General features: G+C 43.0%; 3 protein-coding genes across 4 annotated transcripts; 1 reads left to right on the top strand and 2 right to left on the bottom strand.

Annotated features, from left to right (window-relative positions):
* Positions 1 to 5,989: 5,989 nt before the first annotated feature.
* dedd1 (death effector domain-containing 1) lies at positions 5,990 to 18,448 on the bottom strand. Its single transcript, XM_061080754.1, has 6 exons — positions 18,339 to 18,448; positions 17,917 to 18,107; positions 16,917 to 17,440; positions 16,625 to 16,753; positions 16,119 to 16,259; positions 5,990 to 7,801 (listed from the first exon to the last, which is right to left on the bottom strand). The coding sequence occupies exons 3-6, from the start codon at positions 17,389 to 17,391 to the stop codon at positions 7,395 to 7,397; spliced, it is 1,152 nt and encodes a 383-aa protein (XP_060936737.1). The 5' UTR covers positions 17,392 to 17,440; positions 17,917 to 18,107; positions 18,339 to 18,448; the 3' UTR covers positions 5,990 to 7,394.
* Positions 18,449 to 19,449: 1,001 nt separating this feature from the next.
* On the top strand, positions 19,450 to 23,991 carry rabac1 (Rab acceptor 1 (prenylated)). Of its 2 annotated transcripts, none has more exons than XM_061080783.1 (6): positions 19,450 to 19,529; positions 20,731 to 20,881; positions 22,009 to 22,221; positions 22,482 to 22,579; positions 22,758 to 22,859; positions 23,101 to 23,991. In XM_061080783.1, the coding sequence occupies exons 2-6, from the start codon at positions 20,742 to 20,744 to the stop codon at positions 23,187 to 23,189; spliced, it is 642 nt and encodes a 213-aa protein (XP_060936766.1). In that variant the 5' UTR covers positions 19,450 to 19,529; positions 20,731 to 20,741; the 3' UTR covers positions 23,190 to 23,991. The 2 variants fall into 2 exon arrangements, with proteins under 2 accessions (XP_060936766.1, XP_060936767.1); XM_061080784.1 differs by having other exon boundaries at positions 20,735 to 20,881.
* A 214-nt stretch (positions 23,992 to 24,205) lies between these two features.
* On the bottom strand, positions 24,206 to 45,767 carry atp1a3b (ATPase Na+/K+ transporting subunit alpha 3b). The gene is made up of 23 exons (XM_061081794.1): positions 45,704 to 45,767; positions 45,423 to 45,521; positions 34,820 to 34,936; positions 34,207 to 34,266; positions 33,784 to 33,987; positions 33,427 to 33,540; positions 32,898 to 33,032; positions 32,692 to 32,809; positions 32,243 to 32,511; positions 31,766 to 31,964; positions 31,411 to 31,655; positions 31,072 to 31,264; positions 30,514 to 30,689; positions 30,259 to 30,395; positions 30,020 to 30,170; positions 29,216 to 29,384; positions 28,905 to 29,059; positions 28,667 to 28,790; positions 28,298 to 28,443; positions 27,980 to 28,110; positions 27,761 to 27,862; positions 27,557 to 27,648; positions 24,206 to 24,477 (listed from the first exon to the last, which is right to left on the bottom strand). The coding sequence occupies exons 2-23, from the start codon at positions 45,426 to 45,428 to the stop codon at positions 24,206 to 24,208; spliced, it is 3,315 nt and encodes a 1,104-aa protein (XP_060937777.1). The 5' UTR covers positions 45,429 to 45,521; positions 45,704 to 45,767.
* Positions 45,768 to 58,685: the final 12,918 nt, after the last annotated feature.

A 58,685-nucleotide genomic window follows, 5' to 3' on the forward strand; every position in this document is an offset into this window, starting at 1 on the left:
GAGTGCACTACACAACCCCTGTTTTTTTCTGAATTGACACAGAAACACACAGAGAGATTGTGGAAAAAACAGAGGGGAGAGATGGGGAGTGTGTGTTACAGCTGAGCGGAGAGGAGAGGTGAAAAGACACATGGAGGAAAAGGAGTTCAGTCTGCAGGATGCATATCACACACACACACACACACACACACACACACACACACACACACACACACACACCCCAACCCGCTCCCCTAAGATCGTCTTCCTGTTGTCCTTTTTTTTGTGTCTTTTTGTCTGTTTTGTGCATGTGAGAATTTACCAGTGCTTCCATCGGTGAACGTCTCCATCCCCGCCATGCGAGCAGCCTGTCTGGACAAGAGAGGGATGGAGAGCGAAAAGATGGGGGGAGAGGGTACGGGGGGGAGGCAGAGGTGCATGTAAGGGGGGGTTGTTAGGGGGGGCAGTGCTTGTGTGTGTCTGTGTTTGGGGGGGGGGGGGGATGTGGGTCCGGAGCTCAGCATTAAACTGGAGAAAGGGGGTTTAGAGGTGGGATGGGGGGTGTTTGGGGGCATATGGTTACACCCTAACCTTTCATGTCCCCCATCTCTCTCTCTCTCTCTCTCTCTCTTTCTCCATCTCACTCTCTCTCTCTCTCTCCATCTCTCTCTCTCTCTCTCCATGTCCCTCCTTGTCCCTCTTCCTCGCTCCATCCCTCACCCTCGACGTGTGTCTCTCAGTGGTTTCCATGGTGACCCGGAGGCTGTGGTGCTGGTGCTGCTGCTGCTGAGGAGGAGAAAGAAGCGCGTGCATGAGAGAGGGAAGGAGGGAGGAACAGTCATTTGAAAAAGCGTGCGAGGAGAGGCTCGTTACACATGGGAGGGTAATTAGCAACACAAGCATTTCCAGGGTTAAAAATCACTGCACAAAAACCCGTTGTGTGTCCCTCACAGATACCAGAGATGTGTGTGGTGCTGTTTTACTTTGCAGGTGCAGGATGTTTAAAGGGCCCAGCGTGAGTCGTCTGCATAACAAAGCCATTAAGTACAGGAACAAACCCTCAAGTTCCTCAGGTTTACATTTCAGCCCAGTGTGTGTGTCTCTCTGTGTGTGTGTGCGGTAACTTGTGACATAACAGGTGATGCTGACATGACTCAGTGAATATTCAGCAGCAGCCCTGTGTGCTGTTTTGAATATGAGGCCTCCTTTAAATTCATCGACGTGCTGCCACCTGCAGGCCACAGGAAACACAGTGCTCTCTACTCGGCGTCAGCCAAGAAACCTGCAGTCCATTGTGATCACAGAGGAGCTGACACAGGGACTCTTTCAAGTACAATCATTAAGTCCTTTTAAGCCCATGATAAATGAAATTTAACACCTTTGTCAGGTACAACAGATATGAAGAAATATCTAAGTCCCAGAATTACTCAGACTTGCTCATAATTGAATATACGGTAAAGTAGCTTAGCACAAAGGCGACGTTATCTCACGAACCACAGACAGAGAGGGTCTCCTTCCCACAGCCAAGCCGAGAGAATGAAATCTGACATGGATTAGCTATCAGCTATCAGCATGCTGGTCTTGTAGTTTTTTACAGCCTACAAATATAGGTATTATTGAGAAAAAACTACGACATATAGATATTAAAAAAAATGCAGGCCGCAACAATATCTTGAAAGAAGTGCATTAAATTAATGTCTGCGTAATTGAGGCATAATTTAACGGAACACCTAGTACATGATACTTTTAACATAGTTAAGAAATTTTAAGGACTACAATTATGATTATTCAATTTTGGACTTGACCCCGAGTTGATCTGCATGTTGTGATTTAAGAGGGACTGCACTCAATCAAGCAAATTTTCTTGAACAGGAAACGTCAACATTTTTTGGGACGGTTCATTTTCCATTGTCCTAGAAAAATTGCTTAATTTTAAATAAAGCAACTGCATAGACAGAGTCCTTCTCCAATGTGTGGCATTTAAAGAAATGTGCTCATATGCTGTAATTTTGAAAATCGTGTCTGGGACTTGCCGTGGCTGGCGACTCGCTTTACGACCCCACACCGTGCACAGATAAACCAAGGATGGCCAAGGAGCCAAGACGGCTTTGGAGAAGATCATCTAATCTAATTTTCTCTCCTCAATAAAAGTCGTAGAATCCACCCCCCCCCCCCCTGCCCCCCATCAGAGGGCTGTACCATATGCTGCAGGGTATACATACAATAACGGCAGCCCCAGTGGACCGGCAGAGGGCTATACTGTCTATCAGCTTTAGATGACACGTTTTGATAGCAGACTGATTTAAGCCAGAGCTACCGCAAGATGACTCGAGTCTCCATCCAATCAAGGAGGTGTGAAGAACACCTGCGGACAGTGGAATAGTCTTCGGGAGGATGATGACCGGCGTCCTTCCACACAGCCCGGCATTGCATTAGCTTTTCCACCACAATACGATTTGCACCATGGAGCCCAGACCCGCCTCTGATGTCTCTATGAAGTGTTTGAGGCAATAAACCGTACGTTTACCGTGCCACATGTTCACAGTGTGCAATTGTGTTTAAAAATAAGGCTCGTGTGATATATTTCTACTCCAGGTTAATTCCCCCGTTGAAGGTAATAGAAAGTGAAAACACGTGTGGAAACCGATTGATTCATTAAAAGACAAATTCAATATCAACTTCACCATTTGTTTTCCTTTTTCTTTGGCTTCCCCTTGGTCCTGGCCTAGCTCCATCACCATGGCAACGTGATCTCTGACCCCGTCTGTGGATCCTTGACTTGGATGTAGATCAGTGCGGCACCGACGGAGCCTATTGGCTGAAAGCTGTCGCTGTGTTGAGGCTGCGGAGGAGAGGGGATTGTGGCTGTGGTGATGCGGTTCAGCTTTGGGAGACGGGAGCTTCCTGGGGTCTGCTACGACTTGGAGACTCAAATCCTGTCCTCGGACTCAAAGCACAACTTCTGCTCAAGAAACCACATCCTGGCTCAGAGAAAACAGACATATAGTACGTCTAAAGTTATATCCTGTGTCTGCAAATCGTGATGTTAACACAAGCAGCCAGTTAACTTACAGTACCTTAGCTTAGCGAAGACTAGAAATGTGTGTTATCAGCTAGCATGTCTTGTGTACCAGTAACTCTGAAGCTCGGTCATGTTTTTTTCTCAGTGGCCAAAGCTTTTTGGATGCTGGGTAAATATGACACAATCCTTCTTATTTTATTGACGTCCTTCCTTAAAGCTCTTTTTTTAAGTTCCTGAAAAATAACATATTCAAAAGTCTGTCATGAAAAAATTTCCCCTCGCCTTAAAATAGCTTAAAAGTAACTCCAAGCCTTCCTTCCTTATTGCGGTCTTTATTTTTGCTGAATGGTGCTCTCTGTCTCTCCACCCCCACAGCTCACTTACACTTGAGTAGCCTTTTCCTGCTACTGAGCCCCGCCCAAAGGTTGACAGGATTGGTTCCTTAGGTTTGTGACATCATAAACCCTGACTTTCTCGTAGATGGCTGCCTGACGGAAAAGAAGGGCCGGACTCACTATCTTCACTCTGCCTGAGTCTTGTCCTTCGATATTTATGAACAAAATTTCCCTTAGAGATCCAGATCTGCGCCGAGATCTTTTTGACAAACAAATCTCCCGTGGTGATGCCATCCTAGAGGGAGCAATTGCACAGAGGAGGAACAAGGCTGCATCTTTTTGAGTTGGACCTCTATAGTTTAGCAGACTTCTCTGAAAGAATGGCCAGTTCTCCCAATGGGCATCACATCACTGGTCTTGCTTCAAGGCTGGGTGTGGTGAGAACTGGGCTTTCAAAAATCTCAGTTTTCCCCAAGGCTGACCTGGGGCAGTTTAACCAGCCATCAAACAAGACATACTCTGAATAGGGTAGAATCGGCCCTATCACGTTTTCCACTAGTCCCCAGCTCCCAAGTCAATGATAAAACTTTGTACAGACACTTGCCAGCATTTTTAAAGGGCAGTTGTGGTCAGTACATTTCTAACTTGGCGAATAATGATGGTGTTTATAACCCAGCATGTGAAAAGAAACAACCCAGTGCTAAATATTAAAAATGTGACCGTTGTGGCAGCAGAACTCTACCAACAAGAATGGGCCATGAAATGCGAATCAATATTAAAATTAACTTAGTTGTGTTGCACAGCATTGGTGAATGTGTGTGTGAATTAAATAAAATAAATGCAAATAACAACAATACTTTAAAATGAACTTATGAATAAGAAATATCCAGTTCAGTTCCATGTGGTTTTGAGTGTCTATCATATCTTAGTGACATTCTAAAATGTAATTTAGAACTCAGTCATTGTTTCTGACCTCCTGAACACAGGAGGCAAACAAGGCAGTGTCAAGGAAGGAAGTGTATCGGCTAAATACAAATTAAAGGTGATCAAGGCATGTAAAGGATGAGAGTACTTATATAACATTTCCAAATTATGTATCACTACAACTGAATGACCTAACCTTGAAACATATTTGCCTAAAACCCATCACAGTGCCATTGCAGAGTAATTACTTGGTATCAAAAGTGAAAATGAGGCGGCTTTTCAACCTGCCCTTTAGCCGACATTTGCATTATTTATTCATGTGCTCCAGAACTGTGATGGTCTACATCAGAGGACTTAATTATGTCCAAGGAGGCAGAACTGATCAGTCAAAGACCTCACTTACTACCATAAGGACGTAGCACTAGTGCATAACACATCAACATTTCTTAATGCAACAGTGAAATCAATTAGACACAGGCTGATTAAATCATCTAAGTATTCATTCATAATCCTCTAAACAAGTTGGCACAAGTAAGGAAGTAAAAGCCTCTATGTAACACTCACCAAATTAAGGAGAATCCATGCAGAGGAAACACATTTTTTAAGAGAAGCTCACAATCTAAATGTATCATGTGTCATATATAGAAAAAAGGATATGAAAGCATTTGAAAGTGGAAGCATTTTAACATTAAATTTAGAGCTAGAGGGCTGCTGCAAAAATGTCTTTAATGAATTACAACAATAATACATTTTGGTGTGTAATGGATGTATCATCAGATCGAAGGACCAGAAATATGGGGGTTATTTAGTTGATTGGCAATTTGTGTCATAAATATAACTAATTGTCTGTTCATGCAAGATTTAAAAACAAATAATAGGATTAATATACTGTGCTAATGTTTTTAACATTTTCCAACTGAATAAATGGTGAATTTGCTGGTGTTGGTTTTACATCATGAAACCAGCAGTGCCGTGTCATTACATTCCTGCAATTAGACCTTCAAGCAAGTGAACGGCACAAGGAAGGAGAAAAAATAGCACAAGGGCAGGTAGTTTAATAAGATGTTTGAAGCACTCATTACACCGTCATCTTGCCGACAGCTTAGAGCAAAGAGAAATAATTAAGGATCTGATCCAGGGTGACCTGCATTCGATGGAACTCTTCAAATGGTTTGGGGGCAGAGAGAGGGCACGTTCCTGCTAATACACTTACAGAGGCTGCAGGGCCGGCAGAAATATCAATTTAGAAAACTGTTCAAAATAACAAAGACACAGACAGTGAGGCTCAGGGATTTCAGAATATGACAAGTGCATCTAGTTAGCAAAAAAGGGGGGAATACAGTTCTACACATTCTGTGCTGCAATATAATGAAGCTTTGGATCCATCTAGCCATTATCTCTACTGGTTATTCTTCAAAGGGCTGCTGGGGGGCTGAAGCCAATCCCGGCTGATATTGGGTGAGAGGCGGGGCACTCCCTGCTTATGGCCAGGCTGACAAATAAAGATGAACAACCAGTCACACTACCAGAAGTGTTTCTACCATGTTCAACCTATATGTTGTTGTAAAAAAAAAAGTCAATACCGACAGTAGCTGTAGGCCATCAAGTCTTTATTTTTATGACCAGAAATAATTTCTAACATACAAAGATTTCCACAAAAAAAAACATTAATACCAAAAGCATATAACAAATATTTTTTTTCCAGTATTTAAATACCCCCCCCCCCCATATTAATAATACAAACAAACATTACAAACTGATGTACCAAAAAGACCTTTGTACACAAAAGTAAACATGGAAATATTTCCATTGTCCTACTGTCCCTCCCTCTGGCTGTTCCAGGAGGACTTTCCACTTCAGACAGTAGCAAGTCTGTCTGCTTAAGTCGTGCCTGTATGAAGGGACTTAAGAGTGAGGGGCCTTATTGATCGTCTTCTATGAGTGAAGTCCAGGCATTAGTTCCAGCAGGCTGAATAGACAGCTGTCCGTGAGCCACTCTACTGGGCCAACATAGCAGGGCTGAGTGGAGCTGGGATGTGCACTTTTGATTTTGATCTCCCCAACATCACTTCTATTGACCGACGCACTGTCCTGTGCTTTACTTGCTGAGAGAAGCACTTGCTGGGGCCTCGCTGGAAGCCTGGACACAAGCCACCGTTGCATTATCCGAGTTGCTGTTGACAAGCTTGTGCTGATGAATCCCTCCATGGTCTGCTGAGACCTAGCCCTAATCACTGCTGTCATCTACTGGCAACTGCCGTATCCACTGACCACGGCAATCACAAGTTGGGTTATCGTGGTACACAGCGCTGAGAATCCTCGTGTTTGTTATCAAGGTGTTTATGTGCGACTAGGCTCACTGAAGTTAGACCAAAGGTCAATTTATACTGAGAGCAGCCCACTTTTCCATTTGGACTCAAAATCTCACACATTTTATCGAAGATCAGAAACTTTTCCTGGGAGGCTACTTCGTTTTTTTGAATTAGTTTTGATTGGATTAGTGTGGGTTACATTTTGTTTTTTTTAGTTAGGTACCAAATTATAATTTTTTTAGGTATACATTTTCAACATTTTCTCCAGCCATTTTGAAAATTGGACCCCCGACTGGCCAAGCATTCATTAGGACAAAATTAACAAAAGGAAACACAATGGTTTGTATTATTGTGGCCCATTAAGACGGCTTGTGTATGCGTGTGGTCTCAACCTTGACCATTAGCATAATTTAATATTTTCTATATTTCGTAGCAGCCCTGGAGTCTTGACATTTATTATGTGAGGTGGGGCTTACCACTTCTGAGACAAAGAGGAAAACTTTTGATAAATCCTGAGTCTTCCTGGTCCTACAAAGTAGCACCTGTGCGTGAATCCAAAGGAAAAGCACATTGATCCATTATGATTCACTCTCCTGTCACAAATAACAGAAAGGATTTCAGTCCAAACTGACCATTTTGGAAATGCAGGGCCTGAGATGAACACAAACTAATGGTACATGCTGCCATCTAGTGGTTACTAGATGGATCGCACGTACAAAAGGAGGCTCTGTAAATGCTTGCCTGTAAGTAAACTGTATACAGCATTACGTACAATTCAATTCTTTAAATCTAATGTGATGCACTTCAAGAAGTAGTATCATCCTACACAGACCACAGAGACTCTGAGGGCCCCCTGGTACATGGAGGCTGCTCTCTCTTCGGTCTCAGCAGCTTGCGACCTTCCTCATAGTCATCCTGGTCCACACTGATCAGCAGGCGCACACCCTCTGTGCCTGCTGCCATCCTCAGTGAGTCTGTGATGAAGACTCCCTTCAGGGCCTCCAGCAGAGCTCCACTCAGGTAGTCCCCCCAGAAGGCCTCCAGATTGTCCAGCTCTGTGAACTTGATGTCGCAGACGATGGAACCCAGGTCTCTGGCACGCAGCAGCGAACTGGCTTGGCTGAACAACTCGAACTGCCGCTCTAGCGGCTGCCGCTTGTCCGAGGAGACGTTGCCACGGAGTGCAGACTCGTGCTCCAGATACTCGGCCCGGACACGCAGGCGGACATCTGATAAAGGAGGAGGGAGGAGCAAATAGCGGTGGAAAAAGGGGTGAGGGGTGAAAAAACGGTAGGAAAGGTAGAGGGGAGATTGTGAATAATGAGGGAAAAGGAGACATAGAGTGGGCAAAGGGGGAAGAGAGGAAGATGAGGAAAAGGTCATTGAAAAAGTGAAAAGAAGTGGGTGGTGGAAGTCAAATTGGATAGGCCCACAGAAACCGAAGGGGAGGGGTCAGGAAGCCAAAACAAAGGGTGGAGAAAGAGGAACAAGACAAAATCATAAGAGGAGAGTTAGTTCACATTATCAACATTAGCATTACATTCAGCAGAGGTTGAACTAGAAGTTTGAGAGCATGGAGTTCCAAAAAGGAAACTGTAACCCAATAGGCTGATTAAGCCGGGACTGGAAATTGTGCAGCGGAACATTTGAGGGTTTCTTTTGATAAAGGCTCGTCAAAAGAGAGGATCCCGTATTACTCTGTGTCCACACTTTGCAACTGAACCAGTAGTTATTATTCTTCTGAGGCAATTTAAGTAGTAAAGTTAGCTGTAAACTAGAGAGCTGGCAGCGATCAGAGGAAACCGATGGGGCTACATTTTTACAGTCTGGGTTTTGCATAAATCATGGTGGTAGAGTTCATATGATGAATCAATTCAAATCAACTTGAAACCTTTGGCAAATGTCAGGTGGAACTTTAGGAAAAGCAAACTTCGCAGAGTCAAGCCCTGGCAAAGCTTCTTGTTAAAACACTGCAGATTCATTCTGATCAACGTGTTTAATGCTGACAACTGATAACTCCCGCAGTTCCGCATTAACAGGATTGGTGTTCATGCAACAGCACAGCGAGAAAGATCAGAGGATACATACTGTGCTGAGCAAGAGCACTGCTGAGAGCGTCCCCCATGTCATTATTCCAGAACTTCGAGTGGAAACCAGCTGCTGACGACTTTTGCTGCAACAAAAATCCATCTCTCTCGCTGGAACCCCTTCAGTGGAGGTCAACAGTCTTTACTACCAATGACATCCATTTCTCCAGGAACATTCTCATCAAGGTTTCATTGCAAAGCTGTGCAGGAACCTTATTCCGAGCAGTTTTAAAGGCATAGTTGCATCTCCCAGTTGTGAAAAAACCCAGAGTCAAAACTCTCTGCTGCTCTCCCTCAACCGTTTGAAAAGGGGCTTGGGTGAAATCTTAGTATGGAAACATTAAATGTGTGTCAGTAAATTAGTAAAAACGCCTATAAATGTTAAAATAAACAGAAACAGAACATTACAGAATATGTTTTCAATCAGACCCAGAGGCATGCGTGTAAAGCTCATACATGGATCTGATGGGCAGACAATGACCGGAGATTTACTCATGGTACTAAAAGAGCTTATTACCAAGGACGTAATATAAACACTTCTCAATCTGACACATTAGCTGTACATCAACTTGTGAGTCGAGTCTTCCTATTCTTCATTCAGATTTCGTCTGGGGCTTTGGGAAATGGCATGGGACACAAGAGGGTTTGAGTTTGGGAAATGCCAACATTAGAAATGCAAATGTTGAATTAAGGCATTGATTTTGCATCTCTTAACATTTGTCGGCGAGCGATAACCAAACACCATTATTTGCATTTGTGCTTCACAAGGTTGTGTTTAGATTACTATGAAAACAGAGGACTGGATCAAAAGGGACGCTTAATCAATAAGGTTTGACAAATGTAAAATAATATGCAGGATTGGAAACAACATTCATTTGAAAACCCACTTGCAGGAGATCGTTCAATTTACACATCAGGTTCTACTACAAGGCAAACTATTGTTCTTCACCGTGAAAGAATGACATTTTAGAGACCTGTATAAGACACTGTAGTGATTTAATAAAAATAAATTATATTCATATTTCTATTACAATGCTTAAAATATATGACCTTTGACTGAAATAATGTTTCTTAAGCTCAGGCCATTGACAATAACAGAGATTTTATACATTTGGTTGTCTCGTCATAACACAGATCCTGATTGTCTTTAGGAATTTAAGAACCTACACCAATTATTCATCCCCCTTTTTTCATGTTTCATTGTTTTACAACATTGATCTAGAGTGGACTGCCGACACACAGAGAATCATGCATAAAAAAAGTATATGTTATTGGTAATAAATGTTCTTTGAATTGAAGTAGAAAGAAGTTTTATGGCATAAAAAAATTGAAATTGAGAACTTTGTCCTCAGTGGCCCTGTTCATAACTGGCACTTACATCCTTCTTAGCTGATCCAATCACAAGCGGACAGCTCTAAGTACAGGTGTGAATGCACTAAGGACGCTTTGAGGCCATGACATCAGATTGGTCAGAAGTCGTCTGGGACGCATATGGTCACATTCTTTTAGACGAGACGTGAATGTGTCCTGGGGCCACACTGAGACACAAGCTTCTCAGCTGACGTCATCTGCATGAGCGGAAGTAAGCACTCAACTGGTTCACAAATCGTATGAGCTGGCCAGGACATCTGAAAATTTAAAATAGCCCAGAGATATTACGAAAGAATCAGATATCTTGGCCAATTTTTTTGCTGGGAACACACCAAGGAATTTCCTCTTCTTTTAATATCCAGCAGACTAGGCACAGGAAGTGCATTGCAGCCTGCTGCTGATAATAAATATCAATGAACTTGATCCTTGCAAATAGAAATGGATGTATTAATTTCCAGCAGGGAGGAGCAGGAAAGTGATTTCTGATCACAAGTGGTCCATTACAACGCATTTGGCAGCTAATGTCAGGTGTGGACTGATTTACTTCTAAAAGGCATATCAATGCCAGGTATGAACATGACCTATGGTTGGAATAATCAAATCAGAGCTCACCCCTGGAAACACACTATTCCCATTATGAAGTGCAGCGGTGGATACATCTCTACAGCGGGCACTTCCATTGCTTGAGAAGGTAGAGGCTAAATTGAATGCAGCAAAATACAGTGAAATCCTTGAGGAAAACCTGCTGCAGTCTGCAAAAGAACTGGGGCTCGCATGTTAGTGCTCAACACGACGACCTAAACTTTGAGCAGGTTTGTTGTCACCTGGAACAAGTAATTAAAGGTTTTTCTGCATCAATCAATCATCGCACAGGGATTCAATGTTGTAAAAGACTAAAATTAAAATGTATAAGGAGAGAGGATTCAAAACATTTCTTTACTATATATGGTCCCTGCAGGGATATTGTTAAATAAGTGACAGGATGTGTTTGTTCAGAATGTCAAATCCAGTATTTATCTAGATACAGAATATTGGCAATCACCATACTTTTACACCCTTTACACTAAATTCAGTATGGACGCGATGAAATATGAAGGTAAGGGCAGTTAACATTTCGACCTTTTGAATCATAACACTGTGTGAGGGCTGTGGCTATGATAAACACCTGGCCTTCATGCAATTAATGCTTTTATGGATGGTGCCCATGTCTGCCTTCCCATTTCATATTGAGCAGGATGGAGGTAGAGAAAGTGGTAGTGAGAAGAAGACCATTCAAAACCACAGGAACACAGTGATAGTCATTTTGTTAGGGTTACAGAGCACTTCACGCTTCATCAGACACAGAGCGATCCACTTAGACAGGACATTAGGAAGCACAGCTTTCATTTTCTCACTTTAAACACCAAGCCCGTTTGGCTTCCTCCATCTCACCCCACCAAAATAAAAAAAAAAGTTTAAGTACCCATTTACGAGGAGTCACTTGGAACGGAGAGCTTCAACTCTTTATCGATCCGCTTTTCTGCTGAACGACTGACCGAGAGAGTGGAGTGTTAGGGGAGTATCGAGAGACAGGCGGACAGAACTCTCTTTTCCCCATAGACAAAATTCCCCCTCTGTACCATTTTTGCGTAGCTTGAGCATTTAGTGTTCGTTCTCTCCCTCGCCTCGTGTGTAAGGATACTGTTTTCCTGACACACAGGTTGGTCTGTTTAGAACTGCGAACACAGAAAGGAGAGAAAGAGAGAAAGAGACAAGCACAAGTGGGTTGGATATCTGTCGACTGGGTTGTATTTCAACATCAAGCAGGCATGGAACAGCAGCACTCACTTCTCTTAGTTGTAATGAGGCTTGAGTCAGGGCAATAGTTGATACTGACAAGTTCATCAGCTCAGAAATCCCTTTGCTATAACTCTACAATATAACAGCAGCGTCTAAGTGGGATGCTTGGGACTACTCTTACCTTGATCAATCCCGTTACAATCACCAATCCATTATTTTAGCCCTGACAGTAGCATTAATCTTTGATGTGCATTAAACCATCCCATTGATATCGCACAAAACTACGACTGAGCTGAAGTTAAAAACACCTTATGGGCATTTGTAAAGTTGTCAGAATCTGATTGAGACACTTCACTGAAAATGATCCGAGAGATGAATCCTGACAAGTATTTGAAGTCTGTTAAAATGTTGGGGGCCAGCATCGGACTGAACCGCCCCATCTATCTCTGCTCCCTCTTGACAAACACACACTCAGGACTCACACAGGCACAGAGATAAGATACAGCAGGAGCTTCCTTCAGCAAAGCACTGTGGGGTTATTTTTCTCAGAACTGCCTGAGTAAAGGTTACACAGGTTTTTCTTTTAAGCAGCTGTCTATTGGCAGCCCTTTTTGATTCTCTAAGATGAAATACTGGGCTAGTTCTTCAGAAAGGACCCAACTATTATTTGAGGCTCCAGACATGGCTTAAATCTAAATTTAGTTTTAATTAGCAATTAGGATTTGAGTTGATTAAATCTGCACGCAGATATTTACACCCAGTTTTATGAAAAACCCATGAAGAGGAAGAAACGCCCCAAAAGGTTTCCTGCATGCAGTAATGACTGACACTTTCACAAACATGTCCAACATATTTTATATTTTGCCTTATGATAACATAGTTTGCTCATTTCAGGTTCATCATTTTGATTTGGGCTGCAGCTCCTCTTTTCCACCGTTGTTTTTAACACCCAGTTTTAGCTCCAGTCTATTTAAGGCCTCCTATTGTTAAATCCCAGTCTGCTCTGTTTTTGACCCACTCTGTTGTGTTTGGTTAACTGCTTTCACCATGTGAAAATGTTTGCCTCCACTCTCGCTTTACCTGGCTTTGTTAGATGCACCCGACTAGCCGGGAGAAGTGCAATATGCAAATATCGGTAAGGAGCCAGACTGCTGAAGAGGATGATGGTATTTTCTGTGTGGGAAAGGAGCTCCCTTTACCACAGACGTCTGTCTACAAACCATATAACACAATGGAGGAAAGAGAAAAACTGAAAATGTATAATACGTCTCAGATAACTTAAAACTAAACAAAATCAATCAACTGCAGTTAAACGTGACTTTTTCTGTTGCAACGTTGGGCTCAGTCAAAGCTTGAATTGACTTCATCTGGTGTCGACTTATTTACTCCTGCCTCTAATGTGAGCTGACCACATCACAGTGAGTACACTAATTTGTACTCAGCTATATTCTCTACAGCTTTTAAAATCATGCAATATTCAAAATGGAGAATAGTACACTGGAAATGTTTGTTTGTCATCAGACTCATGTCAGATAAAGTATTTTCTATTTAACCATCATATGTAAGACGAGGCTTACAGGCTAACAAATAAGCAACTGCTGGATTTTTGTCATGTAGTTGTCAGACAAAGTGAAAACAGCCATTGGCCATATTTGTGAACACGTGTCAGGTTTTTCAGGGTTTTACTCCACATAGAAAGTAAAGGAATTTGTAAAAGACTTTTGTAATTTATATCCCCATTAGTTTAGTTTTGGTGCGATAAAATGAACGATGAGAGATTTTAGCTTTCGTGAATTTTTGCTTTTTACATAAACTTTTTACATAGACTTCTTGGAAATATTTGTGGCTTACTGCTGAGGACTGTCAGTTCTGTGAAACACTTTTCTCCTCCACATCAGTGTGCAACACTATAACATAAGAGACAGGGGGCTGCTACATTATGATACACAAGCATCTAATACAGAGCAAAGTGGCAGCATCAACCCCAGTTGGAACAAGGGGAAAGCCTCTTTTACCTTAGGCATGGGCCCAGACTTGTGAGAGAGCGCATGACTGAGTTGATCGTGCACACAGCGGTATGTATGGACAGAGGGGGGGGGACAGATTGTTTTGTTCCTCTGTCTCCATGATCCATTGTGTCTTAGGTTACTGGATCTGAGTCACAAACCTGAGTCAACCTGGTGGAGTCAAGACAGTAACATGTAGAGTCACAAGTACATCACTCATCCTGAATAACTAAGAGGGGCTGTCTTCATTGTTAGATGATTTTTTTCCTTTTAAAAAAACAAATAAATTTAGAATCAAAAGGTCTTTGTTATAATAAGTATTTCTGACCAAAAGCCAACGATGGACATCAAAAAAAAATTGATAACGTTGATATGAATGACTAGAGCAAACTTCACACAAAGAGCAACTGGTGTTAGTGGTATTTTAATTGAAGCTTTATTTGCTGCGAGAAACTACCATTGGCCGATTAGGGCAGGCAATGGTTGACACGTGGAACAGGACATTGGTAATTGATCACAAAGTGCAGCTTTCCAGTTAGATCGTTTTGAACAAATGCTTAAAGTATTTTTCAGGAAGATGTGCGAGATTCGGTTGTTGGCTCTTGTGACAACTTTGTATCAAGTTTGACTTTAAAGCAGAGCAGCTTCTTAGAGACAACCTACCAGTCTACGCTCTGATCTGCGGCAGCAGAACATAGCTTGATGGGTTAGAGAGAAGGGGAATTGAGGGGGAAAAGAAAGCAAAGAGGGACCAGATGGAGAAACAGGCAAAATGTCCCTGCTGTTGATTTTACAGTTAAGGAGATATTGAAAATCAAACCATAAAGAGCATGACAGTGAAAAAGAAAATGCCTGTCAAATGAAACGGAAGTACATATATGGAAATTTATATTTCACATTTTATGTCTGAATCAAACTGTTGAATCAATGGTTATGAAGGTTTTCTTTGCTGAAGCAGTAAATCGAATAGAGTCCTTTAAATTTGTAAGTGTTTGAGATGTAAAGTCAGGATCTGTTGACTTCCTGGTGCCATGAGACAAGAAGAAGTGGAGTTGGCAGACCGGAAAGGCTGACATGACAAGTTGACAGTGAATTCAACAAATAACTACTGCAGTTCTGGCTTATGAAGTACCGACAGATTTTATACTCAAGCAAAACCACCACATCATAGACATGTCCTGTGTTTACATTTGGGTTTTAATGCTGTCAAGATTTTCAAGCTAAGTGCGTCACTGATATTGACACTGTTAATAACAAGAAATCTCTCCAGCTGACACACCCGGTTAACTCCCTCCACTGTCTATTTGTCAGGTAACAACAGTGTGGGTGTGGCTAGCCTTTTGCCAGCTGCTATTTAAGGTCAATGCTATTATATTAAGCAGTTTTACTTCTTCTGAAGTGTGTAAGACTTACGTCAAACTTTGTCCCTGTTCCTCACACGTTTCTTTCTTCACAACAGAATCTTTGCTCCATTACGCAAAGGAGTTAAAGACTCTGGACTAATTTGTACTCAGCTATGTTGTCTACAGTATTTGCCATCATGCAATATTCAAAATGGAGAATAGTACACTGGAAATGTTTGTGTATCATCAGACTCATGTCAGATAAAGTATTTTCTATTCAACCATCATATATAAGACGTGGCTTACAGGCTTACAAATAAGCAACTGCTGGGTTTTTGTCATGTAGTTGTCAGACAAAGCGAAAACAGCCATAGGCCGTATTTGTGAACACGTGTCAGGTTTCTCAGGGTTTTACTCCACAGAGAAAGTAAAGGAATTTGTAAAAGACTTTTGTAATTTATATCCCCGTTAGTTTAGTTTTGGTGAGATAAAATTAACGATGAAACACTTTTCAGCAGTTTTACTTCTTCTGAAGTGTGTAAGACTTACGTCAAACTTTGTCCCTGTTCCTCACACGTTTCTTTCTTCACAACAGAATCTTTGCTCCATTACGCAAAGGAGTTAAAGACTCTGGACTCAGTGTGCAAGGTTTCTGTGCGTCAAGATTCTTTGGGCAGATTGTTCAAAAAATATCGAAAACTCAGACTTATCCTGGCAACGCCTTCACTCAAGCTGAGAGTCCGAAGACAAACAACATCAGAATTGTAGGAGACATAACAGGAAATATGTTGATGCTGCAGGCGATGCATCAACATATGGATGAATATGATTTTGAATCTTATGAAGTTAATAAAAAAATGGGAAATTATTTGTAACAGAAAATGGGGGCGGGTGATGGAGCTGAAGGCAAGACAGGAAAAGCTTAACAAGACCAGTTAAGAATTCAGGAAGTGCTCTTACCACAGGACGCTTTAAATGGTGGTGGTGGTGGAGGCAGCGGTTGCCCCTGTCTGCTTGTTCTCCTTGGCTTACGGCTCCAGCTATGTCCCCTTTTCTTCCTCCTCCTGCGATTGGGTAACCCAGGCATAGGAGGGTAATTATCTGACAGAGCAGGAATGGAATTAGTGGAATTAGGACAATGAGCGTGGAAAGGCGATCTTTGTGTTTGTGCTGACATTTTACTTTGTTCATTTCCACCCACTTTTTGTTGATATCTGATCAAAACATCCTTTGCTGAAAAGTTCACAACAACTATAGGCACCAAAAACTACATTTGTTCTCTAACTGAGCCTATCATATTTTTTAACCGCCAACGGCACTAGCATTAAGTGTAGGGTAAACATTTTCCAATGTAAAGACTGATAATCAGTAGTTTTGAACAGTCTCCCTCCATGACAAAAATGTTTGCACTCACACTGCAGCCTAAACTTCTGGACAGAAAGATACAACACAATAAGTGCGCTTACCAGTTCTCAACTGCTGTGTGAAATAAGGAAGAGGTATTTCTGTCTGTCTACAGCTGTGACGCATTCCAGAGACGCACATAGACTCTCTGCTCTCTGTTCCATACCTCTGTCTAGTTCGCTCTGGAGACACTGTAAAACAAAAACTATAGATAAGTATCATGAGCATAGAAGTAGGAAAGAATTATGCAATGAATTACACACTCTAACATGTCATTGTAGTGGAAGGCAGCAGATGTTGCAGTCAACATAATCTCAAAATCTGATAAGAAGCACTTCTGAGATTCATCCTCACCTGTCCTCCTTTTCTTGTGGGACACTAAGGGCAGCAGATCATGACGGGTGAGGACTCTTAGTAGTTGCAGTAGTGGCTCCAAGTTGCCATCGCTAAGGTATCCTCGCCGCTCTAGCTCTAGCAACAGCTCGAGGCCACTCTTGGGTTTATGTGAGACCTCCAAGGGGTGAAGGGGGGCCTGAGGCTTCACACGCCCCCAGGCCTTCAGCAGCTCAGGACTCGGGGACACTCTGGGGTCGTCTGGCTCGTCCTCACGGGGCTCAACTGTCCAGCCTGCTGGATTGAGAGGGTGCGGTGTAGAATAGGCTTCATCCAGGAGGAATGACAGCACTTCTATGTCCGTCTCTGTCAGATGAGAACCGACTATTTCAATAACCTCATGTAGAGACAGCATCCCATAGTAGTTTAGACACTCTGTTTCATCCCAGTACATTGAGTCCCTGAACGGGTACTGGTGGTGGTGGACTGCAGCCATGATGGAGGTCTGTCTGTGGCCTCGCTCTACCCTCCCACCTGTGCCAAGACTGGTCAGGATAGAAAATAAAAAGATACAACACACAAATATTACATTAGTAAACGTGTAAAAGTCCAACTGTTTAACTTTTCCACAGTTTCTCCAACACTGGTGAACTTTTGTCATGTTGCTCTTAATAGAAATTATACTGAGAAAATGATTGTTGTATTTCTCTGCACTCCACAGCAGTGTGGGCTAGTTTGCTTTTTCCTATGAAACACTGCATTCATATACAAGTAAAATAGGTCGGACTTCCACTTCCTGCCATGTTGTCTGTTTGTTTCCCCTGTTTTCCATGCATGTACTAAATTGTGTGAAGCACACATACTTTTTGCAAAGACTTAAATAAGCAGATGTTTGGACGAGAGGCGAAAACAAAAGCTTCGTTCATAGTAAACTACCCTGAGCCAAACAAACTGTAGCATGGAGCTAACGTGTTCCTCCCAGTGTGTGGTGGCCTGTGTGTGCAAAGCTCAGCACTCCTACCTCGAGTCACCGTGAGTTCGATGCTGTGTCGCACCCGAGCGGATCTGAGGCAGCTGGGTGTGCTGGTCCTCTGTGGAACTGGAGCTACTGGGAGCGAACTGGGAGGGAGACACCGGGACTGGAGCTGGTTCCTCAGCAGCAGCTGGTGGAGCAAATTACCCCTTTGACACGTTACGTAATCAGTCACGTTCCTGTGAGGAAAAAAAAAAACCAACAACAACAACAACACGCCTCAGGAGCAAAAAACAACACACATTTCGAGCTAAATACACAAAGTGAAAATAACAACTAGTACCACGACAAGTTTGGAATACGATGTTAAAATATGTATAAATAACTAATGTTCAGAATTAGCAGAATTCTGTCTTTAAGGACATTAACAGGAAATGTCCTGCTGGCTACTAATAACGTTGTTTGCTTACGTAAGCTCATGACGAGGCCTGGTAAACAAACACGGCCTGAGTTGCGTCCACGCTGAAGCAAAGTGAGATGAAACTGAAACATCTGTAAAAGTGTCACAATGTAAAATGTAAACGCGTTTCATCTTCTGTGTTTGTTGACGTTGGGCTGGAAACTCCCACCGCTGGCAAACACCAGCACGAGGAGGAAACCGCCCAATCACAGCCCTCCGCCCGCACGATGACGTCAGGGCACGTTTGGACATCACTGACCCAGAGTCAGATTTTCCCATCGCGCCCCTGAGTGAGGCCGGAGCACTAGAGAAAAACAGCTGATCCCAGGTCAGATAATTCTGCTCTATTGTCCCAGCGTGTGGCTGAAAACATTTTGTTCTCATCATTAATCAATACAATAATATAACAGTATTAGGACGCACAACTTGTTGCTGAATTATTAAAGTACTGTTAGACAAGAGCTTGTGTGGAATAACCATCGAAAAAGTGATTGGGAATATGTGCTGTGAACTTCAATTTGCTTTGAATTGTTTGCTGTTATTTGCCTTCAATATCTTTTTTAACTTGCAAAGCCCCTTGTGACTGTTTATTTGAAAGTGCTTTACAAATAAAGCTCTTTATCATTATCATTATTACGATTAACAATATAAACAACAACAATGATAATATTGATATAATAGAAATGTGAGTTGCATGAAGCTTGTTTTGCCCTTCAGGTTCTGAACCTTAAAGAATTTGAAATGAGAAACAGTAACAATACAAATGTAAAACGTAAAATTAAAAGTGACCTGTAAAAGTGAAAACAGAAAAAATATGCAGTATATTTTTTTAATTCTTCATATGTTTTCTTATTGAATCTTCAGTTTGCAAAGTAACTAAAGAAGTTAAATAGATGTACTGCAGTAGAAAGTATATATCTGTAAATGGTCTTGGACTTATAGTAAAGTGAAGTAGATCCAAATTTTATCTGAATTTTAAATGTAGTAATGGTAATATCTATAACTGAGTATGTGACTGTTAACCTCAAAGATGCTTTGGGAGCAGACAGAGCAGCCCAGCGGAGCTCGGTAGTTCTCTGAGCAGTCGGTAGGTGGCGGTGTTTCGCGTCCAGACAGCAGGAAGTAAAACAACATCCACATCACATCCGTGAAGCAGCAGAAGAGAAATAGGAGCTTCTCTCGATCCCATCAAACTTCTCCTGTGAGTACTTTGTGTTTAAATAAACAGTTTTACCCTCGATGACACATTTCATCTGCTCCCTGTTCGTCTCGGTCACAGGTTTAAAACCATGTAAACCTGCCGCAGCCTGAAGGAGACACAGCGTTAGCAGTGAAGCTAACAACAATGTTTCTAACAAGCAGCAAAGTTGCTTTTGTAACAACTCAGCTACTCGGTTCTCTGATATATAACAGGACGTAGTGAAGTGATTCTGAAACGCTGCCAGAGTTGATCAACACCTGGATTTCAAATGATCGTTTGTTGGCAACAGTTTCCTGAATATCCGGCTTGTTCAGTGATGTGGCAGCGACCCAGCCCACGACTCAAATAGTGCCCTGCAGCTAAAAGCTAAGCTAACTGTGTCTCCTAGTGTTGTGTGGGTAACACTGATTATCTTTATATTAGCCTTTTCCCCCCTGACACTTTATACAGCAGCTAATTTTAACAAACATTCACAATGCAGTGTTCATACTGTTTCCAAGTAACTGATAGATGAGTGAGTCTATCGTGAAATATCCCAACTGTTAAACATCACATGATACAAGCAGCTACAGGGAGGTTCGCATATCGCTTTTTAAAATCTTACCAGACTATGATTAGAAAATCAATTTGAAAGGAAATGTAATTTACAAAGCTAGTCACTGTTTTAAAGCTTATCTGATGTTTAATAGAGGCTGTGATTGATGGATTTTATTATCTCAATCAAAGTGTGTGTGTGGTTGTGTGTGTGTGAGAGAGAGATACCTGAGTTTTGACAGAATTAAATGATGATTCATAATTTCTTACATATCTTCGTCTGAACATTGCCCTCCCCTTGCACATAATTTATATATTATTGGCACTATCACCAATCTCTGCACCTTAGCACCGCATGTGCCCATTACTCTCTTACTGTATATATTGTTGCTCTATATTGTTGTTTTATATTGTTGTTTTATGTACAGTGCACCAACCACGCCAAGGCAATTTCCTGTATATGCAAATATACTTGGCAAATAAAAAGGATTCTGATTCTGATTTGTACAAAACTTGTTTATTCCCAAAACTATCCAGAGTTATAATATTTTGGCACCAGCAGCATACTAACCTAGTCCTGTGGAGAAATGCCAACCTCCCAATGTGCTCATAAATAATTTTGTACATTTGTGTGATGTTTTATTCACTTATTATTGCTTTTTGGCAGTAAGACTTCAGATGCCATCTGGAGCGCCAAAGGGGGAGAACTGTCAGGTCGATATGGACAGCAAGGCCGGAGATCTGTTCAGCGCCGGAGATATGTTCGGTTCCGAAGACGCTCATCCAACTGGCAAAGGTGGAACTGGAATAATGTCAAAGTAAGGGCTCATATTTTTTATTTCCTTAGTTATTTTGTCATATAGTAGTGATAATAATGCTGTTATCAAGAGGGTTTTGATTCTACGTTGCTCAAATGTTCCCCCTTATTCCTGATGGAAATGTACTGAAGGAGCTGCCACTGGTATTTATTTATCTACAGCGTAGACAAGCTGTAATAGTCAGTCTTCGACAGATGCCCAGTTACTACATGCAAAGGCATTTACAGATACTTCTCAGGGTTTCCCCCAGTGCTGTATATTTAAAAATAGGGTACTTCTTATTTAATACATTTTCCACAAATATGGGGAGGACTCAAATAGCCCTACAAAGTTCTGTGTTTAATTTATTTCAAAGTAGGCCGACACTTGCCTGTGTATTTTGTTTGTTTGTTATTTTGTTGCTTGTCTGTTTGAGTAGCTGGCTGAAAGCAAAGAAGTAGTACGCTTACCTTTTATTGGTAACCAAACTGTTACGGTTCATTGTTTCTGAAATAAGAGGCCTGACTGCTATGTTCACAGCAAACTTGAATTTTTTTTAATATTAAGTAGGGCTGCCACTAACGACTATTTTTCTATCGATTAATCTGACGAATATTTTATCGATTAGTCGATTAATCTAAACGATTAATTTTCCTCCAAAAAAATCAAATTGACCATTTCAATTCAGTTAATTTTATTTTGATAACAACAAACTGTATGTCATCGTATAATGCAGCACAAAACAAAATGTAAACAAAGGCTCAAATATTAAAGTGCAAAAACTAGCAACTCCAACGTGATAAAAATAAATAAAAAAGAGGGCTTATAAGTTAAGTCAGCAGTGCAACATGCAAAAAGATATCAAAGTTTCTATTTAACCCCTTATCAAAATAAAAAAGTTAGGTCTGCATATTAAACAAAGTGCAACATGTTTAGAGTCACCTCAGCTACGGGCGCCGTAGCTGAGGTGACTGCGAGAAGGCTTCTCTAGCAGCCCTACCACCAGGCTTAGCAGGTTTTCTGGGGGAAACCCTGCTTCTAGTTTCCAGTTAATAACATATTTGATATTAAGCAACATGACCCTGTATGTTTCTGAAATTCCAAATGCTTCCCTATGACCTCCCTCTCATTTGTGGCTCACTTCACAGGCTCTGGCTCCCTAAAGGCCTCTCAGTCACTTCGGCTAAAGAGTGGATCGACAAGCGCCGGGTGTCCATTCGACCATGGGCCGGCTTCGTGGACCAACGCAAGTTTTCAAAACCCCGCAACTTCGGGGAGCTGTGTCAGAGAGTGGTGAAAAATGTGGAAACATTCAACAGCAACTACACCTTCATCTTCCTGGGTCTCATCCTCTACTGCATGTGAGGCCAAAACAAGTTTGTCTTGTTTTGCCAGTGGGAACATTTTCACCTGCTGCTGCCCTATTTCTTACTCACCCAGACTCTGCTTCACAAACACATAGGAGCTTTCTTGAACATTTTTGCAGGGTTTTTATAGGTCTACATTAGCAGTGGGTGTTAAGTAAAGGACTGAAATATCAGCAAAAAAATAATTTAAGATCTAAAACTACTGCTGAAATGAACACAAGACTGATCAGACTGTCTATGATTCCTCTCCTCAGTATCAGCTCCCCCATGCTACTGATTGCCTTGGCTGTGTTTGTTGGTGCCTTCTACATAATCCACCTCAAGTCCCAGGAGTCAAAACTGGTTGTCCTCGGTAAGTTAAACTGCCTCTTAATATCAGCCACTCTGTACGTGTGTGTGTCTGCTGATAAAATCAGTCCAGTCTTTAAAAAACAAGGTTTTCAGTCAATTGACCAAATCTGCATGAGACATTAGATAACCACATCTAATCTTTGACATGAGTTTAATCTGGAAATAATCTCATCCACCAGGCAAAGTGCTGACTGTACCTCACCAGATGGGTCTGGCTGGAGCTGTGTCCCTACCTGTGTTCTGGTTGGCTGGAGCAGGAGCCGCAGTCTTTTGGATTCTGGGTAAGTCAAACAGCATCGTTTGTCATTTGTTATTCATTCCCAACATGAAGGAATATATATGTTTGCGAAGCTTGTCTGGGAACAAATGTGTTTGTGTGATATAAATTATCAAATACATGGATTCTGCAGTTGCATCCTGTGAAAATCTCTGTAATACTCCCTGTATAAAAGGAAAATCCTCCCTTCTCGTTGTTCTTCGCCTTCACATTCCCCTTTCTCCATTTGTCACGTCTCCTCTCAGGAGCGACGCTGTTTGTGATTGGCTCTCACGCTGCGTTCCGTGAGCTGGAGCCATCTGACATGGAAGAGCTGTTGATGGAGCCGGTGTGAGGAGCAGGCTGAACTCTCAGGAGGAGCAGGTCAACGATCAGTCTGTACTTTGACCCTGAAATCGTTGAAGCTGAGAAGGAAAACTACTCGTAGATCTGTGTATCCTGTATTCCCTGTATTTTCTTGCCTCTAAAATAGTTGTTACAGACTGTAAAGCTTTTTTCAAACTCATTCATACACATCTGTCAATCTGCACTAAGAATTAAATTGTGGTCGGGTATTTAAGCACAATATCATGCAGACTCTATGCCTTTCTCTGCATATTTTTAAACCTGGGAGGCCTCTGGTTTTTGTCACACAGCCTTTAGCTCCTTGTTACGTTGCATATGCAGAGACATATCTTTATTTATCTCTTTGCTGTAGATGTCATGGGAAATAGTTTTGTTTTTTTTCTTCTGTAAAGATAATTCACATGCGATGGTCAAAGTTCTGCTAAAAATGTAATTTTCCAAAGACAAAGTGCCATTTAAAGCTTTAAAATCCGTCTCTTGTGATGATCATGTATCAAACGAGCTAAATGTTTATTCAAGTGATTTAAAAATGATATAATGTGGTGTCGGCTGCTTAACAAAAGTTAATGAGACAGAATCTTAAAGGTCAGTAATGGTGTTTAATTTGGTACTAACTCTGCTCACAACATTCAGATCTGAAGGTCACTCCTCAAATGTACATCAACAATTCCTCAAACCTGAAATATTTTTCTTTTTTTCAAATCAATCATTCACTTGTTTACATTTCAATGAAAGTGTTTTTGTATTTTAATTACATTTTGGAAGTGTAATAAACCCTTGATGTAAAGGTACCTCATTGTGTCCTGTTCCTCGTTATTTGTGTATCTTATTAATCCTGGTATAGCTTCTGTCCAAACCTCAGACGACTCGTGTTTAGCAGGAGTTGCATTGAACTCCGTGGCCCTCTGCACTTAGTTTGTACATTTCTTCATTATTCTTCTCGGGTCTGAATACACAGTGGAGTAGGACAGTTCAAATACTCCTGGCTCCTCTCCTCTGCCTGTATTACACAGCACTGCAGCGCTCACCAACCCCCTCTCGTCCCCCCCCTACGGTCCCCCTCTTGTCCCCCAGTTTCATGTGACCCCTGTGACCTGTGGTCTGTGACAGCCCAGCGAGAGCACCCCCATGCTCACGTTGCCATGGCAATGACCTTGGAGGGCCGTAGTCAGACACACACACTCGCTTACACACTGCGGCAAAGGCGTGCGATCGATATTCTATTATACGGAGGGTGTCGAGAGGGGAGAGAGGAGAGTCGCACTGCAGTGAGCTCACTGCAGAGACACAGGGGAAATTAGAGAGAGGGTGAGAGTGTGAGCGTGTTTGTCAGCGAGAGTGACAGAAAGTGGGTGTGCACGTGTGTGTGTGTGTGTATGTATGAGCAGGAGACGCTGCATTTGTCATTGGACAGTGGTTTAGTGGTGCCAGAAAGTTTTTGTATCACTTACTCAAAGGGACATGTCCTAAATTTTCTCTGGGTGCAGCAAAGTGACCTCCAACAATACTTATCTCTCACGTTACAGAGCAGTATATTGTGTATAATTTATTAGACTCGGGCGCTGGCCGGGCAATAAGAGGTTCATTTAAAATAGATTACGCCTGTGGCACAGGGAGGAAGCACGATTGCAGTCTGTTCCCTGAAGATAAACATATACTACCTTGCCTGTTTGAAGGAAAGTCACCTTTTGGAAAAAACACATTTTATTAATTACAAAATGTGTCGTTCTTTCCCAAATACATTACTTATGTATTATTATTTATGTTGGGAAATAAAATATTGTTCGTTTTTCTGCTGCTGACAGTGATTTTCATCCTCTTGATGTCACAGGTGAGGCAAACACATTTACGGAGTAGTTTGGTGCATTACCCTGGGCTGCTGCCAACTCGTGGTCCTATGGCAGATTAATGTTACGCAGATTGCAGATTGTTGAAGTGCATATTAACTCATAACACTAGGTGGAATCTCATCCTCAGATTTAAGACTAAAACTGTTTATTCTTTTAATTGTTGCTTCACTTATACAAATACATTCTCATCTCATAAACCTCATAATGTGATGGAATTAATTAAGATGGTTTATTTGCATATTTGAATTCATATATTGTGATGACCATGAGGCTAATAAGCAGGAGTAGCTATAAACATATTTACTGAGACTAAAATCTGACAGAAAACCTTTTCCCAGTGGAGAGTTGTCTTGCAGGGCTATAGATAAGCAGACTAGAGATGTGCACAGTCTTTTAAGAAACAGCATTTAAATTCACTAGATCCAGATTTTTTAATTGGATCAACAGCAAAATGCACATACTCATAAATATCAGTTCCCTATACATGCTTGATTTTTTAAATTAAGATCTAAAAAAAATTCTCTGAGAAATTAGCCCCTCATTGATCCACACCAACATTTAATTGGTTCTTCCCTGGGTTATAAAATTGGGTGAGTTGTATAATCTTAATCACGCTTTATCGAACTAAACCAGAGGAAAACATTACCTCCTTGGAGGAAGTAATAATATGAGGAAAGAGGAGAGTAAAACTTATTGTGCTTCAAAAGTCAAAGACAGAGACAGAAAGAAACACAGACACGTCTGAGTTGTAATAAATGTTCTAGATGTTTTATTGGTGTTGGTTTCATGTATTTGACACACATGTTCTACTAGTTGTGTTTTTATTTCATTTATTTTTTTTCTTGAATTTCAACCCTTTCAGCCATCTGAGATAGACCCAGCCTGAGGCCGCTGGCCCTTCACTGGTCTCCAACACAAACATGCACGCAGACCTGGGTCAGAACAGACGAGCGCCAGGACCTGGAGGGAACCAGGCCTGGATCCAGTCCGGTTAACAGACCCCGGGCACATGGACGCACTCCACAGCATAACACACTGCACCACATCATACCGACACACACCTGCAGTGATAGGAACCTGACAGCCTTAGAAACACGAATCTAAAACCCTGCTCTGCTGTTACATTTTTACAGTAGCCTCCTGGAAAACCAGCAAAAAAATAATTGAAACCAAACAAAGAAAATAAAGCGAGAGACGCATGTCTCTCACTTTTTCCTATCTCAACAGTTTTGTTCTTCCTCATGAGTGTCTCTCTTGAGCTGTTTTTTCAACATGTTTTTTTTTTATTGTTTCATTTAAATTCAGTATAGAATTATATAGATTTCCTAGAGCACACAGAAAGATTGAGTTGCATTTACCAACTTGGGGGTGGGTGTACTGTAATAGTTAATAACAAGGACGATGGTTCACACAGTGCACACAGAGACAAACGGGGGGCGGGGGGGAGGGAGGGAGGGAGGGGAGGGCAGGGGTGTGAGAGACAGAGGGGGAGAGAGGAGGGACAGGACGCCATGGGGTGTGCTTTGTTAGGCCTAAATGAGGAAAAGCAGCTCTCACATACCCACCCTCCCGTTTTTGGAAATTAAAAAAATAAAGACAGGTAAAACCATTGACACCCCCCCTCCCCCTAACCCCACATATATCAAAAAAACAACAACACAGTGGCCGTTGAGAAACAGAGGAAGAGGAAAATGGACGCCAGCGAGAACACCAGGGAGATGGCCACTCCACTGGTCCTCCACAGACAGGAGACGGAGGCAAGAGGCGGCAGTCGAAGTGGTGTCGGCGGTGGGATCTCACCGTGTGATCTTTATATGTGTGTGTGTGTGTGTGTGTGATTGGAGGACAAGCAAAGGGATGGCTAGCAGGGAGAGGAAAGAGGAGAGAGGAGAGAGGAGCGGCGGTACAGGGAGACGCGGGAGAGCGGGAGAGGGGGAGGAGCTGGATGGCCCTTTTTGCAGAGCATAGACACTCCCTTTGTATCCTTAGCTCATTCAAATCTACATACACAATATGCAGCTGCCGTTTGGTAGATATATTGGTTTATGTACACAGCAGTGAGAGAACACATGCAAAGAGTATCATAGGAGATGGGAGTAAGGGGGGGCGGGTCAGTGTAGAAAGTTGTAAAGGTGCTTTTGCTGTTTTTAATCTTTGGGGCAGATTTGATGAAAATTGCTTCAAAGCGGTTTCTGTCTTTAAGTGGGGCGGGGGGGCGGGGCGTCTGAAGGTGTGTCTTGCCGGGGATGGAGTGACGGGAGGGAGAAATAAGTGGAGGAGGAAGGGGGTTTGAGCAGAGACGCTCCGTTGATCAATAGTATGTCTCCCTCTCCACCCAACCTGGAGTGCAAATGAGACAAAGAAGAGAAAGGTTTGTTCGTTAGACAATATATTTGGAATGTTGAGAAGTTTAACGCTGACCCAAAGAAATGTCTAGAACATGGTCCTTCATCAAACTAATCATTCATAAGAACTTTGGTGTAAGGTGTAAAGAAAGGAGACTCACCTCCAGGATTCCTGCGGATGAGCAGTTTTCGGACTTCATCATAAACAAAGATGAGAAAACTATATGGGAATGCACAGAACCACCAGCTGGGTCTGTGGACAAGAGGAGAAGCAGAATGATTAGAGAGGAATAAGCTGACACCAAACATCTTAACAGCAGAGAAGTGACTCAAGGTTCATCCATGTGGGTGAATGTGCTGCTCACTTTAGAGGATACATCCTCAGTGCCACGTCCATGCCTGGGCAGTAGGACAGGAAGGCAGCCAGGGCTGTCTCTTCAAACAGGCCGAAGATCAAGATCTTGTTCCTGGGCAGAGAAACAACAAATATTAACGATGAGAAAAGATGATAGAGAGAACGAGACAACTGCAAGATTCGGTGCAGATCACATTGTGCTGCATCACAGTGGATTTGAGGGACTCACTTCATGCCCTGCTGGAACACAGAGTTACGTCTGGTCTTGCAGACAATGACATCAGCCCACTGCACAACTACAATGCTGACAAAGAAGGCTGTGTGGCACGTGAACTCCACAATCTTCCTCTGCTCGTACGTCTGAGGAAAGGAGAAGACAGAAAGAGCATTAAAAATGAATTGATATATTTGAATTCTTAGTTTTTGTATTTTTTTTTTTTAAATTATAAATTACATATCAATCTTAAATTTGTCAAAATAAAATCCAAAATAAACTAAAAAAATGTGAATACTACTTAAATGTAAAAACCGCTCACGATTCACTTACCCACTGTTGTCCATAACTGTCTTCCAGGTCGTTGGTAGAGCGGTCGTCCCAATCCAGCCTGATGCCGACCAGTCGAGTGGGCAGGAAGCCATTTTCAGCTAAGATGACAAAGTAGGCGAAGAAGCCTCCAAGAGCCTGGATCATACCTGAAGAAAAGACACAAACAGAGATTAAATAACATATTTTTAAGTTTTTCATCTTCCTTATCCAGCTTTACCAAAAACACAGGTCCAAAGATAACCGTGCTGTTGGAGGAGGATAAAGTAAATTTTACCACCAAACTACTTTCAGGCCACGAGGATCAAACTTCAATCCGGATCAAAAACAATTCACAGCGTGGATCAGAGCTGCAGTCTTCAGTCCACCTACCAATTTGTCCATAGGCGATGCTGATAAGCCTCTCGTTCACCAGCTTGTCCCTGAATGGGTTCCTGGGCTGACGCTTCATGATGTCGCTCTCTGCTGCCTCATAAGCCAGAGAGATGGCTGGAACCTGAGAGACGAGGAGCACACTTGAACTTTTAGTTACGTGTGAGGTGTTGCATCAACAACAGCTGGATTCACTGTGTGTGAAAGATGAATCTGTCTGTGTCTGATCAGCTCTCACCATGTCAGTTCCCAGGTCGATACACAGGATGGTGATGGTTCCCAGTGGCAGGGGGATGTTGACGATGATGAAGAGCAGGAAGGGTGTGATTTCTGGGATGTTGCTGGTGAGTGTGTAGGCGATGGATTTTTTGAGGTTATCAAAGATCAAGCGGCCTGAAGAGAGAGATGCCGACGGGTTACATCACATACTGAGTACCACCACTGATCTAGAGTTATCTATAACTTCAACTCTTTAGGTCAGACCTCATATTTTCCAGATCCTTTCATTAAAACCTCAATAATGATTTAAACGTTTTTCTGTCATCTCACCTTCTTCCACTCCTGTGACGATAGATGCAAAGTTGTCATCCAACAGGATCATGTCTGCAGCCTGTTTGGACACATCAGAGCCGGAGATTCCCATGGCAACACCGATGTCGGCCTTTTTCAGAGCAGGAGAGTCGTTCACGCCGTCACCTGTCACGGCTACAATGGCGCCCTGGGAGAGACGAAAAGTGGGAGTCAATTAATGAATATTTGTTAAATGCATTTATCCCTTTTTGAAGCAATCTATAGAAGAGGCAGATAAAACAACTCCTTTCATTTATATCAACACAATATGACTAAATAAATAAGTCAAAGATAAATAAATTGTATATGTTGATACTTCACATCTAACAAAAGGGGCATCAATTAAAATTCAAAACTAAATTTAGTAAACCAAATGTAGTTTTAATTTAAAGGAAAAAAAAATATTATTTGAATAAACAATTAAAAGGTTATCATTTTATGAAAACTATCAAATTAAACAGACAAATAAGAAAAATTATAATTTCTAATATGAATAATTTATAACTATGTTTACCGATAACAATTCAATGTGTCCATTAAAGTAAAAATGTGGTGCTCAAAAGCAATCTAAAAATACCAGTGAAAAAAAAAACATTCTTTGTCAGACAGGGAATCTTCATTTAACAGGTAACTAGCGCCATCTGCTGTTCTAAAAGTATAGCAATACTTCAAAATCTGGTCCCTGCACTTGCACAATGTAAAAAACAAAGCCAATAAGATACATTGGTATTTTCTATTTTATTGCTCATAAGAGAGTTAATAATAATCTTAAGGTCTTCCCACCTGTCTCTGGCAGCCCTCTACGATGATGAGTTTCTGTTGTGGGGATGTTCTGGCAAACACAATCTCTGTGTGATTCCTCAGGATGTCGTCCATCTGGTCTTGAGATAGCTCTTTGAGGTCGGTGCCGTGGATCACACAGGCCTTGGCGTCCCTAAACAAAGACATTCAAACTGTCATGTAGCCTCGTAATTTACCGTCATTTATACGACCGTGTGTGTTTTTCTGTAAACATCCTTTACCTGGGGTTGACCTGGTTGACAGGTATATTGAGACGAGCTGCGATGTCCTCCACTGTTTCATTGCCCTCGGAGATGATGCCCACCCCCTTGGCGATGGCCTTGGCTGTGATTGGATGATCTCCAGTGACCATGATGACCTACAACGTCAGGAGCAACAAAGATTGTGTTTCTACACGTGATTTCAAAGTCATTTTGAAACCGAGCCTGTCTTATAAATCACTGCGAGGAATAAAGAGATCATATATAAAGGTTCACCTTGATACCAGCAGATCGGCATTTGCCCACAGCATCAGGCACAGCAGCACGGGGAGGGTCAATCATGGACATGAGGCCAATGAAGCAAAGGTTGTCGGTCTGGAAGTTGACATCGTCTGTGTCGAAGGCGAAGCCCTTGGGGTATTGGTCCTCTGCAAGCATGATGTGGCAGAAACCTGGGAGGAACAGAAACATGTGAAGTGTTAAATTTGTGACGTCTATAAATATATGTGTTAGAACCAACACAGATTTTCAAATTGAGCTGATCCAACTGACGGAAAGGACGCAGGGGTTATGGCCAATGCAGCAGCTAGCCACCAGGGGGCGACCAAGATGATTTGGTTTCCTTTTTACATACTGTCTTTGAGTCCAACTAAAAGCATTAAACTCAAACAGACATACAAAGTATCACATGTTATGGTATCAAGAACTTCCATATAAGGCAGAATAGACATATCACAAATAAATATAACGGAATAAAATCCCAATTGGACTCCTCTGTCCTTCTCTGTCTCTCACCCTCCCTCTTTACTTCTCTCCAGTTATTTCAATCCTTACCGAGCACTCTCTCTCCCAGTCCTCCCAGCTCCATGTAAGCACTCTGGAAAGATTCCTTCAGCTCGTCGTCCAAAGGCTGCTCCTTGCCCTGCAGCATGATGGTACTGCAGCGTTCCAGGATCCTCTCGGGGGCGCCCTTCATCACCAGCAGGTAGCGGTTGTCATTGACGTCCTCGGTCTCGTGCACTGAGAGCTAAAGACGAAGAAGGGAAATGAAAGTTAAGATAAAACTCTCTGAGGAAGATATCACATTTAAGTGGTCTCAAACCTTTGACCTCCGTGTATTTGTACAGTGTGTTGTTACTTGTGCGTACATAGCGATATCCAGTCGTGACTTGCCTGGTATTTGTTGGTGGAGTTGAAGGGGATCTCAGCCGCCTTCTTGTTCCTGTCCCTCATTGCCCTCACTGAGCCGCAGCACAGCTCGATACATTTCAGCAGGGCCGTCTCTGAGGCATCGCCAGCAACGTCACGCTTCAGGATGGTAATTGCGTCTTGTCCGGCTTTGAACTGAGCGCGGTTACACAGAGCGGCCACACGAGACAGAGCCTGCCATGTCAATGAGCTCTTATCGAATGAGGCACCTGGACGAGGAACAGAAACGCGGACATTAATCATTGTGGTCGTACTTGTTTCCAGTAGACACATTTTTCAGACGTGAGGGGTGTGTGTGTGTGTTCTCTTCTTAACTTACCAGACTGGTCCTCAGTGGTGTCAGCCTCATGGATCTGGTTGTCGAACCACATGTGGGCCACAGTCATCCTGTTCTGGGTCAGGGTTCCGGTCTTGTCAGAGCAGATGGTGGAGGTGGAGCCAAGGGTCTCCACAGCCTCTAAGTTCTTCACCAGGCAGTTCTTCTTGGCCATACGTTTGGCGGTCAGGGTCAGACACACCTGCGGACAAAGACATTTATAATGTTAAAACACCTCAGCTATTTAGTTAAATAAGTAGCAACAAAGTTAATCTTTATTTAAAAGAGAAAGAAAGCAATACATATAAAAACCTTAAGTGAAATGGACAATATAAAACTAAAATAAGTACAAAGTGAAGACAAGATGGGTGCTAAACTCAAGAAATAAATAGATTTTTTAAAAAGACATAAAATGAATAAAAAGAAAGGAAAGGGGGAAATACTATGCTATGATAAGTGTCTAATAAAGAGTCGACTTACAGTGACTGTGGCCAGCAGCCCTTCAGGCACGTTTGCCACAATGATGCCGATGAGGAAGATGACGGCCTCCAGCCAGGAGTAACCCAGGACGATGGCCAGGATGAAGAAGGTGACGCCCAAGAAGACGGCCACGCCAGTGATGATCTGGATGAAATGCTCGATCTCCTTAGCGATGGGGGTTTTGCCGGTCTCCAGGCCAGAGGTCAGCGTGGCAATGCGACCCATGACTGTGCGATCTCCAGTGCAGATGACAAGGCCACGTGCTGTTCCTGGTTTGGGAAAAAGAGCAGATACATGGTGTTATTAAAATATTATTTATAGCGTCAGTATCTGTGTTTTGTTACCACATAGAGGAACTTTTATCACATGGCTCAGTTCCGTGGGTTGAACCCAGCCGCTGGCACAATAATTAATTACAGAATGTGGTTCTATCACCATGGTGTCATTACCTTCCACACAGTTGGTGGAGAAGAAAGCAACGTTACGGGTCTCCAAGGGGTTGTCATGGGTACAGTCAGGTGACCTGCTCTGAGGCTCTGACTCGCCTGTCAGGGAGGAGTTATCCACCTATCAAGAAGCAAAAAAATTACGTTGTACAACAAGAAACAAGGGTTTAAATGTTTGTTCCTGTGTGTGTGTGTGTGTGGGTATGAACCTTGCAGCCATGAGCGGAAACCACCCTGACGTCAGCAGGGATCCTGTCTCCTCCCTTCACTTCAATCAGATCTCCAGCCACCACCTCTTCAGCGTTGATCTGAACCTTCTCACCCTCACGGATCACCAACGCTTGCTGCATGGGAGAGATCAGAGACGCACGCATGAGTACACAGTAGCCAGTGAGTAATACTTTTTTAATTTTAAATAATAGCTTAACAAATATTTTAATATTTAGATTTTCAATACTTTTATGTAATCTTTCTTATTTTTTTTTTGGTCTTATTTTGTTGTGACCTTGTTAAATAAGTGCTACAGAAAGTTACAATATTATTGTTTCTCTATAACAAACACTTGACTGAGCAACAAAGTCTCTACATTGTCACAACATAATTAGAAAGGTAGTGGTAAAAGATTGTTCATGTACATAAAGACACATTAACTATTCATTTCTGAGGTCTGCCAAAATATTTTAAAAGAATAATAAATAGTCACTTTCAAGAATGTAAATTCAGAGTCAATTTGTTTACCTGAGGCACCATGTTCTTAAAAGACTCCATGATTTTGGAGCTCTTGGCCTCTTGGAAGTATGAGAAGCAGCCAGTGATGACAACGACGGCTGTGAGCACGATACCTAGGTACAACTGGAGAGAGAGAGAGAGACGGAGAGAGAGAGAGAGAGAGCGAGAGAGAGAGAGAGAGAGATAAGTATACATGGGCAGTGGAGGGTCACAGTGAGTGACAAATCCCCAGTTGTTATTTATGTCTGTGTTTCAGAGTGAGACGGATGTGTTAATGAGCCGTACATGGCCCACATGTGAATATGCTGGTTGGAAAAGTATGGGATTGTTTGTGTGTCTGTGTTTGTGGGCGTGTTAGGCGCTCACATTGTCTCCTGCAGGGTCGTCCTCTGTGGCTGCCTGGATGGCGTAGGCCAGGAAGCAGAGGATGGCGCCTGTCCACAGCAGCATGGAGAATCCTCCAAACAGCTGGCGACAGAACTTGACCCACTCCGGGGTGGTGGGAGGGGGGGTGAGGGCGTTGGGGCCATCCCTAATCAGGAACTCTGCCGCCCTGGCATTGGTCAGTCCCTGGAGGGAACAGGAAGGAGGGGAGAGTTAGCGGAGAGAGACAAGTCTGCACTGAAAACACACGTCTTTGAGTTCTAATATTTCTTCAGTAGGACGATGGCGCCAAACATGAAATAAACCATGAAGGTGCCCTCATGCCATCTAGTGGCCAGCTGGAAAAACTGCCTCACACCATGGATGTACAGTACACGCTGGGAGAACCAGATATCACAGACTCACCTGGACGATGTCAGTCTGGAATTTTCGGCAAACTTCCTCAATGGACATCTTGTGTTCCGTCTGAAAAACGTCACACAGGGATAATTACCACTCTGCATGTTACAGTGTGGAGCCATTGTTTTGCATGCAGGAATAATGTGTAGAAAGTAGTCCAGATTAGAAGAGGAGGTATGCCGGAATGTAAAGAGCTTCTTAGCACTGAATGGCATACACAAGGTAATCAGAAATTTAGTCCATGCATGCAGTTCACCTGAGAGATAAGAGAATCAGGGCAGCCAGGTATGGCGACCCTGGTGAGTGTTTCTTGCGCTGAGTTGTGGGATCAAGGTGATGATTTCCTGACAAGTCAACCCTCTTACCAGCAAAATATACATGAATTTGGCTTGTATGAGAAATATAATCCCTTCTCTCCAACAAGAATAGATATAAGTGCATTTTTTATTTTATTCTTTTCTGCAAAAAAATGTTCTTGAAATATTTATTTCTCACACTAATATGGTGGATGGTGTGAATATCTTTAAAAATAATGATGGAATTAATCTGCTCTTGATTGACATGACACCTCAAACATCTTTATCATCAACATTTAGGGATAAAAGTAGGTTTTACTCACAATGGGAACTTCCTTCTTCAGTTCGTCCATGTCCTTGGTCCCCGCCTTCTTCTTGGGGGAGCGCTTCTTATCTTTGTCCTGTGTGGTGGCAACGCGGTAACTGTCTGACCGCCCATACTACAGACACACACATATGTTTTCAACATGCCTTGGGACTAGGATGAGGGGCTAGTGGTGGATGCACTTCCGTTTGTAATCTTAGCTGTTCCCTGTGCTTGTTTAAATGCATAGTATGAACCATGACTATGAAATACATTACATCCTGCTTGGCTTTTAAAACAGTAATCATCGGTCACGGACTGAAACAGAAACAGCCAGTGGGCTTCACCTAAATGTCCTTGGGATGTCTTTACGTCAGTGTACAGTTAATAGCGCTGTTCTCCTTGTGAAGTGGCCTTGAGAAGTGGCCTGCGTTGCTCGGGAGGAAATCATGTCAACTCTTCTGAGTTTATGAGGGGGATATTAGATGAAAAGCATTAACATAAAAAACCATTATCCAAAGAATCATTGTGACATGACGGGAAAATTCATCACCCCGGCAGCTCTGCTTTGCCTGAGTGAACTATCATCACCTCACGTTAACACCGGCGCCTGCGGACCACTGTGCCGTGTCCGGTTCATCAAATGACTCTTGCCCTGATGTCCAAAAGTGCCTGACGGACACATCACAACATAATGAAGTGCTAATGGTTTTTACCTGAAGGTTTTAACTAATGACAGGGAGAGAGGCTGCAGACCAACTGAGCTTACAGACGTTTCTGATTTGATTCTAGTAGTTCGGCACTATTAGAAACATCAAGGACACTTTGAAGACAAGATTACTGAAGGAATCCACACACAGACACATCGTGCTGTGCTCCTGACTAAAACTGTCCCCTAAGAAATTGGCTTATGTTGTTAAACCAGACGAGAGTGGACTATAAATAACCACACTTTCCTCCACTACTGCACATTGGAGTCCCTCTATAAGTGCACCTGAAGCTTAATGACGTCCTGAAGGAGAGCAACATGACCACTAGAGCGCGTCGATATAAATGCCCGTCATCAGAGGTCAGAGGTGACATGAGCAGGTCCCAGTGGACGGGCCCTTCATCGACTCTGCTGAGACATTAAGGAAACTGCCCTTGGTGGTGGATCAATAAAGTCAGATATATATTGATCACCTCGACGCAGGGGTTTAAAGGCATGACTGAGTAGAGCTTTAAAACCCACCTAAGATTGAACATACACATCAATAACTAACTGATAATCAATGATTGTCAATTATCTTAATATAAGATTAATACATGTGCATCAGAGCATGAGTGGCTGAGACTAAAAGGTTAAACTCTCCTCTGTGTTAGATCAGAGCTACTGACTGTTTATGTCGTCATTAGAAATCAGAAACCTTTGCACATCCACCTTCTTCCCTTGACAGACGATAGGAATTTATGTGAGATTGACAACTGCTGCACTAGTCCAACCAGGACAAACTTAACACGTTTAGATTTCTTATGACAAAAGGCTACCACAGATTCTCCCTGTCTAGAAAGTGGAGGGTGAGCAGGGGGTATTCAGCTGTGACATGCAACTTCACCACTAGATGTCACCAAATCCTACACACTGGACCTTTAACTTGCACTGTATGCTGATATTTCCTGCTGAAAACACCCTCTGGTGGTACAAAAGGGTAGCAACATTTTCAGAAGAACAAAATGTCCATGTAACTGCTGCTTGACTGTTTTGTTCACATCTGATATGAACTACAAAGAGAGACCGGTGTGGCGGAAGACTGATTATATTAAAATGAATTGGTTCTTTGTTTAAATTTACTTATCTCACAAGTATATTTGCAAAAGCACCAGTGAGAGAGTGTGAGTCAGGATTCTAAGAGCTCCACTAATACCGTTTGACAAACATACACCCAAACCACACACACCTGGAGTCAAACAACTATGTTACAAAGATAAAGTTGCCACCGCATTTCCCACAGTGCTGCTCTTGTGAAATTCTGTTGTGAAATCACACCTCTACATATTAAATGTGTACATGGTTACAAAGACCTGTATTACTAGGTTATCATAAAAAAGGCTTCATGAGGCAACATGAGGATGAGATACCATCAAGACAAGCCAGGCAAACACTGGTAAACCACGAAGGTCTTCATTGTCCCTGGTTGACTACCAGACAGTGTTTATAAAGACTTGGGCTTGTCAAGCTGAGGGGGAGCAGCATTCTTTGGGATGTTTGTTCTCGTGTATTCAAAGTCACCGCACGCCACCGAGGCCAACTCTCACTCATCGTACTGAGCTGTGGGGCAACGGCTGCTCAACGACCACTTCTGCATTCAAGTAAACAACAAAACCATCCGTTCACGCATGTCAGGCAGGGAGTAGTGTAAGTGGGAGGAAGCAGTTTAACCGCTTTGCCAATGCACCTGCAAGTACACACACGCAAACACACAAACACACACACACACACAGAGACACACACACACACAGAGCTCCGCAGCAAAGGAGCAGGTGAACAAATCTCTTGCTGCAGCAAGACCAGGCAGGCCTGGTGAGACAGAGATGCATCGAGAAGAGACTGATGCAGTGGAAAAGTACTGCTGCCCCCTGTGAGACGAACCCTGAATATGTGCGTGTGTGTTCTAGTGTGTGCGTGTGTGGGGGTGTGCACATATCATATGTATATATCACAGTATGTGTACATATTTTCCACTGTAGATTCAGGTAATCTATTTTAAAAATCAAAGCCGTTGAATAACATGTTGATTTGCCTCATTTTCAATTTGGCAGCTTCATTAAGAAGATGACAGACTGGCAGGTGTGTGAGTGCAGATTCATATTGATGTAATACTGTGGCTAGATTTTCCATAAACATGTGTTAAAAATGTATGAGCACTCTAAAAACACATTTAAGGTGCATTGTGAGCTCCGTGGAACACCCGGACTTCTGAGTCCATGCACGTTTAAATTGATGATAGAAATATGAGCACACAGTTTTTTTCTCTCTCTGTCACGCTCACACAAACACACACATGCACAATGGATGTGGTTGGTAGGGAGGTGGCGAGTCGTGCCAAACACAAACGACATGTGGGAGAAAGTAAAGACAGAGAGAGATGGATGTGGCGGGGGGCGGATGACAGACATGACTGGACGCATGGAACGGGAGATATCCGTGGGAGGTGAGAAGTAGGGACAGGTAACGAAAGGGAGAGGAGCGTGGTGAAGGGACAGAGAGTGAGTGATGAAGAGTGAAAGAAAGAGAGGAACAGTTGTCACTCTCATCTCATGCTTCTAATTAGATATTGACCACCAGTCTTTGTCTGCGGACTCTGTGACAGTGTTTGACCCGCAGTGACCCCACTCTAATAGATTGCACAACCCCACTTAAGGAGTGTGTGTCACTTTGAGAGTGTGTGTTCCTATTGGTTAATAGATTATACACACACCCCAGGTTTCTCTGTGTGCAGACGTTTGCAGATATGAATGATTGGTTCTCAGCAGAGAAAGGAGAGGTTGTTGATTTATCTTTAGTGTGTCTTTACAGTGTGATTATGTTATGTACATACCAGTGTTGCTTTGTGTGTGTGTGTGTGTGTGTGTGTGTGTGTGTGTGTGTGTGTGTGTGTGTGTGTGTGTGTGTGTGTGCTTGCCCCTCAATCATTAATGACACAAGGGGCAGCCTACCAGGCCAGTCCAATCCCCCACATCCAGCTACTTTAAGTCATCTAATTCAGGATTCATCACTAGTATATAAACAACTAATAATAAATTTATAACACGTTGTAAAGTAAAGTAGTGGTAATCAGATATGAATGTCATTGCGGACAATGTGGTCTATAAACAGGTGATTAATGACAATATGGTGAAGTAGATGTAATGAAATAAATATGTTTTCTGTCATTGTTGACCAATATCGTACCTTAAAAAACATTTTAAAATGTTCATTAAACATTTATAAATTGATATTATAAATGCTAAATAGTAAGTTCCTTACCATGTCTGCTCTTCTCATTGTAGCTCAGGTTCTAACACTGACTCAGTCCCAACGCCACAGGGTAAAGGAAGAAAGAAGACCTGCATGTCTATTATCCTATGATCTCTTTGGTTTTGTCTTTCATCTGTATCTGCTACCTCTCCTGTATGACATCAGAGACACATTGTGTCTATATTTAGTGCCTATACAATCAAAGGAGTCTTTTCATATGCAACATCAAAGTCTGCTGCCTGTTTGTGTGTCGGTGTCCAGCTGTCTCACACAGCTCTGGGTAATGTAATGAGCCCCCTCTGTACTGAGGAAGGAAACAGAGACCCGTGGCTGGAATTACAGCCGGCCGCTCTCCCAGAGGCGCAGCGACGAGCAGACACATCTCTGACATTATCAGGAAATGAAAAAAATTCCATGATCCTCTATGGATTACATATTGAAATCGTTCTCACCCAGTTACCTCTCGACATGATAAAACATGCTTAAAATGTCAATAATTCAATTGAGCCAGAGCTCCACATTATTCGGCTGTGTGTGTTTGATTGGATCATAAAGTATTCTGCAGGTACTGAGTGAGTGTGTTTGGAGGGCAACCACTGTAACCATGGTGACCATTGGCATGGTGACGCAGCTTGTCCGTGGCCTGGTACTGCAAGGATCCCCTGATGTGAACTGTGACAAGAAATACTTGATGCCTCTGTAATTGGACACTGTATTTACTGCTGTATAATGCAGACAGGCAAAGAGACGGAGAGAAATGAAGTGGGTTTTTGTGTGTGCAGGTGTGTGTGCGAGCAGAGGTGAGTCATTGCATTGGCTACAGTCCGTATGTGCAGCGACTACACGCATTGCGGCAGAGAGACTGAGGGAGATGTGGAGTGGAGAGGCAGAGACATTGTGATCCTGGAATAAAACGGTAAAATAAGACAAATATAAGACACGGCTCAAAACAAGCTTGTCAAAAAGGTTTTCCTGAGACCTATTGTGGACGTTAACATTCAAGACAAGACTAAACTTCTTACTAACGGTAAAACTGCAGATATAATATATTTTGGCATAAAGAAATCAAGTGAAACTAATCTCTAATATATACACATTATGTACCCACTTAGTTTAATCTGGGAGTGGCACCTGTGAGAACCAGCGTGTTGAGCGTGTCAGGACAGGCCCCCCGGATAGTGGGTTTGACTGGGATGTAGCCCTTTGTTCTTCCCCTTCTATAGCACGCATAGGGAAGAGAAGAGGAAATATCTGGCACCGCTGTGGTGTTCTCTTTCTCTATACATGAGTCATATGAAGAAGTGGTTGCAAGGGGCGTCACTGTGCTCCAGATTTACTTCCTACATCATCAACCACTGCAGCGTTAGTTATACCTATAGGCGTCTCCACTTGCTCTTTTCTACAGAGCAGCCATATTAAAGCATCACATCAGTCTCCCTCCACTGAACATATGGAATCCACATCATGGCCTTGAACGGTGTTAAATTTTTTAACGAAAATATGACAGCCGGTTTTAGATTGTACGGCAGAAAATATTTGTTCTAATTTGAAATTAAATGTCTTAAAAGGTCAAATAGGCAAATACAGCTTCTCTTGTAGTTAATGTTGGGTTGTAGATTAACGTCTGAGTGGCCAATGCTGAGAGCTCATTCGTTATATAAGAGCATGCGTGCAGAATGTGGCATGGAAAAAAGCAAAATCCTTTATGGAAATGTTTAATTTATTGAAGCCAATTTTAACTGTAAGAGGATGTAATAATTTCAATGAATATTTGTAAAACTATATTTAAAAAAAAATATTTAAGCATGTGCAACAATGTGTGGTGTGTGTGTACGCGCTGTTGCATGCGTGCATCTGCTTCCGTGTGTGTGTGTGTGTGTGTGTGTGTGACCTTGCAACGTCATTGAACCATCTGCTGTTTCTTGCAGCAGGGTGGCAGGGCTCTGGGCCCCAGTAGGGGGGCTCAGGCTGGGGACCAAGGGACACGGCTGTTGGGATTAGCTAGTCTGATTACTACGCTGGATTAGCCCACTCTGCTCATCTCTCTCTCTTTGTCTCTCAATTTCTCTCCCGTTGCCTCTCAGTCAATATATCCAATCTCCACATTTCAGGTTCTGCTGCCAAATAATCTGGAGTGCGGCTTCTCATCATCGCTGGATAAGTGATGCTGATAAAAGAGTTATTTTTAACAGACGATAATGAGTTGGATGCCTTTTGAAAGAGACAAGTCCAGATATTTGTTTCACTTATCCATATTAGCCTTGAGAATGATGTGAAGGCTTCTTATCTTTGTATTTAACAAAGTGAGCAGCATCAAAAGGGGGAGAATCAAGAAATCAGATATGAGGAAGAAAAAGAGCCGTGTGCATAAAATATTTTTGGAAGAAAGAGACATTGACTCCAACTGTCCCAAAAAAGATTCTCCTATCACTATGTGCTATAGTTTTTAATTAAACACTAAAATGATTGGTATATGTTATACAATAACATAAGTCCGCTAAGAAACAACTTAATCCCTGAACCACATGAACACAAAGGGACAAGGAGAGATTAACTCTCAGTCATCTGTGTTGTGATCTGCTCAAAACCCTCAAAATAAATAAAAGTAAGAAATAAAACTGATAATCCCAATTTAGATTGAAAACCGTCCTGTCCATCTGTCTGTCCTTCAGCTTCATCTGTTCATCCGACAGAGACACTTGTCTACCTTCAGATTGACAATGCACTGCCCCCCCCCCCCCGCCCCCCCTTTCAGGTCTGAAGGGTCTACATAGACTTTAGTTTGAGTGAGTGAATCTAGTTGAACATTGTAAATCTTGGTTGGTTGGTGCTCGTAGTGAACATGGCCGCTGGCCCCGGTGGGATGAGGGACACCGTTGGACTCGTCATCAGGCAGATGGTCAAACAGAGACATGCAGATGTGCGTGCATGCTCAGTCATACACAGCTGCTGACTGCACAGCTGCCCGGAAGTCCATTAGCATATCAGATTCTCAACCTGTGCATGTGTCACTGTAATTTCAAGGCAGAATCTATTGTATCCAATGGATTAACAAATGAATTGGAAATAATTCACCATTCACTCCTCAAAAATATTATTACTTTTGATGAAAAACAACTTTTACCTTTTACTGAATGGCTGAAATAAATTGTACCAAATAAAAATCAAATGTAGCAATGTATTTTGTTTGATTTGAACAATCTTGTATCCATTGATGCTCTGAACTGTTATACTCAGGTTTCGGTTTATTCATGCATGAACACGCACAAATTCTCACACACTTCACAAACGTACACGTGTTTCCTGGACAACACCCTGAATTAGTCATGTTGTTGTAGTGAGGCAACCTAACCGTTCTGAGTCACCCTCATTATGGGAACCCATCCACATGTTACAGTTATAAAACTGTTAGGCTTATAAATCACAGTACTGGTACTGTAGTCTTGTTTTAAAGTAATGTATGATCGAGACAGAACTGACCTTTACATTCTATTAGCTTTACACAGGCTCAGGCCTCATTCTGTCAGTTTCACATTAGTGAGGAGAGAAGCTGCATGTTTCTCTTTTTTTGCTGAGGCACGAGAAGTCTGGACTCTGTCCCTCACAAGAAGTCTCACTAAGGACAATGTCCTCATTACAGCGGATATCCATTGTTTAGAAACCATCAATAGGATTCATGAAGACAATGGAGGGTCATTTCAAAGAGTCGCCATATTGACCTTAATTGACCCCTAGCCCTCAGAGGCAAAACATCCCAGGTGGCTGTGCAGGAAGGGAGGCCGCTCGGCAGATCAGACCCCGTGTAGACAGGCTTTCTTACTGGTTCCTGCAACGTGTGGGACAGATCAGTCGTGGTACAGTGCAGCCTATCAGCATCAGGCAGCAGGTGCAGTGGGGAGGGATGCGCAGCACTCTGCACCAAACTGAGGGCTGGGCCTCTGCAGAGGCCACACACATCCGTCTTCCACCAACAGCCTCTAACTTCTCCTTTTTCCTTGCACCAGAGCCAACGTGAAAGCACACGCTGTTCTAAACCTTTACTCCAGGACATTAGGTAATTAGTAAGTCTAATCAAAGTCTTAGACTGAACTCATGGTTCACAGGAGCTTCACCACAGCCATGCTGCGTTCAGAGCAGCTGCGCCATTCCCCCTGTTCCCAGTCTGCTTGACCTTCTCACAAGGCCTCACTGCTACTACGACATCTGTCTTTTATCCCCTGTCTCTCCTCCCATCCTGACCCACCTACACCTCTCCATCCTTTCCTCCACCCAACCCCATCCGTCTTCTTCCTATCCCGTCTGTCTCTTGACCCCCCCTCTGTTAACCAATCCCACAAAGCGCAGCACAAGGAAACATGAGCCATGGTAATGTGAGCCTCAGGTCATTATCCTGTAACAGGATATGAAGCCAGGCCACCCTCCCCCTCTCTACACCTCCTCCCTCACTTTAAATCCCTCTCTCTCCACACCTGCATACCGTTCCCTATGGTACCTGCCCTTCCCCTCTCTCTCTCTCTCTCCGCGGTGGCACCATCCCCCCATCAGTGTCACGTGTCTGACGGTGAAAACCAGCAGCCCATGCATGTGTGCAGCCCTTCATCACCATCTCTCTTCACATCCATCCCACAGTTTCACCTCCACCAGCTACACTGCACCGTGGAGCTGCATCAGTGCAGAGCAATGAGCTGAGAGGAAATGTGAGATCTTTAGGTTTAGAATAACATCTGACTCTGTGCCACTGACTGAATGTCCTCTCTCTCTCTCTCTCTCTGGTATTCCTGATGCAGTCTTTTCTCTACAGCATCCTTGCAACTCGCTCCCTCCTGCGTGGCTTCTCTCGCCAGCCTATCACAGTTCTTTACAGGGAATTTCCACAGCACAGGCCCCGCCCCCGGTTTGACGCAGCAGGCGCGTCGGTGCCCACTGCGGCCTTGGGAAAGGACAGCTGGCGGTGCCATCACCCAGTGCACCAGTGCGAAATTCGGACAGAGATAAACTGGGAGATAGTGAAGGGACCGGCGACGCGTTTGTAATAAGATGCCCTGGTGCGCACGCATCCAGTCATGGCTCCATCCTCTCCTCCATCCCCCTCTTCCCTCTCAGGGTCACCTCCGCGGCGCATTTGTCATTGCGGCCTATAATGCAGATCTCTGTGGAGCCGTGGATATCTGACAGAATGACCTCACACCTCCACATCCTCACACTGGTTAAATCAAGACTCCACCCGGCAGCAGTACGTGCGCAAGCGATCCCATCCCCTTTGACGCAGTGCCCACCGAGGATGGCGGGACGGCCTTCACATGCAGCATCAATGGATACCCTGTGAGCCACCGCAGCCCACCCCTCCCCCACCTCCTGAAGCCCACCACATCCATCCCCCGGCAGATATGCTGCAGGGGGGGGTGGGGGCACATTCTTCATCATCAGCTGGTGTCACTGCGATGTCACTGGTTTGCGCTGCCCACAGGGCGGCAGATGTCTCCCAGTGCTCGCTCCTCTCTCTCTCCGCAGTCACGCCACCGCATCACTCAGCGCGGAGAGAGGGATTACACATTACAACTCCTTCCGCAGGATGGCGATGGAGCAAAAAAAAAAAAAAAAAAAGATGGAGTGAAAATTGCGCAATGGCTGCAGACCGGCTTCTGCACCATAGCGTTTAGCAGTGGCGCTGTTTTATGCAGCAGCAGCCACTGCATCACGTTCATGCATCTGACACTCGATCAGCTGGGTTTCATGGTTTCACGGTGCGCATCACATGCAGCAGAACCCCCCCCCCACCCCCCCTCTCTCCAAAGGCATCCAGACAAAATTTCGACACTGCTGCATAGACGCATCGTGTGATTAATCTATAGAGTAAATGTGCTCACTGCTGGCGATTAACCAGTCCCCTGTTATGTCACAATTTAAAGGAGGGAAATAAGCTGGTGAGGCGCTTATTCCCGGTAACCGCATTATGACGCATGGGTCGTCGAGGGTGCCGAGGATGAGACTCCGCATCTTCCTCTCCTCCTCACCGCAGGAGGAGGAGAGGAAGGATGGAGGTCTCTGACTAGCGGGCCGCAAAGGGGGAGGTCACAGGACAGTGGAGGTGAAAGTCTTCGAACATTTGCAGAAAAACCTTCAAATATAGGCTAATACATCATTTTGTAAATGACAAGTGATGGATGAAGCGCACTGGGACATTCACACCCTCTCTCCCGCTGAGAATAACCCGATCACGGTCCACTATGCCTGGCAAGGTTACAGTCAGAGTACAGGCCTGACATCCATAGGACAACCACTCACACACGTACATGCTCATCATTTCATCTCGGGTAAATCGTAATAATACAGCTTTTCTATACGCAGCACACAACCAGGATGCTAAAGTCACATCAAATACCGGCTACATCCGTTTTTGTCGCAGGCTACAGCACAATTCCGCATTAGAGTCAATGTCACTCAGACAAACCGGGATTTCCATAACGGAGGTGGGGGGAGGATAAAAAAAAAAAAAAAAAAAAAAAGGGCAGATAAGAGAAACCGGGCCGTCGGTGTGGATCTCTCCCGGCGTGACAGGCTCTTCTCAGGCCGCTTCACAAGGCTCTAACAGCGGATGAGAGAAAGTGGGATCGGTCGCTCTTACCCCCATGGTGGCGCAGTCGGTCTTCTCCTCTCAGGTGATGCTCGGCTTGAGAGGTGTCAGCCTCTCTCGCAGTGTGTGTCTGTGTCTAAAAGCCTCTGCCTTGGAAAACACAAGAGTGAGATGGGTGTTTTTTTTCAGCTTGATTAAATACGAGCAGAAAAAAAAAATGACGTCAGGGGGTTCTTTTTTTTTTTTTTTTTCATAAGATTTTTTTCTCTATAGCTCTGAGATTATGATTTGCTTTTTTCTCCTCCCCGGGTTAGAATGATAATCTCTCAAACCTTGTGAGGCTACAGCTACAGCGTGTCTCCTCCTCGGTCAGATGAAATGTTGCGGTCTCACACGGAGCATCACGCACGGTCCTCCTCTCCTTTCCTCTCCTGCGGTGAAAGACCAAACGCACTAACCGGACCGAACAACTACCTCTCGCTCCCTCCGCTGCCTCTGCCTCGCTCCTGCCGCAGTACTCCTGGTGCTGTGGCCACACCACTCCGCCACGGGAACAAGCGCCGCCTTCAGCCAATGACAGCAGCGAGGGGACGCACCCGAACCCGCCCACTTCCCTGCGAGGCAGCCAATCGTAATTCGGAGCGTCTCATCGATGATTTGATCGCTGGCCAATCGGTGTGAGCCCTTGCTCGGCGCGGGCCAATAGGAAGGCAGCTCTGCCCCTCCTGCGTTACTGCAGTTTTCCGAGGCGTGCAGCCAGCAGCGCCGCGAGCCTCTAGGCTGAGATGTTGTAGAAATGGACGCGCAAGGTTAGACTCTGGCTGTCGTGATTGTGTCTGTTCATCATGTAATGTAGTTATGTAATATAAAATGGTGGATATGTGTGCGTTATTGCATGGGATAAGAACCCCTGGGTGTCTCCATCAGTCGTGTTGGTCCTGTCTGCAGCATGTTGTGCACTTCACTAGTCAAGGGCCTGGGTGCAGCAGCCAGAGGAGGCAGCAGTACAGTCACAGAGTGTGTGTGTGTGTGTGTGTGTGTGTGTGTGTATGTGTGTGTGTGTTAGAAGTATTGATTGAAGGAATAAGAATGAATCCTGAATCATACAGGATCTTATTCTATCACATTTCAGTCATTGGACCGTCCCTGCACACCACAGCCTGCAACATGACTGTCTTCATCCGCAGGTGCACAGTTGTGTCCATGCAGACTCAGCATTTTAAAGCAACTCAGCAACAAAATGAAGAACTGGGTGAATGTGCCTCTCTGGATGTTAAAATCAGGAATCTGACCAGGCTTGTTTCAGCACTGTAATTATTTTCCTCGTGAATGAGCAAGACTCGTTGGAGCTGTAACTTCGCCTGGCATTTACGAGGGTGGTCGTAAAGAATGTGTTGACATTTGCGAGGAACAATTGAGAGTATTCACACAGAGAGAGGAATGAAGCAGTGGAAAAACTATGCTGCAGTCTTCAAAGACTGGCTGGAGAAAGAGAGTGGGGGCAGACATGGCCAGAGACAGACAGAAAGGGAGGTTTGTCATGGGCAAGAGCTGTGTAGTTTGAAGTAGATATGTGGACAGGAAAGAAAATGGATGAATGGACAGATTGTGTATATTTCGGTTGGAGTTTCACAGAGACAGAGGACATGAGCACACAAGAGGAAGCTGCCCCATATGCAGCAGTGAGTTGCCTTTGCAGGCCTTTGGTCACGTTTCTGCTCCGTGCTCTTCACTGAGGGGACGATGCAGTAGCCAGAGCACACACATGCAGAATCGCCAACACACACGCACACAGGCATGTAGGTAAGGCCTCTTGCCTGCTCTGCAAGGGACACGATGAGAGTCGTTCGTCCCGTCCCTGCAGCAGATTGTGACCATCCCTCACTGGCGTCCTCGCTGGGGGCCCAGACGATGACCACGCAGAACCATAAGAACCCAGAGCATCAGAGCAGGGTTAGCTCAGGGTGAGAGGAGAGTCACTTAAAACAGCTCCTTCAAACATGCTGCGATGCTGCAGTTGTTTGTTATTATTTATCTTAAATAAGGCAGATTACTTGGAATACAACGTTTCAATGACTAATCATTTTGTTTGTGGTCATTTCTTAGTTTGAGTCAGGTCTGGTTTGAAAAACGGTTAAATGTCAAGCTACTGCACTTAAATTCTAATTAATATGGATTGTTAACCTTTGTGGGATGTTGGATGCTAGTACAACATAAATGTAAAGTAACACGAAGATACACGGACACACAATACAGTATATGAAAAGATTGGACTATTTTGTTGAATTCCTTCCGGTTTTTTCAAAAAGGATAAAGAAAGTGCTGTTATAGTAAACACACAGATGATACCAATGCATCTTAGAGATATGGGTTGTTCTAGCATAACTGTGTTATAACAGATAGTACCACAGGAAATCCGTTTTTTTACTCCTTCTGAATATGCTGCAAATACCATTTTCTCTGTTTGATTATTATTGTTAGGATTGTTTCATTATGTTCTTCTTTTGCTGATAATTATTTTTTTAACTTGACATTTAACATGTATAATTTTTGTAATTCAAATTCGTATTATATCTTCTAGGATGGAGGTCCAATTTCAAGGAATTTTCTGCTTTGTAAATATGTAAAGCTAAATTAAACGTTCCCAAAAATGTGTATTTAAACAGCTCAAGCATCAATCGGCACTTGGGCACTACAAATATGTGATGACACTTTAATGTGATACCATTTCTAAATTCCTTCCAAGGTTGTAAGAACTAAAAATACTACCATTTGTGGTTTTATGAGAATAAGCCCAGAAATAAAGATATGGATGTGAAGATTAAAGATATAGAGGGGAGGTGAAAATAAAAGCATAAATCATGCAGGCCTGTCTCCTGCTTGGTGAAGCTCATGACAGGTTATCTGTGATCATAACAGTTCCTCTGTCTATAATAAAATAGAAAATCCCACAGATTTGTTATAAAGATTCCTTCACTTGAGAGACATGTATAACATGTGGACAGTCAGGACTAAATATAGATATAATTTGATCCACACTGCTGCCCATGAGGGTGACTTTGTCACTGTGCTGCTGCTAATAAAGTTCTTTTCAATCTCATTTCAACCAAAATGGCCGCCGCTAATATCCTTTCTTAACCTCTGTCATTCTTTCATGTTTCTCGCTCCTTCCTGCCCCCACCACCACCCTCCACACCTCCCTGCCTTGCAGCACAGGAAAGAAAGGATGGAGGGGGGGTGAGTGAGTGAACGATGGAAAAATCCCCCAATTCTCAGTCTCCACAGCAACAGCAGTCAGATGACCTTGCCTCTGACTCGTTCTGCTGAGTCAGAAATTGAGGGTTGGGTGAGGTGGAGGGGGGGGGGGACGCAGGGAAGAGAGAATATGGAGAAAGAAGGAGAGGGAGAGAGAGATGACACAGAGATGAAGCTTATTCTATCAGATTCGGCTCATGTGGACTGTGCTGTGTCACAGTAATCTACATGAAGCCGATTTGTGTGTCTTCAGGAGGGGCGGCTGACCCAGAGACGGTCTTGTGCAATTGTGTGCGTGGTCTGTGATTTTGGAAACTATGAGCTGTTCTGCATGAGTCACAGCAGCAGATGAATAACATATGTCATGAGGTTCTACTGTCAAGGGTCACGGGAGGAGGATTGAGGGAAGTATGTGTAAATCTGACTAAAATAGCATGTGTATGTGTGGGTGTATCTATGTTTACCACAGACTGTGAAAGACAAACGCCACATCTCCACCTCCACTCACTATCCAGGAATGAAGCGGAAATATCTCAGATATGAACGCTGCCATCTTGCGCAATCGGAACCGGATTCTGCGCAGTCGGGATCGGGGGATAGAGAGACCCTGTCGATACATGAGCTGGACCAATCAGTTTCAGCTGTCAATCACATTTTAACATCAAATAACTCAATGAAACCAAACTGACATAATCAACACTTAAAGGTTCAGTTTGTAGAATTGAGTGAAATCTAGTGGTGATGTTGATTGTTGCAGCTGAACAGCCCTCACCTCACCAGGTGGCAACACACTCTGGCTTCACTTTTGGGGAGGTGTCCAATTTAATGTGGAGGCCCACACATTACATGATTGTGACTTCTGCACTTAAGAAAGAAGTTGTACACCTATGGTGGGCAATTATTTTAGGTTTTCCCAAAGTTACCGCAAATGGTGAAACTCGGGACTCTGTGCAAGCGAGTCAAGCTATTCCATAAATAACTCAAGATAAACTATTTTTGGACCTGGCTTTTTGCACAGGGACACTGGATTAAGATTTTGTTTGTGCAGGAATTTAGGTGCCTATCTTAAACCCGATAGTCCCAAAATAGCATCGTGCTTGGAGAACAAATAACTCCACAGAGGCCAATGCTCTATCTCGCCATGTTATAGAAAGTATAATGGCTTCTTCTTTGGGTCATGTCCCACCCTTTCAAATATTTTATTGAAATCGGTCGTGTATAGTTTAGTAATCGTGCGAGCTAACAAACGGCAATGCAAACAAATGATCTCCCAGACAGACAAGGGTCCACATACCTTTGGATATGTAGTTCATCTTTGGACAATTAAATTAATGCTCTGTGTGGTAAGTAATTTGTATTTGTGGGTTTCTGTGCGCATATCTGTGTGTGCGTGAAGGTGATCCTGGCTAATCCGGTTTTATAAATGACATAATCTGTGTTCCACTCACAGTGTCCAGAACAGGGACAGGGGAGTACAAAAATGTGGCGATAGAAGGAGAGAGTGAGACAGGAACAAAAAGAGGAGAGGCCTCAGATAACAGGGGATGGATGATGGAAAGGCACATGGGGGTTACAGAGGATGACAGAAACGATGTGTGGGAAGAAGGGTGGCGATAAGGAGGAGATGAATTGAGTAAGACAGAGATGACGGAGGAATGGGAGAGGTGGTGGTGGAAAATTCCTCTGGGATTTAGAGTGGAAAGAGTGACACGGGAGGCACAGATGTGTGGTGAGGGGCAAGGGAGAGGAAAGGAGGTTCGGGGGGGAGGGTGGAGACTTTATCAGACATGATGAAGAATCCAGAATAAGCAACAGAGGAAACAGGACTCTGTCAATATGTCTGAAATAAAAATCAATTCATGTCTGCAGAATAATGGAAATGGCAGGTACGTGATTGTCAGCTAGAAACGGAAAAAATCATAAAAATAATTCATTCCATCAATATTTGATTGGATCAAAACAATAAATATGTCAGGAACACGTGACAGTCTACAATATACATTACATGTTGTCATCCTCCCACTATTGTAAAATGTGAGGCAGTACAGGAAACTGTTAACAATAAAGTATAATGCAGTGTGTATCAATTTAAAAGAATCATTTTTTTCTCTGGAGAATCTAATCTAATCATTCCATTATAGCAACAGTGCTGGGGACATTGAGGTTATGGCTGATATGTATTATGTCTTTCATTTGTAAACCTGGAACAGTTACAAAATTAGATATATATGAATCCTGAGTATGATTGGATTTTTTTACGCCAACAAAAAAAGGGAGTGAAAGGGATTGAGGCTGATACACTCACACCGAGCTGAGACAGGACATCAAATCAACAATGGAAATAATCCTTGTGGGTATATCATGGGTGCACGGAGCCTCTGAGGTGTTCCTGAGAGTTGTATTGCTGCCAGTGTAGAGACAGCTTGGAAACAGCAATTAGACTTTCATTTTGGGGAAATAATACACATACACAATTTATTGATGGTGTCTTTGTTGGGCCCATTAAGAGATTTGAACTCGGGACCGCAGAATGTTAAAACCCCCGACAAAAGCCTTGAATTCAAATAGAGCTTTTCCGCAGCTGGCTGGTGCAAGTCATCACATTAACAGTGGCTCGATGCCATTTGAGTGTCTCAGTGTTTAATGCCAGAGCCACAGCAGGGCCCTGGACCGGGGACACCGACAGGCAGCCATTTATCATGTTATCAATTACACTTGACTGCTTTTGGTACCACATGACTTGTTGCCAAGATGTCGGCCATGGTGAGAGCGGATTTGTATGAAGAAGAGGGATATGTTTTCAGTCTAAATAAATGCTTTCCCAACAGGCAGATTTATACACTGTACACAAATTATATTGCACAGTGTATTAATGCACAAATGACTTCAACTCAGCCCTATTGTTCATTATTTTCAGCCACATCGTCTCTTATTCCACTCCGGGGATATCTGGTTAATTTCCTCTCTTTTCTCTGAGCTTCCTTCCTCCCTCCTCCTCCTCCGGTAGCTGTTCTTTCAGCACCAACACCACTGCAGCAAAACTCTGCCCCTCTCCACCTTTAACACCACATGTTTTCTTTTTATAAACTAAACCTTCACATTTGCCTCAGAAAAACACAAACAAATAGGACGTGTGATAAACAGCATAGAAATGGAAACACTGTGCTTCTAATGCTTTTCAACGAAAGATCACCAGCTGCTAATTTCTCCAACTGCACTCAAAGTGATTTCAATCCGACATCTTTTTTATAACCCCTGATTGAAAGACTTGTGAGTGAAACTAAAGTCTGCAAGGCCATTAGAAAGCAAACATCCATTCACTAGTTTTCCTTTTATGTAACTGCCTTTTAGTGGGTATATATTCTCAGCGAGCACTTAAAAAACTTTTAAATTTCCATTTAGACTCCAGAAATGCCAATATGCTAATGCCCTGCATTTAAAACAGAAATGGAGCCTTTCTGACTCATCCTAATATTTCAGAATTTGGCTCGATACCAAAGATTCATATCCAGCGTTTGACTGACGCAGTCAAACTAGTTGTTTTTTTTAAACGGTGAAACTATTGTTCAGTAAACTTTAATGTCACACCTGATTACAGAGAGAGCTGCCGCATCATTACTCAGAAACTAATTAACTGTATCACAAACTTGGATGCTCTTACTCACTGACAAGAAGAAATAATCATCTCATTACGTTTATCTTGTAACCTCAGAAAAATCCTCTAAGTTATCTAGCAAAATAGTTTTTTTTCTTTATTTAGCAAAACAGCACTTATTGTTCTCTAGGTAGCTGAAAATGCTCTAACGCACTTTGCAAGTTTTTATTTTGACATTTGTTCTCTGCCTGTTCAACACCTCAGCTGTCAGAGTGAAATATCGTGCTTTTATCGAAGGCATGTTATTTTTTCTGTCGTCATGGTTTATTCGGCCTCTGTCACTAAATCTTTTATGCATCACAGTGATAAAGGTGTATAAAAACCAGGGTGCAGCACAGCCTGTAGAGCAAGGAATCAAGTAGTTAGGTTTAAGTCCATGTAACAAAGCAAAATGCACGATGTGAAAACATCTGTGAGTTAGTGAATAAGCAGCTTTGAAGAAATAGTTTGACAAACCATTTTTATATTTACTATATTTAGCAAAAGATAGATGAGAGCATATCTATAGGCCACCACTAGAGTCTGTATGCAGCCAGCAGCTGGTTCACTTAACTAAGAACAATAACTCATCAAAGTCTGGAGTCCTTATTCTCTCTTGATCTTTAATCAAACAAACAAGATATAAAGTGCCATGGTAGTGACTGATATTTAAAAGATGCTGGTTTCATTGTCTCGTTTGGACAGAGTGAGAGAAATAGCTGTTGCCTCCTTTTTGCTAGTCTTTATGCTAAGCTAAGCTAACTGCTGGCTGAGTATTCATATCTAATGCACAGACATGAGAGCTGCATCAGTCTTCTGATCCAACTGTAAGACAGCAATTGAGCTTCTTTCCCCAAATGGTAAATGGTCAGTATTTATATTGTGTTATGTAATATATAATTAATATAATGTTAATATTATTATTATTATGCAGTTTTTGTCATTCACTTATTCATACACATTCATACAGTGTATCTATGTGCAGCACCTTGTCAATGAGAAGGGAGAATTTGAGGGTCAGTATCTTGTCCAAGGACACTTCGACATACAGAATGTGGAAGACTGGAGTCAAACTGACGACCTTCTGGTTAGAGGATGACCGCTTTATCCCCTAAGCCACAGCCGCCCAAATGTGAAAATTATTTTCTTCAATCTAAATTCTGACGCTCTAGTTTCTATGGTTGTGTGCAAGAAAAAATCTTCAAGTAAGAAACAAAGCAAACCATTCATTTGTGTCTAGTTCTCAAATGTCAAATTGCCGTATAAAAGAGCTAACTATTGATTTAGCTTTTGATAACTATGATTATTCAGCAGATTAGCAGGTGAGCTTTGTGTCTAAGACGGGGACTGATGGATGCTGTAAAACCCATTAAGTGGTGCACTCAATTTTTCAGGGATTTTTCAGAATAGCACTCTGGTTGTGTTTTGACAGCCACCCCTAAATCCCCTTTGAGTTGCAGGGCAGCACATTCGACTGGATTTGTTCACAGCGGAGGCCATTTTGCTGATGCTCTCTCTGCTCTCGCTGCTTTGAAGCTGTTTGCTTTGTGTTTTCAGGTCTGCTGAGCTTGTAGTATGTCACGCTCAATTATCGTAAAGGGAAAGGTTTGCTGGCCGTCCAAGCGTGGTTCAAGTGTTTATTTAATTTTTTTCATTCCATGTGTGCGTTTGTGTATTTGAACACGAGCATCACTCTGATAAGTGGCCTGTCATGTGGAGTGCAGCAGGCAGCCTGATTTAAGAGACGGGGTAGTCTATGAATGCGAGTGTGTGCGATATGTTGTCAGCATCTTGCATTAGCTGAGTGTCTTTGGATTCACTGCTGGGTGTACATGTGAGCTGGGGAGTGTGTGTAGCAAGTACAGTGAGCAGCCTCAGGAGTGATGGGCACGATGACAGTGGCGTAGCGTAGCTGGAGTCGAGCCATGTGCTTGGTGGGAGAACCGGCCCTTTAAAACCTATCAGCCAATCAGGCGGGGGATGCTGGGAGCAGGCCGTCCTTGGGAACGACCTTGCAGGGGGGCCGAGGGATGGAGAGGGAAGAGCAGGCGCAGTAGGGGCAGATAAAAGAGAGGACGAGAGCGGTGGTGGGAGGATGGTGGAGATCTGCGGGATGAGAGAAAATGTATGTACCAATGTTATAATCTGCACCACAAAGGCAATTTACTGCTCCATGACCCAGACAGATGGATAGAATAAATAGAAGATAGACATCTCGATACAGACAGATGAATGAGAGATAGATAGTTGAGGACACTAAGAGGATTAAAAGTTCAGCGGCGTAGTTCTGCCCCACTCCACCCCTCTGTCTCTTTCTCTCTCGTCTGTGACCGACACGCAGACGTCATGGCGTCCAGATTAAATTGACATCATGCCACGCTCTCACGTTGCATAAGAATTTCTCTGAAAGGGACGAAGAAGGAGGAATAAGAATAGGGCTCGGATTTAGAGCTGGAAATAATATGGGCACTAAGAAATGTGGTTGAAAGCCGGAGAAGATAAAGCAGTCTTAGCTTTTTCGAGATGAAAACGTTGATAGCCAGGGGATGGTTAATTTAGCTTTACATAAATAACCAGCTCTGGTAAAACCCCCATAGGCTGTCGATGCTAGCTGTTTACCCCTGTTTACAGTCACTATGCTAAGCTAAGTTGGCATTTCCTCGCTGTAGGTTCATAATCTGTATATAAAGATGGACGACATGACAGCTGAAAGGGAAGCAAAAGTGTCTCCATCGCCCCCTGTTGGCTGACATGTCAAATACATTTTTCTCAAAGATTTTTTCCTCACTTTACTTAGTTCTTATCAGACCCATGTGTCTTTTGAGTCCTAATTTTTCTCTTAAGGTTTTAGTTTGACGTTTTTATTTGGGGGGTGAAACATCATGATTAGCTGGTTGAGAACGTGAATGGATGGGATGAATGGATATTTACTGGACAGACACGAGAGTGGTTGTAGGCTATAACTCTATGCTACTTTTAGGATTCAACTGTATAAGTGTATCTCCAGAATATAATGTAGGTAAAACCATTCAAATTAAAGATGAGATATAGGGTTGATTATGCTTCTGACCACACTCTCTCTCTCTCATTCCGCGTTGATTATAACCTATATAATCTTAACGATAGCCTGATGATGCGTTCACTAGCAGAGTTCCAAGGTTTCCACTCCTCCTCCCTGTGTGGTGTCAGCAGCCGGCGCAGCAGTTCTGCAGCTCCAGATGCTGTGTCCTGCACGGCCCCATTCTGTTACAGATGATGGAGTGAGAGTATGTCTGTGTGAGATTGCGTGTGGGTGTATGTGTGTGTGGGTGTCTTTGTGTATGCAAGAGCAAGATGGTGCTAAAAATAGTAATACTCTAGTGTGTCTTAATATGTTTCATGCTTGTTTGCGTCAGCATGTCTGTGTATGCACCATGTGCGTCACGACAAAGTGTGCATGTGTGTGTGTGTGTGTGTGCGTGCGAGTGTACATATGTGACTGGGGGCCTGCTGCTGCTGAGCCCAATGAGTCAATTTGATGGAGTGTTAGCCCGATGCTATGCTAACAACGCAAACTCAGCAATATTAACATTTCTGCTGCACCCAGTAGCCACAGACATTGGGCCCTGCCCTGTCCCCCCCTACTGGACCACAAGTGATATCACACGCACACGGGCACTGACGCACCTAGGCACCTACGCACCCACCCACCCCCACCCCCACACACATAAAGTTAAAGATTGCAGAAATATACATCTCTATGCTGCATGCCTATTTTGGATGGTCATTTGTCTTCTGAGTATGGTTCAGCTGTGTGTGTATACGTAGGAGTGTATGTGTGTGTGTGTGTGTGTGTCTCCTGTCCCAAAGTCTTGTCCACTGGTTGTCTATTCATGCCCATATACTGAGCTCTGGTCTGACAGAAAGAGGCTGCTGTGCGCTTATTACCGCAAGACTCTCACATTGTTCCCTCGGTGGGAATGTGAAGTGTGTGTGTGTGAGTGTGTGCAAGTGATAAGATAATTGGCTCTCGCCGGCCACTGCTTTGTCTCCTCTGTCGCTCACAGTCGCAGGCTGCAGTCCAAAAGGAAGCTGACGGCCGGTGAGAGGCATGTTATGTGACAGGTCCTGCACATGCCACACCGATCGTGACTGAAACACTCGGCATTCAACAGAAGCAGAGGCTGTAAAACTGAATAGTAAAGGGAGTGCTGGTTGTCAGGGTCACCCTGTCAAATGACCCTGGAGACTGGAGGAGGTCGCCCTGGCAACTACCAGTCCTCCTCCCCCCATCCCCCCTCTCATTTCAATTGTCATCACATAACTCATCTGTCAGTGCACACAGTCCATCACAGGGGCATGTATAAGATACACATACCTAGATAGTACATAGACTGAGTCCAGTGTGTTATTTATACTATGTTTAGCTCCTCTATCCTCAGGAAAAAAAGGAAAGAGATGGTGATGATGGATTCAAACCACACAGAGACCATTACATAGCTACATCCCATTTAATCCCTCCCTGCTGCTGAGAAGCTAGTATTGCAGCGTGCTGTTGGTTTCCTGCCAGGAGCCTCCAACCGGCTGGGATACTAATGAGACGGTGGCTCCTCCACAAACTGCCCCGGTTACCTGTCCCCTTTACTCAGTGCATTGAGTGTGGAGAGATGCATTTACATAGTCTCCTAGAATATATATATATATATATATATTTATAATATATAAGCTCTTAATTTGTTTTGCCACAGATAACATTTCTTGGAGGAAGGGTTCATTTTCCAACCTCTCATCAGGTGACCTTCTGCCACCGTCTTGATTAAACTCTGTGTTATTAGAAATGCCACCTTAAGCTTAGCTGCAGCCCAGACTCTAAAATGCACTCTCCTACATCTATTAATAGCTCTGGTTTTTTTAACAGACCAGCAGTCTTAACCTTTATTAATCCACTTTGAATGCTCTTAAGAAATAAAAACTAGTAATATTAAAATAAATACTTGCAAATATGCCTAATATGCTCTTAAATTGTAGGAATTTGATATTTGCTTTTTAATTAGGAGGAATAGTAAGGATTATTGTGATTATTGTGATTATTTTCAGTGGTAGTAGTAGAAGTAGTAGTATCGGTTAAACAGGAGGAAATGGTGCAGAGTACAAGCACCACCGGTAGAAAAGAGTGTCGGCTTTGCACATTTCTCCCTTGTATATCACCCTGTCTCATGTCCTCTTCAGAATTTATTTCCCCCTTCTTCTTCACCTCCCTCCTATATCTCACTCTTCCCATCTTCCCTCTCATTCTTTCTGTCTTTCTTCCTCATGCGAGTGGACTCATGATGAGTCTGATTAACGATCAGCTTTTATGGTTGTGGATACTTTTATCTCCCACATGCATTTTCTTCACATCTTGAGTGTGTGTTTGTGTGTAGCAAGTGAGAACAGATGAGTAATGTGATGAGGATCAAGATGAAAGCGAAGGAGGGGACACAGTGAGTCTCTAGAGGCATTTGACTGTGGTGACCCTAATGGCTGATTGGCTAATTCCGTGTCCCCTGAGCCATCCCATGATGCTAAGAGGAAAGATAGCTCCCAAGGTTATGCATGGCAACACATAGTGGAACATGCAGCGTGCAACACAACTGCACACACTTCAAACACACACGCACGGACAAGCGAAGCCGAAGCTTATCCTTGGCAAAGCCGGGGGGATTGTCACATTTCCATTTAAACTGCTACAGACACGTTAAAGCAGTAAATCACAGGTCATTCAGTCCTCGGAGGAGCAAGGTGAGAGACAGACCTGCTGGTGGAGCTACACTCTAAACACATGCTGCCGGAAACAAGCCTGCTAAAAACCACTAGTCTCTTTTCTTCTATTTGTTTAATACTGGATAAAAAACTAGTGCTGCAATGGTTAGGCAGAAAACGGAGCTGCAAACATTTGGAAAACCAATAACAGTTAAGAAATTTTCAAGAAAAATATTGATGACTCATTGACTCTGGATTCCAAAATGAAAGGATTTGCTCTTTTTCTTTGTTTTATTGAATATATATACTGTACATAGAACATCTTTGGATTCTTGACTCATTTATTTTGGAATATAGTGATAATATTGCAGATGCCATAACTCATCATTTTTGGAAACAGAAAATCTGCTAAATAATTAAATACAAATCTTATCTCGATATTTATTTATAAGATTTATTAATGAATGAAGGATATGGTACCGGTCAGAAAACAGACCCAATAAATGTTTGTTGTGGATCCAGATTTAGGATTTGTTTTCACTTGAACAGATATTTATGAGTGTGTGCAATTTGGTGCAGATCCAAATAAAAATCCAGAATTGAATGAATGTGGTTTAATCAGGAGATTGTTGGCTTCCTGTAGTTTGTGCTCTAATGTCATGGAGAAAGCTCTGTTATTATCACAGGACAACTGAGAACAACTG

This window comes from Limanda limanda, chromosome 11, assembly GCF_963576545.1.
Source record: "Limanda limanda chromosome 11, fLimLim1.1, whole genome shotgun sequence".
Taxonomy (NCBI): domain Eukaryota; kingdom Metazoa; phylum Chordata; class Actinopteri; order Pleuronectiformes; family Pleuronectidae; genus Limanda; species Limanda limanda.

Coding starts and splice junctions, on each gene's coding strand:
- rabac1 (XM_061080783.1), top strand. CDS start 20,742: ATGCCATCTGGAGCGCCAAAGGGGGAGAACTGTCAGGTCGATATGGAC. Junction 22,222..22,481: donor GGTCTCATCCTCTACTGCAT/GTGAGGCCAAAA, acceptor TCCTCTCCTCAG/TATCAGCTCCCCCATGCTAC. Junction 22,860..23,100: donor CGCAGTCTTTTGGATTCTGG/GTAAGTCAAACA, acceptor GTCTCCTCTCAG/GAGCGACGCTGTTTGTGATT.
- dedd1 (XM_061080754.1), bottom strand. CDS start 17,391: ATGGCTGCAGTCCACCACCACCAGTACCCGTTCAGGGACTCAATGTAC. Junction 16,754..16,916: donor CCACAAGAAAAGGAGGACAG/GTGAGGATGAAT, acceptor TTTGTTTTACAG/TGTCTCCAGAGCGAACTAGA. Junction 7,802..16,118: donor ACCATTTAAAGCGTCCTGTG/GTAAGAGCACTT, acceptor CTCCTTTATCAG/ATGTCCGCCTGCGTGTCCGG.
- atp1a3b (XM_061081794.1), bottom strand. Junction 33,988..34,206: donor TCCAGACTGACATCGTCCAG/GTGAGTCTGTGA, acceptor TGTTCCCTCCAG/GGACTGACCAATGCCAGGGC. Junction 31,656..31,765: donor CACCACTGAGGACCAGTCTG/GTAAGTTAAGAA, acceptor TTCCTCGTCCAG/GTGCCTCATTCGATAAGAGC.